We start from the raw sequence: 72,089 nt of genomic DNA on the forward strand, positions 1-72,089 counted from the left end.
AAACTGAAACTGGTACCGCTGTGGTCTGGCCTCTCTCTGAGGGGGATAGGGCAGGAGAAGCTACAGTGTTGGTTATCTGTCTTGGGTAACAGCTCTGACGGTTCTGTACCACTCCATCCTCAGTAGCTTGTTCAAAAGGTAAAAGAGATGAGTCAGAGGCAACTCAGCCAGGAGGGGTGCAGGAGGGGCCAAGGCGTCTCCTTTCAAGTCCAACTCAGCTCTGAAGCAGGGTCTACTTCTTCCCATCCTCCCCAAGGGTATTTCTACAGACGTGGGCCTTCCTTCTCAATGATTCATTTGCTGCAAAGTCCTAGTTATTAAAAGACAAAGGTGGTTGTAGTAGAGGAGGTGGTGGCTATGGATCTCCACTCAGTTGCTTTATTTTGTTTAGCAGAATCAAAAACCAAACCATTTCTGGGTCAGGTCACAGTGACCAACATAAGATTCTTACTTTTCCTTTCCTTCTCTCGTTGTTTAAGAGGAGATATTTACAAATAGAAGAACTTCAAGAAGCTCCCTGCATAACCACACTTTGACTGACTATCGTCTGAGAGTAACAACACCTAAGGATTCCCGTGGAGCCCTTTGGAAAGGATTGTGCATGTTCAGTTGCTAAGTCATGTCCCACTCTTTGTAACTTCATGGACTCTAGCCCACCAGTTTCCTCTGTCCATGGGATTTCCCAGGCAAGAATATTGGAGTGGATTGCATTTCTTTCTGCAGGGATCTTCCTGACCCAGGGTTCAAACCTGAGTCTCCTGCATTAGCAGGCAGATTCTTTACCATTGAGCTACCTCTAAGGGCTAGAAAGGATTGAGGCATACCATTTAAGAAAAGTTTTAAGCCAGTGTTTTTCAGATTGCAGGTTCGGTTCAGTTCAGTTCAGTCGCTCAGTCGTGTCTGACTCTTCGCGACCCCATGAATTGCAGCACGCCAGGCCTCCCTGTCCATCACCAACTCCTGGAGTTCACTCAGACTCGCGTCCGTCGAGTCAGTGATGCCATCCAGCCATCTCATGCTCTGTCGTCCCCTTCTCCTGCCCCCAATCCCTCCCAGCACCAGAGTCTTTTCCAATGAGTCAACTCTTCGCATGAGGAGGCCTGAGTACTGGAGTTTCAGCTTCAGCATCATTCCCTCCAAAGAAATCCCAGGGCTGATCTCCTTTAGAATGGACTGGCTGGATCTCCTTGCAGTCCAAGGGACTCTTAAGAGTCTTCTCCAACATCACAGTTCAAAAGCATCAATTCTTCGGTGCTCAGCTTTCTTCAGAGTCCAACTCTCACATCCACACATGACCACTGGAAAAACGATAGCCTTGACTAGATGGACCTTTGTTGGCAAAAGTAATGTCTCTGCTTTTGAATATGCTATCTAGGTTGGTCATAACTTTTCTTCCAAGGAGTAAGTGTCTTTTAATTTCATGGCTGCAGTCACCATCTGCAGTGATTTTGGACCCCCCCAAAATAAAGTCTGACACTGTCTCCACTGTTTTCCCATCTATTTCCCATGAAGTGATGGGAGCAGATTGCAGGTAGGATATACTAACTCTCTTCCAGAAATTTAAGAATTTGTTTGCACTTTGGTGGTAATCTTTAAAAAACTAATACAAGCATATTCTGACATCATCAGAATGAACATCAGAATGAGTTTGTGTTTAGGGTCTCCTTAAGATGTACTGGGCTTCCCTGGTGGCTCAGATGGTAAAGAATCTGCCTGCAATGCAGGAGACCAGGGCTCCACCCCAGTCTGGTACAATCCCCTAGAGGTGGGAATGGCTACCCACTCCAGTATCCCTACCTAGAGAATTCCATGGGTGGAGAAACCTGGCAGGCTACAGTCCATTAGATATACCAGCACTATTCTGATAATTTCCAGATAATGGGACCTAAAGAAAGACAGACTTAATATATTCTATTCCAGCCAAATGTGAAAATGAGAGTCTCTCAGTCGTGTCCATGTCTCTTTGAGACCTCCTGATCTGTACAGTCCATGGAATTCTCTAGGCCAGAATACTGGATGGGGAGCCTTTCCCTTCTCCAAGGGATCTTCCCAACCCAGGGATCAAATCCAGGTCTCCTGCATTGCAGGTGGACTCTTTACCAGCTGAGCTACCACGGAATCCCCAGCCAAATGTAGTCAAATTGTATTAACTATGTATTGCATAAGCAGAGAGTCATCATAGTTTGATCATAAAAAAGTAAGGGCTAAATTGGTTAGTTACAACTAACAATACAGGGGAGACAAACCATGCTGAACTCAGAAGAACCTTCATTCTGACCAGATTCATTCTGTCAGTGGCAATTTAATTTCATCCAAGTAACATTATTCTAAATATTGAATTAATGATTTTGCTTCAATATTATCATCTTGTAGTTTTGATTGCGCCTGCGCTAAGTTGCTTCAGTCGTGTCTGACTCTGTGTGATGCCATGGACTGTAGCCCTCCAGGCTCCTCTGTCCATGTGATTTTTCAGGCAAGAATACAGGAGTGGGTTACTATTTCCTCCTCCAGAGGATCTTGACAACCCAGGGATCGAACCTACATCTCTTATGTCTCCTACATTAGCTGGCGGATTCTTTACCACTGTGCCACCTGGGAAGCCCTCTGTAGTTTTGATTAGAAGTCATTTTTAAATTTGATTTGGTTTTGTGGTTGTATGAGAACTACAAATTGAAGATTATATTTGGTTTTATTTATCTTTTATTTTATCCATTAATTTTTTTACTTTTTGACTGCACGGCACGAGGATCTTAGTTCCCCAACCAGTACCCCTTGCAGGGGAAGTGCAGAGTCTTAACCACTGGACCTGCCAGGGAAGGCCCTGCATTTGGTTTTAAATTCACACATATTTAAGGAATGTTATAATTTCAAAATTGTCAGTTTTGGGAGATGCCGAAGAATCCAATTATCATCCAGCTTCCCACAAAGAAAAGCTCAAATCAACGTGGATTCACTGCTGAATTTTACAAAACATTAAAAAAAAATTGACATAATTCTTCATAAGCTCTTCCAAAAAATAGAAGAGAGGGAAATCTTTCCTAGCTCATTCCATGAGACCAAAACCTGATACAAAACCGGACAATGGCATCAGAAGAAAGCTGCACATCAGTATCCTTTACGAGTATAAATGCAAAAATCCTCCACGGAATACTAGCAACTGAATTCAGCAATATGTGGAAAGGATTATACGCCACGATCAAGTGAGAGTTACTCCAGAACTGCAGGTTGGTTTAACATACAAAACCAACCAATGTGATGCGCCATCTTAATAGTACAGGGGGAGAAATGATCTCATTAGACACAGAAGAAGCCTGTGACAAACGTCTAACACTTGCTCATGATAAAAACAGAAAAGAAACGAGGAATAGAAGGGAACTTCCTCAATCTAATGCTGGGGCTTCCCTGGTGGCTCAGAGGTTACAGCGTCTGCCTGCAATGCAGGAGAACTGGGTTCGATCCCTGGGTCAGGAAGATCCCCTGGAGAAGGAAATGGCAACCCACTCCAGTATTCTTGCCTGGAGAATCCCATGGACGGGGGAGCCTGGAGAGCTACAGTCCACGGGGTCGCAAAGAGTCGGACACGACTGAGCGACTTCACTTCACTTCCTCAATCTAATAAAGGACATCTACAACCCACGCCCCAGCTGACATCTTAGTTAATGGTGAAAGCCTGAAAGCTTTCTCACCAAGCTCACGAACAGCACACTCTCGTTTCTATTCAACATTGTATTAGAGGTTCTAGTTGAGGCAATTAGGCAAGAAAAACAAGAGGCATCTGGATTAGAAAGGAAGAAGAAAAGCTGTACCTATTTACAGGTGACATAATCTTGTATCTAGATTCCTTCTAAGGTACTCACCGTGAAAACAAAACACCTGTATGAGATAATAAACAAATTCAGTGATACTGCAGGATACAGGGGATTCCCAGGTCACGCAGTAGTAAAGAATTCGCTTGCCAGGGCAGCAGAAGCAAGAGACATGGGTTAGATCCCTGGGTCGGGAAGATCCCCTAGAGTAGGAAATGGCAACCCTTTCCAATATTCTTCCTTGGAAAACTTCATGGACAGAGGAGCGGCCGTGGGGTCGCAGAGTCAGACGTGACTGAGTGACAGCACGCACACACACACACGCAGAGGATACAAGATAAATATAAAACTAATTTTGTTTCTGTATACTAGCAATGAATAATTTAATATTTAAATTAAGAAAATAATTCCATTTACTTCAAAGCATCAAAAAGAATAAAACAATTAGGAATAAATGTAACCAAAGAAGTACAAGCCTATCACAGTGAAAACTAAAAGAGATGGAAAGAAATTGAAAGAAAATGAAATAAACAGAAAGCTACCCATATTCATGGATTGGAAGACTTAATACTGCCAATATGGCACTATTCCCCTCACTTGGTCTAGAGATTCAGTTCAGTTTCTGTCAAATCTAGCTGGTTCTTTTGTAGAAATTGAAACGCTGATCCTAAAATTTATTCTTTGATGTCCTGTGCTTTGTAGGATATTTAGCAGCATCTCTAGGCTCTACCTTGAGAGTCCTTTGACCTTACTCTTGAGAGTCCGTCGGACCGCTAGGAGATCAAACCAGTCCACCCTAAAGGAAGTCAATCCTGAACACTCATTGGAAGGACTGAAGCGGAAGCTGAAGCTCTGATCCTTTGGCTACCTGATGCAAAGAGCTGACTTATTGGAAAAGACCCTGATGTTGGGAACGATTGAAGGCAGGAGAGGAAGAGGGGTGACAGAGGATGAGATGGTTGGATGGCATCACTGACTCAGTGGGCATGAGTTTGAGTAGGCTCAGGGAAGTAGTGATGGACAGGGAGGCCTGGTGTGCTGCAGTCCATGGGGTCACAGAGCATCAGGCATGACTGAGCGACTGAACAGCAACTGGTTTCTACTTGCTTGATGCCAATTCTCATCAACTCTTGGGTAAAATGGGCTTTGGAAACTAGAGATTTGGAATCTCCCTCAGGCCTGGAAGCATTATAGGCCAAGGGGGTGTGGGGAGGCACCAGCAGCATCTGCTACAGTTAACCCCTGCAGCACTTGGGTGGGCTTCCCAGGTAGCACCGGCGGTGAAAGGATCTGCTTGGCAGGGCAGGAGACACGGAAAACAAGGGTTCGATCCCTGGACCGGGAAGGTCCCCTGGAGAAGGCAATGGCAACCCACTCCAGTATTTTTGCATGAAAAACCCCGTGGACAGAGGAGCCTGGCAGGGCACAGTCCATGGTCGTGAAGAGCCGGACATGACTGAGCACACACGTAGCACTCAGAGCCATTTCCGTCCTCCAGTAACTCACTGCATGCGGTACTGGTTCTTCCAGGTGACGGCTGGCCACGGTTGGAAAAGGACTTAAAAAATCATCACGATAGAGAGATTAGGGGGACGGCTATATTTCCTATTTCTTAAGATGGTCTTAGGGCCATGTTAGACACTCATCTTCTGCCTCCTCTTCCACCCATTTGAGACTCTCCTCACTCTTCCCTGGTGGCTCAGACAGTAAAGCGTCTGTCTACAATGCAGGAGACCTGGGTTTGATCCCTGGGTTGGGAAGATTCCCTGGAGAAGGAAATGGCAACCCACTCCAGTACTCTTGCCTGGAAAATCCCATGGGCGGAGGAGGAGCCTGGTGTCCATGGGGTCGCAAAGAGTCAGACACGACTGAGCGACTTCACTTCACTTCACTCTTGGTGAGCAATTTTTTTCCTCTTTTTTTGGCCACACCATGCCACCTGCAGAACTTCCATGACTGGGGATGGAATCTGTTCCGCCTGCAATGGAAGGGCAGGAATTGTAGCCTCCAGAGTTATTTTGACTGGACTACCAGGGAAGCCTTCATCTAGCACTTCTGGTCTGGGCTGCTCACCAGGGGCGGGGGTGACCCAGACTGTGCCGCCATAACTGGGGCCTTACCGGGCTGTCATGGGAATTATCCACTCCCAGTCATGACTTGACGTGGAAGCATGAAGACGTGCCCCAGGGAATTCCCTGTGTTTTGCAAATACTCCTTCTTACCTCATTATGTAGACGTAACTGTATCTCCTCATAATAATTGGAGATGAATTACTCTGGCCTACAGCACTTCCCTTTTCCATCTTCTGGCTTATTGGCACGTTGCTTAGTTGCCACGTTGTCTGACTCTTTTGAGACCCCACGGACTGTAGCCCGCCAGGCTCCTCTGTCCATGGGATTCCCCAGACAAGAATACTGGAGTGTGTTGCCATTTCCTTCTCCAGGGGATCTTCCCAACTCAGGGACTGAACCCACGTCTCCTGCATCACAGGGGGATTCTTTATTGCTGAGCCACCAGGGAAGCCCCTATTGGCATGAGGAGCTCAGAATAACCAGGTTTTAGCTACACAGTGGAGTCCTATATCCTTTTGCAAAACACCTCATCCCCCATCAGGAGACTGAGACTTCTAGTCCAGCCAAACCTGAAGTGCAGATTCCTCAGGGGGACCCTAGGAGTGGTGATGAGATGCCACTAGACAGCCATCCCTTGGTTCCCAGAACTTTGGGGGTTCTACCAATTGGAATCCAGCACCCCTATCCCTCAGTATTCACCTACCAACTGGTGCCTTCGTTGTGCTATTTCAGGCCATCTCAATGTTTAATCAAACTGGTAACTTCTAGGTGATGTTCTATACAGCAGGACCACCGGATCCCATGATCACGTGCCCACTGTTGTGCCCATTTTGACATAAGACGGAGCCCTTGGTTTTGCGGCATGTATCAGGATTCAATCAGAGAAGCAGAGCCATTGTGACATAGTGACCTAGGTGTTCTTTTCTTTTTTTGCCATGTTATGTGGCATTTGGGACTGTAGTTCCCCAACCATGGATCAAACGCATATCCCCGGCACTGGAAGCGGTCTTAACTGCTGGACTGCCAGGGAAGTCCCTCAAGTCTTTTTTATAAAAACTCATAATCATCTCTTTCCATAAGTAAAATGCCAGAGTATTCAAAGCATTGTATAGCAACAAAAGTTTTAGTAATGTCCCACGCACTATTTGAAACACACTTATACTAAACAATTATTCACTGTTTATGAATTATTCATTACTCACTGAAATGAAAACTCAGTTTCACTGGGTGTCCTATGTTTTTGTTAAATGTAGCAACCCTAAACGGTATACAGTCTTCAGATACATACCACTTGCTTCATGTTTCCTCATGATACAACCATCTAGGAACCTGTTTTGAAAATACCAGCTAGTTGTGAACCTAAAGAGGGTGACTTGTCTTCCCCTAGTGGCGAATCCAGTCAAGTGGTAATTCAAGGTCGCACTTAATCACTTGAACTGAACACTTACTGTCAGCTGCAAAGTGTAAAAAAAAAAGGTCCTTGTGTTTATGGAGCTTGCCACCTAGAGAAGCGGATGTATTTTGGGGGATGCTATAAAATCTCTCCTAAGGCAGTGTCTCTGACAGACATGAAGGGACAGGTGGGCACAAAGGTGACTTCCATGTATGCACATGGTGGAGGTCTTCCAGGAAGATTTCAGACTGGATGGTGCCCCTTTATTCTGAAACACTCAGAATCATCTTTTTTTTTTTTTTGCTGCTTCACACAGCATGAGGGATCTTAGTTCCCTGACCAGGGATTGAACCTGGGCCCAGAGCTGTGAAAAGTTCAGAGTCCTAACCACTGGACCACCAGGAAATTCTCCATGTCTTTTTAAAAGTTAAATTCCAGAGGATTAAAGCATGATAAAATCTGGATCAGACAGTGGTACACAAAAAGGCACGTTGCTATTTTATGATACATTTAAGGCCTAAATCCAGTCTTTTGGAAAAACGGTCCATCTTTCTAATGGAGAGATAGGAAAATGTTTTCTTCTTATTCAGTCATTCACTTTCCCCTCTGCTCCTTCTGATGGATCCAGGAAATCTGGGGAAGTAGGACCGTGGAGGGATTGGCAAGTCACTGTGAGGAGAAATGTTTCTTGAGTAACTTTTTTCTGGCTATGCCACACAGGATCTTTCCCAACCAGGGACTGAACCCCTGCCCCCTGCACTGGGAGCTTGGAGTCTACCCACTGGACCACCAGGGAAGAGAGAAATTAGATGTCTAATTTAAAAGTGCTACTGAGAGACGTAATTTTTCCATTTTTTCCCTCTTTCCAGAATATCGACTGCCCGCTTTTTCACGGTTGGTCAACTACCATGAGCTGCTGACATGAGCTACCACGCAGAAGAAAAAAAACTGGATGTTACCGGTATTTGTCACTAGTGTTAAGTAACAGGGGCGTCTCTTGTGCATCAGAGATGAAATTATTAACATTCACTTCCCTGTACATTTTGGGAACATATTTGAGGACAGCTACTAAAAACAGATGATGAGGACTCTCACTTTGAATGTCAATGGTGTTTAACTTCAGATCAATTTATGCGTGGGACTGGGGCGTCCCCTCCAAGAGCATATCCAGAGAAGAGGCGTCGGCCAAAGGGAGCAGCACGCTTTGGGGGGGCAGGGTCTGCATCACGGCTGCAGACTCACTGGCTCAAGGCTGTGTCCGGCCGAGTCTAAACACAAGGTTGTGAAAAAAAGCAAGGACTGTGTGAGAGCTCCCAGCCCGGGGTGGGCCCTTCGGGACACCAACGCCGGGCGCGGCCCACCCGGCTCGGGACCAGCCCGCTCTGTTGCGAACACCTCACGAAGGCAGCAGCCACAGCACCTGTGATGCTTACGTTCAATCAGTTCAAGCAAAACCACCATGGAATCCAAGACTCAGTGTTTATTACAGAAACGGTTAAAACTGTTTAAAAATGAATGGCAGTGAGCATTAAGACAAAGTACACACGAAGTAAGATACAAACACTGGCAACACTGGCTGTTTTCATAGAAACACTGGAAATATGGCCGTGCCCTTCTATACCTCAATAAGACATACAAACAGAAACACCCACTTGGTTCAAACCCTAGGCTTCCCTCACTTGACAAGTATTTCCTACGTACCTTTTCCGCGCGAGGCACCGCACTCTGGTAGGTACTGGGGACACAGTGCTAAGTGTATATTCCTGAGCTCACAGAGCTTCTGGTCCCCTGGGAGGGGCAGGCAGACACCAGCGGAAACGAACACCAACGCGTCAGGTAATGCAAGGGTTACAGGGATGGGGAGGAGGCAGGAAAAGCTTCTGAACACTTCCAAATTCTTAGGAGCAATCTGAGGCTGCTTTGAAGGTAGGTTTGGGGAAAAGATGTTACACAAACTATATATATGTATATATACACTTAAAAATTTATTTGACAGTGCCGAGTCTTAGTTGTGGCATGTACAATCTAGTTTCCCTGACCAGGTATCAAACCCGGGGCCCCTGTATTGGGAGCTCAGTCTTAGCCACTGGACCACCAAGAAGTCCCTAAACATATATTTTTGAAATAACTTTATATGTTGCAAATTTCTGGTCAAGATTTTGAAGCTCGTAGTTCTAGAGCAGCATTTACCCTTTTCTAATTAGAACCTATGCTAAGTGTTTATGGATGTACTAGTGGCAGTCGGAGAAGGCGATGGCACCCCACTCCAGTACTCTTGCCTGGAAAATCCCATGGACGGAGGAGCCTGGTGGGCTGCAGTCCATGGGGTTGCTGAGGGTCGGACACGACTGAGACACTTCACTTTCACGCATTGGAGGAGGAAATGGCAGCCCACTCCAGTGTTCCTGCCTGGAGAATCCCAGGGATGGGGGAGCCTGGTGGGCTGCCGTCTGTGGGGTCGCAGAGTCGGACACGACTTCAGTGCCTTAGCAGCAGCAGCAGCACAGTAGCCAGCATCATGTGTGTACATGCGTGTTTACAGACCCATGTCACTACGTATGTATTAATCTATATTACATATGAATACATGATTTCCAGCTGTAATGACACAAATCTTCTACATAAATGCTTAGATTATATCCACCCTCTCCAAGAGCTATCAGTATCACAGATCTGAGGGAGTTTATTGCTGCTCTCAAGTATATAGTATTTGCAAGCAAACTATTTTTTTGGAAAAAAATACTTACCATCTTACAAGCAAGCACATCTTGATTAAGCTACATGTGGACCACAATGAAGAATGGAATGGAACTGCATTTTCAGGTCTACAAGATGCAGCAAAACAGAGGGGTTTTTGTTTGAGGCCGCTCAGATGCTTGTTCATTGAAAACCACAGGGGATCTTAAACCCGACACACATACTCCCACACCCAGGGACCTAGTGACTTCAGCAGCGTCTCTGCCTTATAATGCCCTAGTTTTCCCTCTGCCACATCCCACAAAGGCACTGTTCCCAGTCTGAAGCAGCTTTTTTCCTGTGGAAAATCCCAGGCCCGAGTGCAGGGCAGGCCGGGGGCCCTGACCCAGCGCGGAAGCCGGCGAGGGCAGGGTCCTCTCGATAGTGACAAGCTCCCACGGACGGATGGGGCCTTTCCCAACGAAGGGCCAGTCCTGATCTGCTTATAAACCAAATGCCTCTGGTCAGTGGATCAGAGGTGTTTGGGTCCCTGGAAGGATTCTGCAGCAGAGAACTACCCTGGTGGGGCGCCCCTGACCGTGTGCTCCCCGAGGGGCTGGATGGTGGCCCAGAGGAGCACGAGGTGCTCTGGAGAGGACAGGCGGGGCACCATGGCCCTTCCCAGTGCGGCTGCTTTCAATCTCTTCTTCCACTCAGAAGACCCTACGGACCACTCTAAACGAGCCCGGCCGGACTTGATGAGCTGGGTGGTGCCATCTCTCTTCCCTCTCAGTCCCGCTGCAACGACTGAAGCTGAGAACTTGGCCTCAGAGGTAGCCAGAATTCCTACACTTCCTTTCTCTGCAGGAGCTCCATGAATAAGCCAAAATAGCAAAGTCATTTAAACATAAGCTACAGATACCTTTGAGAGGTATTGCATAATTTTAAAAACTTGGGTTTCCTTCCTAGTTCATTTCCTCCCACACTCTGATGATAAATAACTTGCATGTCCTTGAGTGCATGCAGGCTGAGCGGAAGCGACACCTGAGTGTTGCCCCACAGTGGACAGAAGCCGGCCTGCTGTTACGAAGTGACACAGATGAGCCATGGAAACAAATGCCACCCCTCAGGATGTTAGTTATCAGAAGTTGACGACGCACATTATTCTTATTTTTCACTAAAGCCACCTGCTTCTTTCCCACTGACTCACTCTACTTACTGTTTCTCAGTAGCATTTTCTGATCCCAAGACTTTACATACACTGTCACTAATGTGACACGCTCCCATATCTTAAGGGATAACAGTAACTTCTCTACTCAGACTGTTTCCCATTTCTCTGTAATTTTCGGGATTATGCTTTCTAATCAGAAGCTACTGTCCTAATGTTCTGAAACAGGAAGGCTTAATGTACATATAGTAAAAGATGACATGGTTTTAATCCTAAACTGTGGAAGGGCTGGGTAACTGTCATGTAGAGGCCAATGTAATTGGTACGCGTGTGTGCATGCTCAGTCGCTTCAGTGTCCGACTCTGTAACCTCATGGACTGTAGCCCGCCAGGCTCCTCCGTCTATGGGATTTTCCCGGCATGAATACTGGAGTGGGTTGCCATGCCCTCCTCTAGAGGATCTTCCCATCCCAAGGACTGAACCCACATCTCTTGCAACTGGTATAAACGTGACTGGTATAAACAGAGAGAATCCCCCTGAAAATCTATAAGGACCACGTTTCTGGCATGTGCAGCTGTTTTCCAGAGTAAGCTACTTTTTCAGAAAATCAACTGATGGTGGTATTCAGGTTCTTCTTTGAACAAGACCAAATGTTCTAAATATCTCCTGAAAAATAGTGAACTGTAATGCTGCAAGGGAGATGGAACGAATGATACACAGAGACAGCACCAGCTGACGGGAACACAAGCACCCCCAAACCACACGACAGCACAGGGGTGCTTAGGTAGCATGAGGGAGTCAGAGGGTATCTTCTGGACTTAACGCCTCTCATCCGAGGCAGGTCCAATGACAGGCCTTTCAAGACTTGACACACAGCAAAGGACGCAGAAAACTTCCTGAAATTCATTTTAAATAGTGAATGCTTGCCTGTATTTTTAGGACCTGCGATCTGAAGATGCTTTTTCTTCCCTGACATGGGCAATCTTCTTTTGAGAGTTACTGAGAAGAGCAAAAAGCCCAGGCTCCCATTCTGACTCTTGTAAGACTCCCTAATGTTTCAGGGGTCATTCCTGGTCACACACTGTCCTGCTGCAGAAACTCTTCATTTATTTTGCTTCCACTGTTTTCATCTTCATTCGAATAGTTTCCTGAATCTTGACTAGCTTGGGAATTGTACTCTTCGTGAACTTCATCAACTTCATTAGTCTCTTCTATTTCAGTAATAATGCTTGCATTTTCAATTATAAAACATCTTTCCGTTTGTTCCTCAGAAGTGGAAAGGAGTAGATTCCTTAGTGGCTGATCAGAGAAATACTAATTCAAAAGGGAAAGAACAGAAACAGATTATTTAAAAGAACAAAAAGTGGTTTCCGAGTTTCAATAAGCTTCAGTTTCTTAAATCCTTTATCTAGAAATCCTGTCTTTTGACATGCGTATTAAAAAGCGAGCTAAGAGCGCATCCACTGCACTATCGTGTCTAGAAAAAAACCACCACCAGTGAGGCCACGAACATCTCAGTACTGCTTTGGGGAAATTTTCCAAACAGTCTCTAAGAAAGTCCACTGTGCTGTGAGGGGTAGGGGGTGGAAGGGCGTGGTGGGTAAGAAAGGAATGGGAGGGCACTGGGGTTGGGGACATTTTATTGTGAAATAATAAAAATGTTGGTACCCAATCCGAAAACATCCAGAAGGAGCACAAGGGAGAAGTTAACTTTTTCCCAGTTCCGCTAAGAGTAACTTGCTAGTCTTAAAGTTCTTTAAATAACAGCTCTGAATAGAAGAGCACATAGAAATGACACTAGAAAACTCAGGGATAAGAGGGTGAAACAGCTCACGTGGACAGAGTGCTGGCACAGCGGCGGGTCTTTCTGGTCTCCTGCCCTCGCCCCTCATAGTTCTACAGGATGGCGCTGCTGGCGCTGCTTTACAGCTACGGGCACTTGTGCAAGTGCTCACAACTGAGCTGCGCATGTTCACAGCCAGTCAGTGAAATACACTACAGCCCGTCAGTGAGCCACCTTCTGGCCTCTGGCTCCACAGCCTGAGAACCTGAAGGCAGGCAGGCAGCGCGGGAGCCACTCCAGGTGCAGACGCCACCCCCGGACAGCGCCCACGCTGACGGTCATCGCGCCGTGCTTCCACTAACTATGCCAGCCACACGGACGTGCCAGCCAAAACACCGAGGTGCTGCGAGAGGAAAAGTGTGTTTCTCTACCTCGTTTTCTGTGATTTCATCTACAGAATAAAGTTTTTGCACTGGCGACAATGTTTTAACCTTTTTGGGAATATAGGTGGTAAAACAAGTGCCACAGCAGCCAAACTGCCAGAAAAACATGGGATTAAGGACACATTCTTCTATTCCATGCTACATTCTATTACATGACTGCTTCTGAAGTCAGTTTTCTAAAACTCTGAAGGAAAAAACCCAGGTCAGTCTGTATTATTTTTTGACTATCAGGAACACATTTATATTCTGTTGCAATCAAATATATTTCCCTTTTATTTTCAGAAAAATCCAGCTAGCTGTTGACCAAGCAAAGTAACCTACCTCGTCAACAGAGGAAGGAGGTTTACTTGATGGAAAGAACACATATTTGACACATCTCAAGAAGACTCTCACAACATAAATGACCACAGGAATAGAAAACAATGCAGTGCAAATTCCAGCTATAAGCCAGGTTTTGGAAGTGTTTCCTAAAAAGAAATAAATGGTGTTTAGCATCAATATAGGTTTTGACACACAAATATATTAAGACTGCTGACAGTTTGTGTGAAAGAAATACAGCCATGTGAAAGGAAATTTACATTGTTAAATAATATCAATAACATAAAAAATTCACAACTAAGGGATTTCCACATGATAATTATATCAAAGGTTATATAAAAAATAAGTCTCATTAAATTCTAAGAGTAACAAAAGAAATTAATTATGTGGGTATGCATGAAATATAAAGCATGCAAAAACCATTGAACTAAGTTGAGTATTAAAAATATTTTCTAAAACTCAGTGTGAAGTTTTGTGAAGGTCAGTGTAAAGGTCTGATTTTGACTTAAATGGTCCATTAAGAAAACATTCTCTATATTTTTGTGGCAAAACACAAATATTTTACAGTTTTCAATGAATTGGTTATTTTTTATTAAATCTGGCGACATTAAAAAAGAAAAAGTAAAATAAAAGATCCTGACCTGGTTTTGTTTTCTCACACACAGTATCACTGAAACTGCTCCCTTTATTCCGCCTGTCATTTTCAATGAGTGCTCTGGCTTTGACACAATACACAGTCAGCGGTTTCAAGTTAGGAAAGGTAAAATCGGTTCTTTTCTCTAGAACTTTTCTCTATAAAAAAAATAAGTAAATCATTGATAAAATTTAGAACCCCAAGAAATCATAGAGGGAATACCTGTTTCCTGAATTCCTTAAATATTCATTCTAAGATTAGCCTCTCCCAAACACTCGGTCGGTATATTTTAAGAAATATTAATTTATTTTGGACAACACACCATTACCAAACTCAAAAGTGAAACATGCTCCTGCCAAAAGAATACCATATAGTCCTAAGACAACTCGAAGTTATTTTATCCGTACATACCGATTTGGCTGAATTACCATCGTGTTACCTCTGGTTAGTGGCAGAACAATTAAGTGCAGGGGGCAGGGTCTGGTCTCAAACTGCCTGTATCAAGATGTTACTTATAGCTATGTAGTCTTAGGCAAGTTATTTAATTTCCCTGGGCCCTATTCCCAGATCTGTAAAGTGAGGACAATTACTACTCCTATTTGTATTAGTCAGCTAGCTATTGCTATTGTTTTGTTACTGTGGTGTAACAAAACAGAGCAAGTACAGCAAAATAACACTGCAATGCTGTGTAACAGAACAGCCTGTGGCTCAAAACATATTTTTCTTTTTTTAAAAAGAATTAAACTTTTTATTTTGTATTGGGGTACAGCCAAGTAACAGTGCTGTGAGAGTTTCAGGTGCACAGCAAAGGGACTCAGCCACGCATATACATGTATACAGAACGTTTGTTTTTGTTGCTCGTGAGTGGATCGTGAGCGGATTGGCTGGGGGAGCTCTCTGAGGCTGTGGATCACGTTCAGGTGTGCTCTACAGCCTCTCATCCGCCTTGGCCCACAGACCACGTGGAGCTTGCTTTCCTTTTGGCAAATGGGAGAAGCACAAGAGCCAAGACAATCCCCACAGGTGCACTTAAGGCCTCAGTCATACCACATCCACTCACGTTTCACTGCCTTACGGCCCAGCATCAGCGAAGCAGTAATGGATACTCCATCCCAAGTGTTTTCTGAAGAGTAATTTAATCGATCCAACTGTCTGGCAGGGTTGTTTGGAAGACCAATTGACACAATTCATGTAAAATACTTAGCCCCGGCACCCAATACACAATGAGTATCCAATAAATATGAGCTGTTATTATGACTGTAATTATTGATGTCTTACCCAGCATAAGACAGGATGGCAAACAAAGGTTATTGAATCTCTATTTGTCAGGCAATGCAGTAGGTATTTCCATAAACACTACCTCCTTTTAAACCTTAAAAACATCTGTTCAAAAAAAAATTAAGTTGCTATGACTCCCGCCACTTTAGAAAAGAGGAAACGAGTTTCAGTGGTCAAGCACCTTGCCTAAGCTTACACCATTTGGTAGTCTGAGACACAAATTTAGGTTTTCCAGATCTAGGGAGGACTTAGAACTAACCACAATACTCAACAGGGCTAAACTGTGCAGAGTCTTCAGATAGTTAAAATCAAAGTATCCCAATCACTGGACTTTTCTTGGATTTTCAACAGAAAATGAAGCTAGAAAATTCACCAACTTAACTGTAGCAGGTTTTTAAAGGCTGATTCCCTGACGGTAATTCCACAGGGAAAAGTGACCCAGGAATAATGTGGACTATCTCATGTGCATTAGCCTGTCAGCGGTTTCTGAATTTTAGGGCCACAAACCATGATCACAGCTAAGAGTCTTTTGTCCCCTAAAAGCCAGTCTTTGTCCTCGTGGAGGTGCCCCAATGTCTGGCACTACAGGGAGGTAGTCTGGGTTGTCACACCTAGGAGGGAGGGCTACCAGCACCTAGTGAGCAGTGGGGAGGGGCCTTACTAGCCATCCTATAATGCAAAAGGCAGCTCCTGCAACTAACCGTCCAACCCAAATGTCAGCAGTGTTGAGAAACCCTGGTTCATGAATCCCTGAGGATCATGATAAAAACTCCTGAGCTCTACCCTCAGAGGTTCTAACTGAGTACAAATGAACTCAGGATCTGAGGTTTAGAAACTAGCTGGGGCCACTTTCCTGGTGGTCCAGTGGCTAGGACCTCGTGCTTCCACTGCAGGGCAGGTGAGTTCCCTTCCCTGATCAGGGAACTAAGGTTCTGCATGCCACTTGGCGAGGCCAAGAAATTCCCCCAAACCAACAGCAACTAACTGGAGGCCCAGACGCAGCTGACCGTAACTCTTACCAAGTAAAACATGAAACGCCAATTTCTTCCTATGGAAAATATCTGAGTTAATCATATAGCCTAAAAGTTTAACAATTTCCCAGCAATTTTAACTTCAAGCTTTGCTTACCCAAATCATAGTCACAACTCTAAGTTATAAACCTATACTACACAGTCTTTTTACCTCAGCATTTGAAGTGTTTTCCCAAAAAATTACTTCATAAACTAGTGGGTAGAGCTGATTCACAGACATGTTTTCAGACTCTTCTGAAGCACCGACACTGACACGCAGTGAATCATCAGTAATGGATTTCATGCTGATGACTGGAGGAAATATGATAGCTAGGAAAAAAAATGTGTAAAGACACAAAGTTCAAATCAGACCACAAAACAATCGTAAGAATTCATAACTGGAGAATCACAAAGTAAAACAAAAACTATTGGCTTACGTTTCACTTCCGTATTAAATTCCTTCTCTTCAGACCAAAAAGAGGTACCATTTCCATTAGATGCTCGTACACGGACATAGTAAATTCCCCTTGAGAAAATATCTCGAGGAAAGACACAGTGGGTAGTTGTGACATTTTCACAGTTTGGTATTTGTTTCCATTTGTTTGAATGTTTCCCAGGAATCTTCTTTAAAAAGGCACTTTAAGACAAAAAGATATTTTTCATTCCAAACACATTAGTTCAGTAAACATGTACTGAGCACCTGTAATAGGCCAGACATTCTGTTAGGGGCCAAAGTTACAGAGGTAAACTGTCCTCACCCTTGAGAAACTCACAGGACAATGGAAAAGATGTGTTCACAAAAGAAAACCAAAGACCTTGCTCAAGCGTGTGATAAAGAAGTAGTGTGAAGGGTTGGCTCAAGCTGGTGCACAAAAACAACTGCTAAATTTTCAGGAATGCTACCAGCTAGCTGGTAAATGTAGCCACTGTTAAAAGTTACATAAACTTACAAATAAATGTGTTGTATTAAAAACTAAAGTGATAAAAAATGCAAAACTCATCTTCTCCTAACTGTTTTCCCTGCATTTTATCTATGCTCAATGCTATTTACATCTATAGTGTCTGAACAGTGGAATATGGTGGAGGGCTTACTGTGCCTCTTCCCAACTCCATGTCCAGTGGGCAGACACGCTGCTGGGAGCCTGAAAGTGGCCACAGCAGGGTTGCTGCTGCTGCTGCTGCTAAGTCGCTTCAGTTGTGTCCAATTCTGTGCGACCCCATAGATGGGAGCCCACCAGGCTCCCCCGTCCCTGGGATTCGCCAGGCAAGAACACTGGAGTGGGTTGCCATTGCCTTCTCCAATGCATGAAAGTGAAAAGTGAAAGTGAAGTCGCTCAGTCGTGCCCGACTCTTAGCGACCCCATGGACTGCAGCCTACCAGGCTCCTCCATTCATGGGCTTTTCCAGGCAAGATACTGGAGTGGGGTGCCATTGCCTTCTCCACAGCAGGATTAACTGTGTTATAAAACCCGGCAAACACTCAAGTAAAGCTTTTCTCTTCTGGAAGTGTACCAGCATAACCATGGGTCAGGGCTAAGACACATACCAGGGTTCTGAGAGCGAGTCTGAACAGTCAGAGCGCGTCTGGATAGATTAACGGACTGCTCTGAGACCAACGGCTCCAAGCCCGTCAGTTCAAGCCCGGAACCACGGCAGCCTGTGAGTGGGCTCTGTTGTCTTCAGTCCCCTGCACCACACACCATGTGGCCATTGTCACGCTCCTTGGACACAGGCCTCATGTTACCTATCGCTCAACACCAGACTCCCAGTGGCCCCCGAATGCCTGTAGCGGAGTCTAAGGCGAAGCCTGACTTCACCCCTTCCTGTTAACTCAAGGATCCCTCTCGCTGCTCGCCAGGCCCAGGGTTCTGCTGTTCTTGAAGCAGGCCTTCCCTTTCTTGTAGGCGAAATTCCAACTGGCCCCCAAGATTCCTACCCTCTGGTGCATGAGCCTGACACCATCCCCTCCCCCTGAGCGTGGGCAGGCAGAATCCATGAACTCTCGATTAGGTTACATTACTTGAAAGGTGAAGGGATTTTACAAATGAAATCAAGGTCCCAAGCCAGTGGACTTTGAGTTATCACATGAAAGCCTATCCTGGTTGGGTCTGACCTGATCAGATGAGGCTTTAAAGGAGGGTCTAGGGGGCAGAGATTGTCTCTATTGACAGCTTCTGAGGCAGCACGCCACCATGCGTTCTATAGCTGCCAGAAATGGATTCTACCAACCACCACGTGAGCTTAGGAGACACCACGAGACAGCCTGGATGACACAGCAGACCCGGCTGACACCCTGACCGCAGCCTTGTGAGACCCCAAGCACAGGACTCCGCTAAACCACACGTGAATTCCTGACCCGAAGTCACTGAGAGATAATAAGCCGTGTTTTTTAAGCTGCTGCGTTTGCGCAAGTTTACTACAGAGCAAAGGGAAATGGATACCTCCTCGTTACCCTGATCTGATTTTGTCTCTTCATATCCGAGCTTTCCCATGTGTGTGTAGCCCCAGCCTGGAATGCTGTCTCTCGTCACTGAAAAACCTCCTTCACGAAACCTCTCCTTCGAAATGGCTTCTGCAGACTCTCCGGCCCTGCACTCACGTCTGCAACCTTTGCTGTTTGTGCTCCACACAAGAATGCACTTATTATCCAGACTGCTGCTGCTTCAAAACTAACACCGAAGGGTGGAGAGGAATCAACTGCAGCAGCACCGCCTTCCCTCCTCCCTCGTCTTCTCTCTGTCTTTCTCGTCTCTTTCTTCTCACTCTTTCTTCCCTACCTGACCTACTACTGCCTTTGGCCGTGCAATTCCTCTGCCCTCGGTAACTCTTTCTTTGGGGTCCCCTTTCCCCCAGAGTTCACGTCACCTTCCACTTGATTATCCTCTTCTCTTCTCCCTCTCCGTTTATCCTCTCCAGTTTCCAATCAGTATACACTACACCCAGTCCTCTCTCACTCATGTCGGGCTGGGCTTTGCTCATGTTTGGCTGCTCTCTACTCAAGCACAGAAAGCAGTTCTCTCCAACTTCCTTAGCTTCCCACTAATTACTAAGGAATCTGCCAAAGCCACCACAACAATCAAGACAGGAGGAGGACTGACTTGAACTGAACTTGACGGAGTGACTGGACTGAGATAATTTCAAGGACTCATGGAAGCAGTGGGTTTTGAAGAAAATATCTTGGTCATCTGTCAAGTATTCTAGACCAAGGAAACAACACATGTAATTAGAATCACACCTTAAAAAAAGTGAGCCAGTAAGTCCTGGCGGCTCAGACAGTAAAGAAGCTGTCTGCAATGCAGGAGACGTGGGCTCATTTCCTGGGTTGGGAAGATCCCTTGGAGGAGGGAATGGCCACCCACCCCAGTATTCTTGCCTGGAGAATTCCATGGACAGAGGAGGCTGGCAGGCTACAGTCCACGGGGGTCACAAAGAATCGGGCGTGACTGAACAACTAACATTACTAAGAACGCTAGATATTATAATATACCCATTTCACAAGTGAAGAAACAGGCCGAAAGAAGTAATTGGGTCTCAGACACTCCAGACGGTTACTGGCAGAGCTGGGACTAGAATTAAACACCCCAGCTCCAATGCATCATAACCACCTTTCCATCAGGCCGAATGTGTGCAGAGAACAACAGGTGGCTGAAGCAGAGTGAAAAGAAACCTAACACACTGGGCAAAAATAAGCTGCAAAAGGACATTTATGGAAAAGAACTTACTGGAGCCACTGAGCTTGAAAAGTTGTGCTTTCATATGGGTAATCCCACTTAAGAACATAGGTCTGGTTGTCAACATTGATTTGTACATTTTCCGGTGAAGGCACTTTATGTCTCTCTAGAAGACACGGAACACACAAGAAAGCACACACATTTACTCTAGTGAGAGAAGAGATGGCAAGAATTCTTAACAGCATGGGCAAGAAGAGAAAAGGCTTGTACCTTATCATTATGAGGTAATAGCTAAATAAATTACGGTGTGTATTCACACAAGATAATACTATACAGCCATTTAAAAGAATGTGATAGATCTGTATGTGTTGACATAAAAAGAGAACCTCAATATATTGGGTTAAGCAAGCAAGTTTAAAATATATCCGACAGGACTTTATTATTATTATTTTTAAACTTTAATGCTATGATAGTTTCAGGTGAACAGTGAAGGGACTCAGAGATATATGCACATGTATTTATTCTCCCCCAAACTCTTCTCCCATCAAGGCTGCCACGTAACACTGAGCAGAGTTCCATATGCTGTACAGTAGGTCCTTGTTGGTTATCCATTTTAAATACAGCAGAGTGTACACAGGACTTTATTCCTTAATGTAAAAAATAAAACACCCCGAAACTGTAAGTCTGAGTATATACTAATATAAGCCTTGAGGAAACGCAGGGAAGGCTGTATACACACTGCTGGGGATGCTTGTCTCTGGTGAACAGAGTCGGGTCAGGAAGCAGGAGAGATCTTTCCTTTAACTCCCTTCTACACTGCTTGATTTTAAGAACAAAGCATACTAAATTTATAATTAAAATAATAAATTCAAGTTCCTACCCTTAAACCTTAATTGTTGGCAAGATGCCATGGATAAAATGTATCAGGATGCTTTCATAATTTAACATTTCACCTATAAACGTATGCTTTTTGGAATACTAACTGCTTTTCTAGTGACTATCTCCCCTTCTCATGGATTCTGAACAAGTAAAAACAATTTCTGTCATTAGAAAATAGTTGGAATTTTACACAGAATTTTCATTACTGTTTACTTGAGACAAAAATCCCAAATAACATTGTTGTTTGTGTAAATGCTGTTAAAAATTTTTTTAAAAAAATTATTTCTTTTTAATTGGAGGATAACAGCTTTACAATATTGCCTTGGATTCTGCCTACATCAACATGAGAATGTTTTTGTTTTGATGTCTACTAAACCAACACAAAAAATTCGGCAACTATGGGAAAAATGCCAAAATTAAAAGGTTGCCAATTAATTAATAGATTGCAAGGAGATCAAACCAGTCAATCCTAAAGGAAATCAGCCTTGAATACTCATTGGAAGGACTGTTGCTGAAGCTGAAGTTCCAACACTTTGGCCACCTCATGCGAAGAGCTGACTCACTGGAAAAGACCCTGATGCTAGGAAAGATTGAAGGCAAAAGTGAAGATGGTGGCAGAGGATGAGATGGTTGGATAGAGTCACCAACTCAATGGACATGAATTTGAGCAAGCTTACGGAGGTAGTGGAGGACAGAGGAGCTTGGTGGGCTACAGTCCATGTGGTCGCAAAGAGTCAGACACAACTTAGTAACGGAACAACAACAAACAACTTATATATATAGTTACTGAATTGAAAGCAAAACTTCCTTCTTACCTGTGGTATTTATGCAATACACTGGACTATAGCAACCAACTCTACTTTGTAAACGCAGTTCTGCTTTAACTTTTAAACAATAAGTAATCTCTGGTGACAGTTTATAAATTTTATCTTCGGAATAAACAGTTTCAGTTCTTTCCTATAATTTTAAAAAAGAGAAGTCTGTTCTTTAAAAAAAGTCAAATTTTACAACTAATTCATGCCATTCTTCTCTCAGATCAAACAAAGATAAAAATAATGCTTACTTCTAGACTTGAAGAGTTTTTCCAGATAACGACGCTATACCTAAAGCTTGAACGATCCAAAGCCCACATGATACTATCTTCTGCTCCAGGGGGAGAGATGCTCAGTATTATCGCCTTATCTTCAGCTTCTAAATGCACTTCTGGGGGACCAATCTGAGCTGTGAAAATCAAAACATTTACTATGTAAGTTCACTAATACAAGTCAAAACATTCATACAATAAATAATTCTAAGCACTTAAATATGTGCCTGGCATGTAAAAAAGGAGAAAATCCCTCATGGAGCTTACACTTTACTGGGAAATGTGGCCAAAAATCCCAAATAAACCAACATATATATAATGTTATAATGTCACGCATGCTGTAAGAAGAAATGAACAGAGAAGGGCGGCAACGACTGTTTTCGGTGAGTCAGCGAGGAGAAGGCTCCCTGAGATGTTTGAGCTGAGGCCTGATGGAGGTGAGCCGAGGCCTGCTCAAGGTGAGGTCTGAGTACCGTGAGGTCAAGCAAGGCAGGCTGAGAGCGCCCCAGGGGCTCCGGAACGTGCTCACCATTTTCAAGAGACACTAGGGGGCGCTCGAGTGCCTGGGTGGCAGAAAATAGGATGCGAGATGCAGCCAGACTCTGGCTAACAGGCAGAACTTGAAGTCTGGGACTGTAAGTTCGCCAGGACCTGATTCACATTTGGGAAAGACTACCCCAGGTAGCATGTCAGGAAGCAGGAAAGCTCCTGGGCAGATGAGAGCGGCCAGGGACGGCTAATAGCCAGGCTGGAAGTGAGAAGCGACCTGATCGCTCGAAATCTGTTGATGGACTGGATGGAGGATGAGAGAGAGGTATCAAAGGTGATGCCAGGGCTCCTGGCCTGAGCAAATAATAGGTGACACCATTAACAGAGATGGAAAAAACTGCAAGAAGAGCAGCTCTGGAGGGGAGAAAGCCAGAACTCTGGCCATTTTAAATTTGAGATGAGGGACTTCCCTGGGGCTGGTAGTTGAGAATCCGCCTTCCAAAGGAGGGGACATGGGTTTGATCCCCGGTCCCGGACAATTCTAGATGCCTTGGAGAACCTAAGCGCGGGTGCTGCAACTACTGAAGCCTGAGCATCTAGAGCCTGTGCTCTGCGACAAGAGAAGCCACTGCAATGAGACGCCCAAGCAACTGAGGAGTGGCTCCCACCTGCCCATGAGAAGCAACGAAGATTCAGCATGGCCAACCCTAAATATAGAAAATTTAAAGAGTGTTTTGCGATGACTCTCGGACCTCTAAGTGGAGATGCTGACTAGAGAGCTCGTGATGCAGCTCTCTAAGGTAAGGAGAAGGACGGCGCTGGGGATGTAAACTGAGGAGCTGAGAGCACAGAGGGTACTGAAAGTCATACAATTCCTGGTGGAGGCTGCGTTGAGAGAAGAGGTTCAATGGTGGAGCCCTGCAGACTGAGGCCCGCTGCCGTCCAACATTTTAAGGTCTGGGGGACAAGACGACATTGGCAAAGGAGAGACCAAGGAGCAGGAGGAGAGCCTGGAAAGCGCAGCGCCGTCGAGAACCCAGAGGGAAGGGTTTTACGCAGAAGGGAGTGACACTCTCTCCCTGGGAATCCACCCGGCACTGTCAAGGTCACGGTGACCTTGGCAAGTGGTTTTAGTGTAGTGATGGGTACAAAGCTCCAACTGGGAGGGCTGGAGAGGGAGTGGGAGGGAAAGTGTACAGAGAGGGGATACAGATCATCCTTGTGTGAGTTATGCAATAGGGTGGTGGTTCTTGAACTTCCTGGTCTTGGGATCCGTTACACTTAAGAGATATTGAGGGTCCTAAAGAGCTCTTGTTTACATGGGCTGTGTCCTTGAATGTTCAGCATTATCAGATGTCAAAAGTGATAACAATGTAAAATATCTATCAATTCATTAAAAAACAGTAATGATGAAATCTATTGCATGATAATAAATGACTGTATTTTCCAAAACAAACAAGCCAAAAAACTTAGAAGGGTGGTGTTCATCTCACATTTTGTTCAAATCTCTTTAATGTCTGGCCTAATAAAGAAGACAGCTGTGTCTCACACCTACTTCTGCATCACCAGTCAGTCACCATCTCATATCAAACAGCCTCTAGAAAACTCCAGGGTACACCCACGACAGAATGAAGATGAAAAAGGCAAGTAAGTTTTATTAAGTAAGTTTCCATTAGGAAAATGGTTTTGACTTGACAGATCTCTTGGAGACCACCCTCTGAGAAACACCACTAGAAGGAAAGCAGGAAAATGAAGTCATAGCAGGAAGGAGACACCAAGTTTAAGGGAATCTTTGTTCTTTTTGTTTTTTTAAAAGATGGGAGATTTTATATCATGCAAATGAGTGGGCTTGGGAAGTGACCTGTGCTGTTATTATTTAATAAAGAATTCAATATAATTCAGCTGGCAACTTTTTCTTACCTTCTAGAAACGGTACAAATGGCTCAACCTCATACCATGTAGAAGTGTTGTTTCCTTCTTCTGCTCTTATGCGCAATTCGATTTTTTCAAAAACATCTTTAAGCTCGACTGAAGAAAAGTTGCATTTGCTACTAGTAACATGTTGACACCCAGGCAATTTTTTCCAGTTATCCGTCCCTAGTCTTCAAGATAAAAAAGCAAATGAATGAATGAACATTATAAATACAAGAGTGACAAACATGTTTTCTATTGACATTAACATTATAAAGCCAGCGTGTGCGTTAGTCTCTCTGTCGTGTCTGACTCTTTCAATCCCATGGACTGTAGCCCACCAGGCTCCTCTGTCTGTGGGACTCTTCAGGCAGGAATAAGGGAGTGGGTTGCCATTTCCTCCTCCAGGAGATCTTCCTGACCCAGGGATGGAAGCTACGTCTACCGTGTCTCCTGCACTGGCAGGAGCCACTAGGGAAGCCTCTAAGCTAAGGCAAGTAGTTATTTCTTCTAGTAACTCTACTTCAGTTAATGTTTTGATAATATTTTTGTGTGTAGCATTCTACTACTCTTTTTCATTGCATATACAGCCAAGTTATTATTTATACAGTGGAATCATTCTAACATACTCTCAACTTAATAAAGTTCTGTAATTCTGTGGGTGGTTGCATTAGGATTTCAAAGAAGCAGAGAAAGGACTCCTAAGACGAAAGAGGACTTAGTGTTGGCTTTGTTAAAAATAGCTGTGTCACTTTCAGCCAACTGCTTTCTATTCTGGATCCTCTCTTCCCTATTGAAAATCTGGAAACTGGATTTGATTCCCTTCTGATCTCCTTCTGGGAAGAGATTTACTAGCCCTCAGCAAGGCCTCAGAGCCGGTATGGTTTGAGAACTTCCTCTGCTCTGCTTAAAACCAAACCACCCCTTCTGCACACTGATCTCTGTAACTCCTTCTATTATAGCACCAGAAACAAAGAACGCAACATGGTAACATCAGCTAACAAACTTCTCCATGCGGACCCAGCTCATCACGAAGCAAGCTTAAGTGACTGCTGCTAGACTTTTTTTTAAAGCACATGAAGAAATCAAGTTGACACAGGGTGCCTAAAACAAAAAGGCCATGCTGCCGCAAAGAGGAGAGGAGGCTGAAGTGAAGGTGAGCAACAGAAAACAAATACTAGATTCCAGAATTTTTGCCTCTGGAAAGCCCTGTCTGCCTCATACCAAACGGAAACTAACCTCTGAGAAGACATTTTTTTAAGCCTAATGCATAGTTCTAGCATAAGCTCATGTTTATATATTAAAGATGCTAAAGTGTCTTTAATAAAGAGCTAAAGGATGGACTCCCCTGGCGGTCCAGCGATTAGGAGTCTGTCTGCCAGTGGAGGGGACATGGGTTCGATCCCTCATCTGGGAAGTTTCCAAGGCAATTGGGCCTATGCACCACAACGACTGAAGACCTCGCACCTAGAGCCTGCACTCTGCAAAAACAATAGCTCCAACTGGCCGCAACTAGAGAAAACCCGTGTGCAGCAACAAAGACCCAGGGCAGCCAAAAATAAGTAAAAATTGTTTAAAAAGCTAAGTATATTCTTTACTAAAAGCAATAGAAACTAGGAGTGGTATCTAAATAATTTTTGTGCTGCCTCCAACTCAAGTCTACCTTATTTTTCAAAAAAAAGAAACTTTTTTTTTTTTTAAAAGGTGCCAATAATAAAAACTACCCTATGGGCACACTTCATTCCTGGCCAGTCTGCCCTTCTAACTTTACCTGCTTGAACTCTGAGCAGACTTGGCATTAATAACACCTTTGTTTATTTATTAATGTTCACAACCTTTTATTAAATTATCAAAAATAATTCAGAGATAACAGCACAACAGTGGAGTACACAAAAATGCTATGGCATTTCTACAATTCTGTTCAGAAAGATAACTCATCTGGATAGAAATCCTTCATGAAGCTTCTGGAAATCATGACTGGCAGCCTAATTGCCAGTTGTTTGCATATGTGGCATACATGATATTCCCTCACTCAGGACATCCTTCGCCCAGAAACGTCTGTTTCCTGAGACTGTACACATAACATGTGGACAAGTCTGGATTTAGTCAGAAAAATCACAGCGGTGAGAAGTGCTCCCAAACAGAATGACCTGCGTCAAGCAGTTGTGACTTCCCTTTCACAAGCAGTATTAACACCTTAATTTACATGCAAATCTTCCTGAGAAACTCCTCCACATCAGAATCTATTTTTAAAAATTCAGATTTTAAACATCTAAACCAAAATTCAGTCCTCCCCCCATGTCATTTATTAGAAAATACAGTTCTAGAGAAATCAGGAGATATAAGGACGTCTGGGAAGTGGGAAGGGTACACAGACTTCTTTCAATCAGGGGCACAGAGGGTTGAAATGAAGTGAGCTCCAGGCAGAAAGCCAGTAACGCATCTCTTCTCCTGTTACCTGCAGAACTCTTATTATAAGCAGAAAACATTATTAAAAATTTGTAACTAAGCCTTGATATGGTTTCAACCCACCCTCACTCCACGTCTGTTTTTTCTGCTCAGGAGACGTAAGGGGACTATTGCCCCTTCTTTTACATTTACTTTTAAAAAAACTTTATCATATACAGTACTTACATCAGAGTAGAAATATAATTTGAAAATAAATATGCAATCAATAGAAAATTCATTTCTTGAAACCAGTGTCATAATAAAACTTCATGCCAACTCTCTCTCTTATTCACTAACGTAACCCCAAGTACTGAGGAAAGTATTCGGCATAAAAGGCAATCGGTATTTGAATGAAAACACCATGCTACCTAACATCATAATACATTTTATAATTAAAAAAGCTTTTTGCAAGTTTTGGCTGTGCCGGCTCTTTGCTGCTGTATGCGGGCTTTCTCTCGTTGTGCAGTGCGGGGGCTGCCCTCCAGCTGCGGCGCGCGGGCTTCTCACTGCCCTGGCTTCTCTTGCTGCGGAACACAGGCTCTGGCCCGTGGGCTTTCGTAGTTGTGGCTCTCGGGCTCTAGAGTGTGGGCTCAGCAGTTGTGGTGTCTGGGCCCAGCTGCTTCACAGCATGTGGAACCTCCCCAGACCAGGAATCAAACCAGTGTCCCCTGCACTGCAGGTAGACTCTGAGCCACTGGACCACCAGGGAAGCCCCGTCATAATACATTTTAGATGTCAGTCACAAACACTGAGGGCTTCCAGGTGGCTCGGTGGTAAAGAATCTGCCTCCCACAATGTGGGAGACGTGGATTTGAACCTTGGCTTGGAAGACCCCCTGGAGGAGGGCATGGCAACCCACTCCAGTATTCTTGCCTGGAGGATCCCATGGACAGAGGAGCCTGGCAGGCTAGAGTCCAGGCGGTCACAAAGAGTCAGACATGACGGAGCAACTAAATAACAAGGCAAACACTGATGTCTTCAGTTCAGTTCAGTTCAGTCACTCAGTCGTGTCTGACTCTTTGCAACCCCATGAACTGCAGCACGCCAGGCCTCCTTGTCCATCACCAACTCCCGGAGTTCACTCAAATTCATGTCCATCGAGTTGGTGATGCCATCCAGCCATTTCATCCTCTGTCACCCCTTCTCCTCCTGCCCCCAATCCCTCCCAGCATCAGAGTCTTTTCCAATGAGTTAACTCTTCACATGAGGTGGCCAAAGTATTGGAGTTTCAGCTTCAGCATCAGTCCTTCCAAAGAACACCTAGGACTGATCTCCTTTAGGATGGACTGGTTGGATCTCCTTGCAGTCCAAGGGACTCTCAAGAGTCTTCTCCAACATCACAATGAAAAAGCATCAATTCTTCGGCGCTCAGCTTTCTTCACAGTCCAACTCTCACATCCATACATGACCACTGGAAAAACCATAGCCTTGACTAGGCGGACCTTAGTCGGCAAAGTAATGTTTCTGCTTCTCAATATGCTATCTAGGTTGGTCATAACTTTCCTTCCAAGGAGTAAGCGTCTTAATTTCATGGCTGCAATCACCATCTGCAGTGATTTTGGAGCCCAAAAAATAAAGTCTGACACTGTTTCCACTGTTTTCCCATCTATTTCCCATGAAGTGAAGGGATCGGATGACATCATCTTAGTTTTCTGAATGTTGAGCTTTAAGCCACCTTTTCACTCTCCTCTTTCACTTTCATCAAGAGGCTTTTTAGTTCCTCTTCACTTTCTGCCATAAGGGTGGTGTCATCTGCATATCTGAGGTTATTGATCTTTCTCCCACCAATCTTGATTCCAGCTTGTGCTTCTTCCAGCCCAGCGTTTCTCATGATGTACTCTGCATAGAAGTTAAACAAGCTGGGGGACAATATACAGCCTTGACGTACTCCTTTTCCTATTTGGAACCAGTCTGTTGTTCCATGTCCAGTTCTAACTGTTGCTTCCTGACCTGCATACAGGTTTCTCAAGAGGCAGGTCAGGTGGTCTGGTATTCCCATCTCTTTCAGAATTTTCCACAGTTTATTGTGATCCACACAGTCAAAGGCTTTGTTTGGCATAGTCAATAAAGCAGAAATAGATGTTTTTCTGGAACTCTCTTCCTTCTTCCATGATCCAGCTTAGGTGGTGTGTATTCTACAGGCACTAGCATCCCAGTAGCTTATTCATGTGTCTGTGCATCATTTATCACCAGTGATGTGTCTTATGTTCTGAGAAATACTGTACTGAAAAATGTGTCTGCTGCTGCTATTAACCTCACTTTTGTTGATCACACACTCTGTACCACTGTTCTGTGCACTTTATACACAATTAACAACACCTGCAACAGGCTTCTGTGTTAGATGTTTCATCATTGGGGTGTCCGAGACCAGTCTGCCTGGCACTGTCCTGCTTTAAATTTGTTGTTGCAGCTTATCTAAAATCAAGTGCTTCTGCTTGAAAGATAAATTACATGTGGTCATGCTAGCTTTTTTGTCTTTACTTCACAGATAAGGAAACTGATAGAGTAAGTAGCAGACGATGGACTAAAACCCAAGCAGAACCGACTCATCGGAGAAGACCCTGATGCTGGGAAAGCCTGAGGGCAGGAGGAGAACTGGGGGACAGAGGATGAGATGGTTGGATGGCATCACTGACTCACTGGATGCGAGTCTGAGCAAACTCCGGGAGATAGTGAAGGACCGGGAAGCCTGGTGTGCTGCAGTCCATGGGGCTGCAAAAAGTTGGACTTGACTGAGCGACTCAACAACAAGCCTGGCTCAAGCCCATACTACACTATCCCATACTAACTACTGAACTGGCTCTCCAAACTTGTAACCTGGCATATTCTTACAAGGCAAGTGCTTATAAAGCTAGCAGAACAGAACAGACAAAGGACAGACTAAGAACACACTGAAACAGTGCACTGGACCAAAGTGAGAACAAAGAGTAAGAGACTGGCATGAATTGGAGAAGTTAATAAAAGCAACAGGATGTGTGAAGGCGCCAGAACACGAGACCACTGTCTATGGCTCTGCTCTTTTAATACAATGGTCATTTTAAATAAAGGAATAGGAAATAATCTCTATTATGCCTAAAAAATAGTTGTTTAATAAGAACTAAGGCAAAGAACAAAATTCGTAACAAAACTCAAAATTCAATTTAAAGATGAAAATTTTTACATGATCAGTTCTGAGGAAAATATATAGTGTGTGTATACATATATACCCTTGAACAACATGGGTCTGAACTATGTGAGCCCACTTACACACAGATTTCTTTCAGTAAATACACACTTCACAGTATTATAAGATCTTGGGGTGGGTGAATCCATGGATGCAGATATGAAGGTCTACTGTGAAGTTATACTCAGATTTCTGACTGCAGCGGGTAGGAGCAGCGAGTTAGGCACCCCCCTATTCCTGGCATTGTTCAAGGGTCAGCTGTACACATACACAGACACACACACACAGACAGACACAGACAGACAGACACACAGACACACACACACTAACAGCTTATTCACAAATCAACTAGAGAACAACTGGGGCTCCCCCGGTGGCTCAGCAGTAAAGAATCTGTCTGCCCATGCAGGAGCCAGGAGATGCGGGCTCAATTCCTAGGTCAAGGAGATCCTCTGGAGAAGGAAATGGCATCCCACTCCAGTCTTCTCGCCTACAAGAATCCCATGGAGTGAGGAGCCTGGCAGGTTACCGGCCATGGAGCTGCAAGAGTCGGACAGGACTGAGCGCCTGAGCATGCACAAAAGCAGAGAAGAGCAGGGCTTGGTTGAAGCACGGAGCTGGTTCCAGAGAGCCACACCTGGTTTCTTCATGCCTGAGGCCCTGCCTACTCTTGGGGCAGGGGTCACAGTGAGCAGCCAGAGCCTTAGGACCCAAAACAAAATGCTATACTTCCTCTTTCCTCCGGAAATCCTTTCCTCTGCCAACTCCTACTCTGCTTACCCTCTTGGCAATCATTAGGTTAGCCCAATGTTAGCCCCAGGAAGGAGGCAGAACCTCCAGAAACACTGTGGAAGTGCAGGGCCCAGCACACTGATACTCAGCCAGGGTGTCTAGAACTAAGACTGTGCATGATGTAGGAAAGAGGAAAACCTGACCACAGAAGACCTGGTGGCTGATTCCAAGACAGTGGCTAGGCTTTTGGGACAGTCTCCCATATTCTCAGGGTATGCTCTAGGTCAGACCCCAACCTCTGCTTAAAGAAGCTGGAGCGTCCAGAACAGAGAGCGTACGGCTAGTCCAATCCCCCCAAATCTTTCGCTTCAAAACCCAAAGATGACGTCTGAACTCGTAGACCAAGTCTCTAACTGTAGCAAAGAAGTTATACTTAGTATGCAAAACTGCCATATATTTTCTTTAAAAAAAGAGGAAACACCAAATGGTTCCCAAATTAGAAAAATTTTGGTGTTAAAATGATAAAAATTATTCAGCAGATCCCTGAGTATAGAGTAACGTACATTTGATAATCTGCTGAAAAAGTCACATTCCTGACAGACTCACTGCTACTGTTCCACTTCAGGAAGAAATTGTCATCAATGATGTGGATCTCAACATTTTCAGACTTCAGATTTGCTTCCCCTGTCAAGATGATAAGAGAGAAGACAGTTATACAGACATACTATACAGTTATACATATATACATGCTCTATATATTTAAAAAAACATTCTTTCCTTGACATCACTGACTGGACAGTGAATACATTTAAATATAATAAAATAAAGTAAATAAAAAAATCTTAAAAAACCTAGTGCTTGTTCTCAGCATGGGAAGGCTGGTAATTATCTCTGTCTCTGCATTCAAGAGAACTGGAAAATGGTTGAGGTTTTTAAAATCTATAAAAAGCAAATATTATATGTCATTTATAGCTCCATAAAGGTGGAAAAAAACAAACTGTAAAAAGGTACTTATCTCTTAACTGGGAAGAAAAGTCTGTGTATAAAAATAGTATTTTTCTTTTGTTTTAGAAGTGATACTGACGTAAAGGATATGGGCTCGACTGTTTAACAGCCTCAACTTGGTTTTTCGCATATACTGTGTTCAGACAGGGATATACTCTGACACAGAACTGAACAGATGTCGTTTCAGAACTGACAACTATTTATAGAAGCCAAACATTCACATACAAAATTGATAAGAGATATGAAAGTTTATCATGTTAGCCAGGTCCTCCTACAGGACCCTGAAAAGGTCTTGACTGGTCAACATATGAAGTCTGAGCCCTTCTGTTGATTTTACAGACTTCCATCTAGAGACCTATTTCATTTCCTATACTGTTAAAAAAATGTGAAGTATAGCTGATTTACCATATTATGTTAGTTTCAGGTATAGAGCAAAGCAATTTGGTGATATGTACATATTTATACTTCTAGTACAAATCTTCCACCAGTTCTCTCTCTCTCTCTTCTGATTCTTCCTTTATGGCCCCCCACCCAAATAGCTTTTCTCTTCCTGACCACCCAAACCTTCCAAGACCCAGCTCAAGCTTGCCCTCCAAGAGAAAATCTTTCTCAAATATTGGAGCAAATGCCAACCTTGCTCTCTTTTCACACTTTGCACCATGACTCTGCACCACTCAATTTTACAATGAAGCAGATGTACTCAGCATGGTACTGACATCTAGTAGGCTCTCAAAACTTGATGTGTGAAGGTGAAGACATCTTTTTAAAAATTGCTTCCTATGTTAAACACAACCTCCAACCAGAACACAAGTTCCTTAAGTCGGGGTCTGTATAGCTTTAAACTTAATCAGCATTTCTCAGCGTCCTCAGACTAATGTTGAGTTCAGAAGAACTTTTTCCGCATCACAGAAGACCGATCTTTCACTATGTATGATAAACTGCAGTTTTTAAAAGACCAGCTTTTAAGTTTGTTCTTTTTCCTACAGTAGTTCTGCCACAGGACAAGGATGCTATCTCCTTACAGACTTTCTACTATAGGGGTGGATAACCAACAAAGATCTATTGTATAACACACGGAACACTGCTCAATGTTACGTGGCGGCCTGGATGGGGGCGGGTGTTAGGGAAGAATGGGCATATGTGCCTTCATGGGTGAATGCCTTCGTGATTCACCTCAAACTATCACAACATTGTTAATCGGCTATACCCTAATATAAAATGTTTCTGGTGTTAAAAAACATGAAAATAAATACATACATAAAGAAATACATTGTTCCAGTTATGTATGGATGTGAGAGTTGGACTATAAAGAAAGCTGAGCACCCAAGAATTGATGCTTTTGAACTGTGGTGTTGCAGAAGACTCTTGACAGTCCCTTGGACTGCAAGGAGATCCAACCAGTCCATCCTAAAGGAGATCAGTCCTGAATGCTCACTGAAAGGACTGATGCTGAAGCTGAAACTCCAGTACTTTGGCCACCTGATGCTAAGAACTGACTCATTTGAAAAGACCCTGATGCTGGGAAAGACTGAGGGCAGGAGGAGAAGGGGATGATAAGAGAATTAGATGGTTGGATGGCATCACTGACTCAATGGGCTTGAGTTTGAGTAAACTCCAGGAGTTGGTGATAGACAGGGAGGCCCAGTGTGCTGCAGTCCATGGGGTCGCAAAGAGTTGGATGCGACTGAGAGACTGAACTGAACTAAAAAAAAAGGACTTTAATAAAATGGATTGCTGCCTCTGCTTTCCAGTTATAGAGACATTATGGTACGGAGTCAAAGAGGGAGATGCCTGAGAAAACATTTTCTGAATTTTTTTTAAATTTGGGGAGGTATTTATTGAGTCTCCCCACCCTCAATTACCTATTTTACACTTGTATTCTCCGAGACTTCATTACCAAATAGAATTACTTCCGTTTATCCCACTCTAAACTTAATTCCCATGTCAAGCTGTTGGAATTTTAGATTCTATGCAGCCAAAAGAGAGCGACTGGGTTTATGGCGTTAATAAAAGGTTTGAGGGCATTTTAGTCTACAGCCCAGAATACTCTAATTCTAGTAGTTCTCGGCCTTGAGAGAGGATAAGGAAATCTGATACCCAGGGTACGGCCAGCCATTTCCTTAGGGATGAAATCCTTCTGTTCTAAAGGAAGGAGACCCTGGAGTTACAGGCATCTTGGCTTTTACGAGACCAACAAATGTCCATGGGATTTTCCAGTGAAGAATACTGGAGCAGGTAGCCATTCCCTTCTCCAGGGGATCTTCTCAACCCAGGAATCGACCCGGGGTCTCCTATACTACAGGCGGATTCTTTACTAGCTGAGCTACCAGGCACAGACAGGGACTTGGAAACAGTAATTAAATAAGACTTTAGAGTTCATAGATTTTGTTCTATTGGACTTCCCTGGTGGCTCAGACAGTAAAGTATTAGCAACAGCCCTTTAATAATGGTTTACTTCACCCTTTAGCATGTAAAATAATACATTAAGGGGTAGCTGCAGGCGTGTGTGCGCAGTTGCTTCAGTTGTGTTCGACTCTTTGTGACCCATGTGGCCTGCTAGGCTCTTCTGTCCATGGAATTTCGCAGGCAAGAATACTGGAGTGGGTTGCCATGCCCCACTCCAGGGGATCTTTCTGACCCAGGGATCGAACTCAAGTCTCCTGAGTTTCCCCGAACTGCAGGCAGATTCTTTATGTACTGAGCTACCAGGGAACCCCTAAATTGGTACGTAATCCAATACTTTTTATACAATTGGTTGTTTCCAGCCCTTCAGATTCATATTGATGACTAGAAACAGTTTAGTGTATTTTCAAGTCTGACGTAAACCTAAACACGTAACATCTATACATATACAAATTTCCTACCATATTTTGGACAGTTTTCTTAGACTAGGATCTCAGAGCTGAATTTACTAGGTTTGAAAGTACAAACATTTTGATTACTTTGAAACACAGAGCAATATGATCTCAGGTCAGGGTTAACATTACATTTAGTTTCGAACATTACTCTTCCTTTGTAAAAAAAACTAGTTAATTGAAAGAGAGTAAGTCCTTAACATACAGGTGGATAATCAAGAACTAAATTGTGCGGTCTTCAGAAAACAGCTAGCCTTAAGCCCCAGGGCTTTGGGGCCAGATTTTCAGGGTCTGATCTCCCCCTAAAGCACAGGCTAGCTATATGGCCTCAGCCTGCTCCTCTATAAAATGAGGATAACGGTGCTCAGCTTTATTCTGAAAACTAAATGAGTTTGTACCTTTAAAACACTTAGTGTCTGGTATGTAGTTAAGAGAGCAAAAAATGCTAGTTGTGTATGAAGTTTATTTTAGCTCTCCTCTAATATAGATTAAAATTATGATCTTAATGAACAGCTTCCTAGAATGTTAATTATACATGAAAATTCTGGGGAAATTCTTTTGATACAAATGCAAACATGAGTTAATTCAAAATTTTCATGAACAAAAGACTCCAAAGAAATTATCAGGGGTTACACCAGGACCCTAGTACCCATATATTATATACTATATTTGTGGGACGGTCTGAGAAATAGTTGTGAAACATAATAAAGAAAACCTCATTTAAAATGCAGTCAGGAGGCCAGAAGCCGGAGCCCTCATGTTCACTCACCAGCAATTCCAGACCCCCAAAAGAAAAATTCTCCTCCCCTAGCAACCAGCACAGACAATGCAAAAAGTAGCACCACCCCGAACTCTAACCTTCAATCAACGGAATTTCTTTTAAAACCCCACCCGACTTCCTTCTTTTGCTCTATAAAGTAATGTTCTTCTCCTTTCCTTGTTGGACTTGGCTTCAGTTTTTGCTGTAGCTTGTTGTTTTAGTCACTAAGTCATATCTGACTCTTCGCGATTAGATGGACTGTAGCCCACCAGGCTCCTCTGTCCATGGGATTTCCCAGGCAAGAACACTGGAGAGGGTTGCCATTTCCTTCTCCAGGGGATCTTCTCCACCCAGGGATCAAACTCATGTCTCCTGCACTGGCAAGTGGATTCTTTACCAGTGAGCTATCTGGGAAGCCCTTGCTATAAGCTTGCTTGCCCTAAATTGCAATTCCTCTGTTATTCTGGAAGAAACCCATTTTGTTGGTAAAAACAACATATTTTTAGGACAAGATAGATAGGATATCACGTACCCAAGAAAATCAGGGTATGATTTTTCAAAGCAAATGAGTATTTAAGCCACTAGGCTTACCAGGTGTCACTAGTGGTAAAGAACCTAGCTGCCAATGTAGGTAAAGGTACTGAGTTAGGAAGATCCCCTGGAGGAGGGCATGGCAACCCATTCCAGTATTCCTGCCTGGAGAAACCCAGAGACAGAGGAGCCTGGTGGGCTACAGTCCATGGGGTTGCAAAGAATCGAACAGGACTGAAGTGACTTAGCAAGCATGCAGGTGGCCTCACCAACTCCCGGATTTCTGCTCTGTTGCGAGGCCCTGTTTGTCTTTGGTATGTCTTCTCACTACAACGTCAATCTTATAATAGCTGATATTTCCCCCAAGTATCCCCCCTAAATTAAAGGTGGCAAATTAGCTTGGCGGCTCCCAGCCTTCCTGTTTGGCCCTGCCTGGTGGTCCGGTGGTTGAGTCTGCCTTGCAATGCAGGGGAGGAGGGTTCCATCCCTGGTTGGGGGATTTTGTTGTTAGGACCTTCCTTGTGGCTCAGACAGGTAAAGCATCTGCCTACAATGCAGAAGACCCGGGTTCGATCCCCTGGGTCGGGAAGGTCCTCTGGAGAAGGAAATGGCTATCCACTCCAGTACTCTTGCCTGGAAAATCCCACGGATGGAGGAGCGTGGTAGGCTACAGACCATGGGGTCACAAAGAGTCGGATACGACTGAGCGACTTCACTTGGTCTTATTATTATGAGGCTGATTTAATCCTGAGGGCACAGAAATCCTTGCACACCTTACTGGGCATTTACCCGTGGGATCAAGAACTGTCTACTGAATGGAGAAAACCAGCAGCACAGCTCTAAGCCTTGTTTCTTATGAAATAGTACAGTGGAGCGGCCTGATTTTTCGGAAGGAAACGAACTGGTCACCAAAGCAGTGCACATCCAGCCCCGCGGGGGTGGGAGGTGGGGGCAGGCAGCAGGCGCAAGCGAGGGCGCCCCCGAGCAAGCGGCTGGGGAAGAATCTCGAACATCACTTTCCGTTGTTTCATTTTTGGAAGGACCGATGCTGAAACTCCAATCCTTTGGCCACCTGACTCCTTGGAAAAGACCCTGAGGCTGGGAAAGATTGAGGGCTGGAGGAGAAGGGGACGACAGAGGATGAGATGGTTGGACCGCATCACCGACTCGATGGATAAGAGCTTGAGTAAGTTCCGGGAGTTGGTGATGGACAGGGAGGTCTGGCGTGCTGCGGTCCATGGGGTCGCAGAGAGTCGGACACGAATGAGCGACTGAAACTTAAATTTGATCTTTTGGGGTCCGTTTCAATGAGGCGCTGCGACCGCGGACAACCAGAGGTCTCCCACCGAGGGCGTCTGTCCCTCCACCCCCGTCCCCGGGGCCGACGTTTCCCGCGCCGCCACCGCAGTCCAGCTGACGAGGCAGCGCCGGGACCCCTCTCTCTCTCACCTGAGGCGGCGGGCAGCACCCACCTCCCAGCGACCAGCATCAGGGTCGTCGCGCCAAAGAGGGCGAGCATCGTCCGCGGGCCGCCGGCAGCCCTCCAGTCACATCCTTCCGCCACCCACTACCGCTGCAGGCGCCGCGCGGCGGCGCGACGGAGGCTGAAGCACCCAGGCCTCCCCGCCAAGGCCACCGCCCCACGCCCGCCGCGTCCCCTCGAGCCGCTCTGGCCCCGCCCCCCCCGCGTCGGCCCTTCCCTCAGCCCTCTGACCAGCGCACGCGCCGTGCCTTCGCCTCGCGTGTCCCCGTCCGCGCACGCGCGCGGGACAGCGCGGTCGGGGGGGCGGTGTCGAGGGGGAGTGGTGTGGTGTCGGGGGGGGAGGGGGAGTGGGGTCGGGAGGCGGGCCGGCCCCGCCTCCGCCGCCCGCCCCCTGGTTCCCGGCAGTGACTGCTCACTAAGCCGTGCAACATCGGGTTCCAGGAAGACCGCGCCCCACTGGAGGCCTTGACCCCTGGCAGGAACGCGGAGGTCGCCAGTGCGCCTGCGCAAACCTCGGGGCACGCTCTCCGCCCTTCCTATTAGTGGCAGCGGGAGGGCACACCGGGCGCTCTCGGCCCTGGGGGCGGGGCTGGGGGCTGGGAGGCCACGTCGCGGACTGGGGACCCTGGGGGGACGGTGTCGGGGAGGCTGAGGGGGAAAGGAATGGAAGACGCTCCGAGCGAGCGGGTCAAGCCATTTCCTTTGTGCAGAGCTTCCCTGGTGGCGCAGACAGGAAAGCGTCTGCCTGCAATGCGGGAGACCGGGGTTCGATCCCCAGGTCGGGAAGATCCTCTGGAGAAGGGGACGGCTACCCACTCCCGTGCTCTTGCTTTGGAAAATTCCGTGGATGGAGGAGCCTGGTAGGATCGTACCGTCCACGGGGCCGCAAAGAGTCGGACACGACTGAGCGACTTCACTTTCTCTTTCTGTGAGCCAAGGCTTGTTGATGTTTAGTTGCTAAGTCGTGTCCAAATCTTCAGCGACCCCATGGTCTGTAGCCCACCAGGCTCCTTCCTCTGTCCATGGGATTTCCCAAGCAAGAACTACTGGAGTCGTTCGCCATCCGGGTAGGTGTGTCCAGAATTAACCCTAGGCACGTAGAGTGCTGACTTATTTGCAAAGACCCTGATGCTGGGAAAGATTGAAGGCGGGAGGAGAAGGGGATAACAAGAGGATGAGATGGCTGCATGGCATCACTGACTCGATGGACATGAGTCTGAGCGAGCTTCGGGAGTTGGTGATGGACAGGGAGGCCTGGCGTGCTGCAGTCCATGGGGTTGCAAAGAGTAGGACACGACTGAGCGACTGAACTGATAGAAGTTTCTTAGATGCACATAACATTTGGCAACGAGAATCACATTCAAATGGAAATATTTCCAAATACATTTTAAATGCAAGAATTATATTTAGTGACTACCTATAGAGTTTCTTTTGATTTTCATTTTTATACAATAAAAACAATTTTAGGGGATTTAATGCTTTGTTTTTCAGTATTGCCGCATGACATGCTAATGTTTTCCACTTGTTAAAGAAAGGTCAATCATATTTTGTAAAACCACAATTCACCTTTCAGTTGACAGTATTTGCATGGCACAGAAGACTTTCATGGTCTTTCCCATCTTAATACAATAACTGTAAAGTTTGAATTGTATTTTAATAAAATTGAATTAAAAAACATGACCACAGGCATGACACCCTGTATTACTTTGTGCACTTAATTTTCAACTTACTTGCTGTAAAAGTTTGTCTCTGGGTGAAGTATGAACTAATTTCCTGTGTGGTGCTAGCTCTGTAACCTTAACCTAGAACCTCTCTTACCCCTTTTATTCAAGTCAAAACAATCCATCTGAGGTTAGATAACTGAGCAGGACCCTATGAGGCCTTCCCAGAATAGAGCCCCCACCTCTGTGTTCTCCACCTGCCCTTTGTCTGTAGAAAAACTTTGGTCAAAGAATAAAATTGGCCAGAGAAGTGAGAAAATGCAGAAAGAAAGGAAAACAGTCAAGGAAGACAAAATAGTAGTATTAATACTTTAGCCATTAAAGTCAAAGACCTTTAGTTCTTCCTCAGAGACTATAGATAATATTCTGAGCCATGTCCTTGGAGCTGTTTTGCAGATACTGAAAGCCCCACTGGGTGGAAGAAGTTAACCGTAAGCTGCCTGCAAGCACATAGACTACAGAACTTTTGGAACTGAATGTTGATGATGCTGACCCCCAATTTCCTCACCACCAACCAGTCAGAAGAATGTCCACAAGTGAATCACATCCTGCTCCTAGAACACCATGACTCCTCACCATCTCCCTCCACCAGGGAGAGGCACAGAGTCTTGAGGGCTTTAGGTCTTTGTGGCCCCCTTTGCCCCCACAAAGCAATAAAGCCCTTTCTTTCTATTTCATTGCAAAGTCTGTCTCCAGAATGTAATCCAGTGCCAGTGTATACAGAGGCTGAGATTTGGCATCAGTGACGCTTGCAGTTTTTCTATAAAGCATGGTATTTTGGAGCTTCCCAGGTGGCTTTAATGGTAAAGAATGTGTCTGCTAATGCAGGAGACTTAAGAGACACCAGTTCAGTCCCTGAGTTGGGAAGATCCTCTGGAGAAGGGCATGGCAACCCACTTCAGTATTCTTGGCTGGAGAATCCCATGGACAGAGGAGCCTGGTGGGCTACAGTCCATAGAGTTGCAAAGAGATGGACACAACTGAAGTGACTTAGCATGCATGCATGGTCTTTTTAACTTTTGAAATAATTTCAAACTTGGAGAAAAGTTGCAAAAATAATAAAAGAACTCCTGTACACCCTTTGCTCAGATTCACCAAATTGATATTTTGCCATATTTGTTATCTCTGTCTACACACACAAGTATGCATACAAACTTATTTTTCCTTGAACTTCTTTAGCTTTCTTTAATCTGGAGCTACTTTACATTTTAAAATACAATTAATTATTTTATTTGTTGCTTAGTCACTAGGTTGGGAAGGTCTCCTAGAGAAGTATATGGCAACCCACTCCAGTATTCTTGTTTGGGAAATCCCATGGACAGAGGAGCCTGGTGGGTGACAAGTCGGACATGACTTAGCAACTAAACAGTAATAACAACACATTCCTGTATGGAATACTGCATAAATTGTGTTGTGTCCTCTGATATTCCACCTGAAGCCACACTATGTTCCTTAGTGCCTATTTGGTGATGCTAATTTTGAGCAGATGGTCAAGGTGCTATCCAGTGTCCTATTGCCTCCTCACAATAATCTGTGGAGAGATGCCCTGAGATCCTGCAAATACTCAGCTCTTAGCAAATTTTTACATCTAGAATGAACATCCTTTGATGATCTCTGCCTGAACCAGTCTACTCTGATGGCTGGGAAATGGTCATTTTCAACTCTGCTCTCCAAATGCAAGTATTGGTTGACACATTGTTGGAGAGAGAGTTCTCTTCTTTCCATTTATTATCAGTATGGATTCACTGGGAAAAGAGTACAGCAAGGTCGTATATTGTCACCCTGTTTATTTAACTTATATGCAGAGTATATCATGAGAAATGCCAGGCTGGATGACTCACAAACTGGAATCAAGATTGCCCAGAGAAATATCAACAACCTCAGATATGCCGATTGTTGTTTTTCAGTTGCTAAGTCATGTCTAACTCTTTTCGACCCCATGGACTACAGCATGCCAGGCTTCCCTGTCCTTCACCATCTCCTGGAGTTTGCTCAAACTCATGTCCATTAAGTTGGTGATGGCATCTAACCATCTTATTCAAGCAGATGATACTTCACTTTCTAACGATAGGAAGAAAGTGAAGAGGAACTAAAGAGTCTCTTGATGAAGGTGAAAGAGGAGAGTGGCAAAGCTGGTTAAAACTCAACATTCAGAAAACTAACATCATGGGATCTGGTCCTATCACTTCATGGCAAATAGATGGGGGAAAAGTAGAAGCAGTGACAGCTTTTCTTTTCTTGGCCTCCAAAATCACTGTGGATGGTGACTGCAGCCATGAAATTAAGACACTTGCTTCTTGGACGGAAAGCTATGACAAGCCTAGATAGTGTATAAAAAACGAAGATATCACCAACAAAGGTCTGGATAGTCAAAGCTATGGTTTTTCCAATAGTCATGTATGGATGGGAGAGTTGGCCCTTAAAGAAGGCTGAGTGCCAAAGAATTGATGCTTTCAAACTGTGGTTCTGGAGAATACTCCTGAGAGTCCCTTGGACTGCAGGAAGACCATACCAGCCAACCCTGAAGGAAATCAATCCTGAATGTTCATTGGAAGGACTGATGCTGAAGCTCCAATACTTTGGCCACCTGATGCAAAGAGCTGACTCATTGGAAAAGATCCTGGATGCTGGGGAAGATCAAAGGCAAAAGGAGAAGAGGGTGGCAGAGGACAAGATGGTTAGATAGCATCATTGACTCAATGGACATGACCTTGAGCTGACTCTGGAAGACAGTGAACAGGGAGGCTTGGTGTGCTGCCGTCCATGGGGTAGCGAAGGGTTGGACATGACTTGAACAAGAACAACAGCAACAACATGGACTTATAGATTCTTATTTTAGTCAATGTTTATAGTTTATTACTATCCTTATTTATTTAAAAACTTTAAAAATTGAGTAGACTTCACTTCTTGGAGCAGTTTTAGATTTATGGAAAAATTGAGCAGAAAGTACTGGCAGTGCCCTTCCATCCCTTTCCATCCTGCTTCAGTTTCCCTTGCTGCTAATATCTTGTATGGTACACATGTTACAAATAATGATTCTACAAGATAAAGTAAAGTGTTAGTTGCTCAGTCGTGTCTGACTCTTTGCAACCCCATGGACTGTAGCCCACAAGGCTTCTCTATCCATGGGATTCTCCAAGCAAGAATACTGGAGTGGATTGCCATTCCCTACTCCAGGGCATCTTCCTGACCCAGGGATCAAACCCAGGTCTCCAGCATTGCAGGGAGATTCTTTACCATCTGAGCCACCTGGGAAGCCATTGACATATTATTATTGACTAACGTGCATTGTTTACATTTGGATTCTCTCTCTGTGTTGTGTAGTTTTATGGGCTTTGCCAAATGGTTAATGTCATTTATCTACTACTGCAGTAATATACAGAATAGTTGTATTGCTCCAAAAATCCCCTGTACTCCAGCTATTCACCCTCTTTACTTATTTATTTTTTACATGAAGAAAGCTTTTTGTTTTTCTTTTTTTTGGCTGCATTGGATCTTAGTTGTGGCACACGGGATCTTTTGTTGCAGCATGTGGGATCTAATTCCCTTGACCAGGGATCAAACCCACATACCCTGCATCAGAAGACAGATGCTTAACCACTGGACCACCAGGGAAATCCTTTCACCCTCTTCATTATTAGTGCTCAGATTGTCCCAGTTTTGACCAATGGGAGCCATTTCAAGCTGGCTCCTGTTCCTTTTGATACAACCTAACTTTTTTCTACCTCTTTTTTTTTTTTTTTTTTAACTTTTCTTTACTTTCAGGCATAAGGTGTTCTAGGCTCATCTTCTACTTTTCCTACCCCAGCCCTGAAATTAGCCATCTCTCCAAGGGGCCCAGGCTTCTTTTAGTGGGTTATAGTATTTAGAAACCAAGATCAGGGCACTGAAACTTTGGTTTTAATTACAGAAATGCAAATTATAAAGTCAAAAGAAAACGAACTAAGGAAGTCTGTTTGGCCCAGAGTCTAATCCAGCTGATAACCGTTGAGCACCATTTTGTTTCTTTTTTTTTTTTCCAGGCTGTGGAACATTTGACTGATAATATCAGTCAAGGATAAAGGTAGGCTTAAAAATTGGGTGGATAAAGGATAAGGAGGTCCATTTTACTCTGTTAACTCTGTGCTAGTTTAGTCGCTAAGTCATATCTTGAGACCCCGTGGACTGTAGCCAATGAGGCTCCTCTGTCCATGGAATTTCCCAGGCAAGAATACTGGAGTGGGTTGCCATTTCTTCTCTAGGGTACCATCCTGACCCAGGGATCAAACCCAGGTCTCCTGCATTGCAGGTGGTCTCCCTCGTTGCAGGCGGACTCTACTGTTCCCTAAAGATGTAGAGTCTGTCTTCTTAGTATGGCTGAACAGTGACTGGTAGCAGTTTTAGAAGGGAAGTGGGTGGTTTGTCATAGGGCGGCAATTATATGCCCATTAGAGGTAGGAGTGCTTGCACAGATTAAGAATCCAGGGGATTTCCAAGTTGAGCCAACAGCAGGGCAGACTCTGACGAAAGTGACGGCTTTCCCTTTTGCTAATGCGCACACTCTAGTAAAGGCTATGAGTTCAGAAGCCTGGCCTGGCTTTATACTGGGCAAAGATCATGCTTCAAGTGTTTCTTGTGGAGAGACTATGGCATAACTAGCTATTATGTTTCTGTGAAAATTTCACTTGTAAGAGGCATCACAAAACAGAAGTCTGGGTTGTCTGCAGGGATATCTGAGAGGTCTTCTTGTGGCTTTGAGACTGTTTTGAGGCTGCAAAACATTCCACATGATTGTGGAATGACCTGGGCTCTCCGTCACCAGGGAGGGGCATGAAGTAGCTGAATTTAGAGTATTACAAAGATGGAAGATGAAGGAAGAGGTGGTTGAAAGATGAAGAAAGAGGTGGGTGGTTTGTTCCCTTTGTAGGGAGATGCTGCGCCCTATGAAGTGTAAGGTAGAGGACACAGAGTTGGCAACAGAAACCTGCATTTGGGAGCCTCTTAGAGTGCTGGGGCTTCCCAGGGGGCGCTAGTCATAAAGAACCTGCCTGCCAACAGAAGAGATAGAAGAGACACAGGTTCCATCCCTGGGTTGGGAAGATCCCCTGGAGGAGGGCATGGCAAGCCACTCCACTATTCGTGCCTGAAGAATCCCATGGACAGAGGGGCCTGGCAGGGTTAGAGTACTAGCTTTGTCAATCGAGGTGGCAGCTGTGTCCACGCAGGTCAGCGTGGGGCCTTACCTAATGCTACAGGGTCTGTTTGGCATGAGAGACAAGCTACAGACTCATCCAAGAGACAAAAGGCTGTCCTGTAATGCCTGTAGCCATTCCATCGCTTTCATGGCAGCACGACGAAAAGGTCTGTCCAAAGGAGGTAGGCCAACAGCTGGAGGTGTAGCCACAGTCTATCTGGAGGCTGCCAGAGAAGTAGCAAAAGGCTTGCTGATGAGGAGGTTGAAACTGAAAAGGCATGGTGGGTGTTAAGAGGCCCTGAAGATATTAGGGTGGGCTGAAACATGGGCGATGAGACAATGCCCACAGACTCCAGCTGCTGAATAGATTCAGAAGTGATAGGTAGAGAGAAGGCCTTTGAGTGGATGGGAGAAAGTCTCACCAGTGTCAATTAAGAAATCCAATTAGGAGCCTCTATTCTAAGCTTAATGGTAGGCTTTTGGGGTTGAACTGAGGATCAGCTGACACTTTCACTTGAGGGAATTTTTGTCCCTCGGGAGGAGAAAAATGAACCTGGGAGTACTGGGGCCTACAGGGGTCTTAAACCTTCCTTCCTGTTAAGTGCAGGACAATTTCTCTTCCGATGTCTGGATTTCTTACAGTATCTGCAATTGTCTGGAGGCAAATAGGAAGATCTCTGAGTAGTCTTGGAGTTGCTCTTAGAGTCGTGCTTTTGTTTTTCTGAAGATTCCAGTTGCAAAGCAAGAACTCTTTCTTTTATTAATAACTCTTTTTCCCCTGCAGCATTTATTCCTGCAGACTATTTTTCAAAGAATTGGCTGCAGCTTCCATTATTAGCTTAGTGGTTGCCCAGACAAACCAACCAATCACACCATTTTTTTTAAAAGTATATTTTATTTATTTATTTGTTTGGCTGTGCTGGGTCTTAGATGTGGCATGCGGGATCTGCTATCTTCCTTGGAGGCTTGTGGGATCTTTAGTTGTGGCATGTGAACCCTTGGTTGCAGGGTTCTCATTCCCTGACCAGGAATGGAACCTGGGCCCCCTGCATTGAGAAGGTGGTGTCTTAGCCAAAGGACCACCAGGGAAGTCCCTGACCACACTATTTTTAATTTGCTTTTAATAATAGGGAAAAAATTTCCCACTAAAGCAGACAGGAGGCGATTCCTGCGTTCTAAGGCGTCCAGGTTCAGGGCTGTGTGCCTTTGAAAAGCTTGTATAAAACATTTAACAAGCGCTTTTGGATGCTCTCCATTCTTCTGAGTGTATAATTCCACCTCAGACCAAGTAATTCTGGGGGAAAGACCTCTATTATTGCTGGAACAGCAGACTTATGGGTCCTACGCCTGTGTTCTGGCCTGTAGTTCTTCTTCCTTCTGACGAATGACACGACAGATAGAGACGAGGGAAAACAGTGACCACCTGGGAGGAAGGAATCAATATAAAGCAAGAATACTCATTTACCAAATGGCGAAGGCTCTGTGTCATGAGGAACTGGCTCCAAAACTTAGCTCCTGCAAATCTAAACAGAAGAGAGAAAAGGAACTCACACCACTTTCCCTTCAACCAGACCTGGTAGGCAGAGACCTGGGCGTGTGTGTGTTAAGTTGCTCAGTGTGTCTGACTCTTTGTGATCCCTTAGACTGTAGCCCACCAGGCTCCTCTGTCCATGGAATTCTCCAGGCAAGAATACTGGAGTGGGTTGCCATTTCCTCCCCCAGGATACCTTCCCAACCCAGGAATTGAACCCAGGTCTCCTGCCTTTTGGGCAGATTCTTTACCCTCTGAGCCACTAGCTGGTCTTTGTTATGTGTCCCAGGATTTCTCAGCTGTAGCAGTCTTAGAGTGGCAGTCTGGCCAGTCTCCTGGCTGGCTTACCAACTGTCAGGGGAGAGGAAACGTCCTCCTCTTGAGTTCTCGCAGGTGGATTACTAATGACAGCGACACAGACAGGTTAACAGGAGAAGAGAAACAAACGTTAATTCATGCACATGGAGTTCTCATAGAAATGTACTCTAAGAAGTGGCCAAAGCGGGCAGCTTCTGTACTTTTTCAATGAAGAAATAATAAATCTCTGAGGAATAACAGGGCAAAGAAACTTAGTTTTAGGTGCTTAGTTAGTGACGAATCTAAACAGAATTTGGGCTTGGGTAGTAAATTAAAGAAATAACAAGGTTGGTTTGTATAGGCTTCTTGGATTCCCTGTCTTCTGAATTCCCCATCTCTCCTGATAAAGGTGTCCTACTTCTACTTTTCACATGGGAGACTTATTTCCTGCTTTTCAAGGGGGCAGAGGAGGGTCAGCTTTTTTCTTGCATTGGCTACTTCTCTTCTGGCTCAGGGGGTGCATCTGAGTCTGCTATTCTGAAGGATCACATAGCCCCAAAGATCGAAACTTCTTTGTCTAACCTCAGCTGGGCTGAAATTTAAACCTTCTGCCCTCACTGCACATCTCTGCCCGACTGCTTCCCATTTCTGACAGATGTCCCACCCAACTCCTACCTTTTTGGAAAATTCAAGCAACCAACAGATCAGACTGCAGTTTCTTACCGCCAAAGTCTCACACACCCCTGAAACTGTAGCGTTTCTCTCTCTCTCTTTTTAGCCCTTTATTAAGTTGAGAGGTTTAATTTTTAGACTAAAGGCTATGGAGATTATCTGAAAGGCGTTCTTCAAGAGGAGAAATAACTTGCTCCAACTTTCCACGTAGAAACATTCTGGCAGCAGGGTGGAGAGTGAATTAGAGAGAACAGTGGGAGAATGAAAGGTTTCTTAAAGTATGATTGCATGCATCCTTTTGGACCACGTTCTTCTTCAGATATATGCCCAGGAGTGGGATTGCAGGATCATATGGTAGCTCTATTTGTAGGTTCTTAAGGGACCTCCATATTGTTCTCCATATGTAACAACCTAAATGGGAATACAATTTGAAAAAGAATGGATATATGTACATGTATAACTGAATCACTTTGCTGTACACCTGAAACTATCACAACATTGTTAAAAAGCTGAAAGATTTATAGGATCTGAAGAGAAACCAGAGTATGTAGCGATCACAACATTGTGAGTCAGCTTTGTTCCAATATAAAATAAAGAGTTCAAAAAAATACAGTTACAATAAGGCTTGGATGAAAGGGTTGGCCGTTAAAGGCAGAACTGGAGTCATGGATAAGGGAAGGAGCTAGTGAATATCATGGAGCAGCATCTTTCTTTTGCTAATTAGTTGTAGAAGAGGTTGTAGTTGAGGATGATGGAAGATGTTCACATATTGAGGAATGAGGAAGTCGTTCTAACTCACACATGGTTTAACTTTATGCTAACCAGAACAGCTTGTTTTGTGGCCTATTAAACATGCATTGTACATCTGCTTTAACCATTAAAGAGAAGAATGCATTAAAACCTCAATATGGAGTAGGTGTACTTCAAGCATTGAAAATGGAACTGGGTAGTCCCTGAGGATGTGGTTTCAGACATGTTCCAGCATTACTGGGAACTTGAATTTTCTTAACTTGAAGACCCCATCAGACCATTCTCACAACAATTATCTGCCAGCAGCTGCCAGCTGGAGCCTTCTGGTCTCAAGTTCTTCTCTTGTAACCAGGCAACTGTTTCAGACCCAACCAATCCTTGCTTGACAAGCACCCATATTTCTTGTTAGTTCCAATTATAATTCTTGACAAACATATAATTTTGTGGGTTTTGACTCTATAAGCCTCCCTTATCTTATCGTCCAGCAGAGCACAATTCAAGTGCTTCTTGAATCTGCATCTCCCAGGCTATAGTCCTCAGTAAGTTCAGTTCAGTTGCTCAGTCGTGTCCAACTCTTTGTGATCCCATGAACCGCAGCGCACCAGGCGTCCCTGTCCATCACCAACTCCCGAATTCTACCCAAACCCATGTCCATCGAATCGGTGATGCCATCCAACCATCTCATCCTCTGTCTTCCCCTTCTCCTCCTGCCCTCAATCTTTCCCAGCGTCAGGGTCTTTTCCAATGAGTCAGCTCTTTGCACCAGGTGGCCAAGGTATTGGAGTTTCAGCTTCATCATCAGTCCTTCTAAAGAACACCCAGGGCTGATCTCCTTTAGGATGGACTGATTGGATCTCCTTGCAGTCCAAGGGACTATCAGGAGTCTTCTCCAACACCACAGTTCAAAGCATCAGTTCTTCGGTGCTCAGCTTTCTTCATGGTTCAACTCTCACATCCATACATGACTACTGGAAAAACCATAGCCTTGACTAGACGGACGTTTGTTGGTAAAGTAATGTCTCTGCTTTTTAATATGCTATCTAGGTTGGTCATAACTTTCCTTCCAACGAGTAAGCGTCTTTTAATTTCATGGCTGCAATCACCATCTGCAGTGATTTTGGAGCCCCCAAAACTAAAGTCAGCCACTGTTTCCCCATCTATTTCCCATGAAGTGATGGGACCGGATGCCATCATCTTCATTTTCTGAATGTTGAGCTTTAACCCAACTTTTTCACTCTGCTCTTTCACTTTCATCAAGAGGCTCTTTAGTTCCTCTTCACTTTCTGCCATAAGGGTGGTGTCATCTGCATATCTGAGGTTATTGATATTTCTCCTGGCAATCTTGATTCCAGCTTGTACTTCCTCCAGCCCAGTGTTTCTCATGATGTACTTTGCATATAAGTTAAATAAGCAGGGTGACAATATACAGCCTTGATGTACTCCTTTTCCTATTTGGAAACAGTCTGTTGTTCCATGTCCAGTTCTCAGTTTGGCTCAAATAAAACTATTTTCCATTCCAATTATAGATTGTTTATTGATTATTTCTGTCAATAGGATGACTCCTAAGTTTCCACCTTGAAGAATGACTTGATGGTGAGCCAATAACCAAGACATAAAATAGAAAAGGAATAAAGAAAAAGGTGGAAAACATGAGTTTATGTTGAGACCTGTTAGAGCAGGTAATGGCTGTATATAGAAGTCTGAGCTGGAAAAATAGATTTCATAGTCATGAGCCTTATATTTTATTAAATGAACCCATGCATGTGTATGAGGTCCCTAAGAGGGAAGGCACGTAGAATGAGAATGATAGAAAATTGAGGAACAGGCATGTAAAAGCAGAAAGGAAAAGAAGAATCTGCAAATGCGTCCCAGAAGGGCCATCCAGAGAAAAAAGAGAAACCAAGGGAGTGGCACAGTTTTTCTTTCTTTTTACTTATTTGTTAAATTTTTTTTAAAAAATTGAGGTATAGTTTATGTAGAATGTTATATGTTTCAGGTGAACAATTTTCAAAAAAGTTTTATTGGAATACAGTTGATTAACAATGCATTAGTTTCAGGTGTATGGAAAAGTGATTCAGTTATACATAAACATGTATTCATTCTTTTTCATATTCTTTCCCCATATAGGCTACCACAGAATATGAAGTAGGGTTCCCTGTGCTCGTTAGTTTTCTATCTTTTGTACAGTGGTGTGTGCACATTTATCCCAAGCTCCTGATTCATCCCTTCCCACCATGTCTCCATAAGTTTGTTTGGTAACCATAAGTTTGTTTTCTACATCTGTAAGTCTGTTTCTATTTTTGTAAACAAGTTCATTTGCATAATTAAAAAAATTGTATTCCACATATGAGTAATATACAAGATTTGTGTTCCTCTGACTTACTTGGGGACCTGATCTTACCCAGGACTGATCTCCTTTAGGATGGACTGATTGGATCTCCTTGCAGTCCAAGGGACTCTCAAGAGTCTTCTCCAACATCACAGTTCAAAAGCATCAATTCTTCGGTGCTCAGCTTTCTTCATGGTCCAACTCTCACATCCATACATGACCACTGGAAAAACCATAGCCTTGGCTAGACAGACCTTTCTTGGTAAAGTAATGTCTCTGTTTTTTAATATGCTGTGTAGGTTGGTCATAACTTTCCGTCCAAGGAGTAAGTGTTCCCTTAGTTCCCTTAGTGCGATAATCTCCAGGTCCATCCATGTTGCTGCAAATGGCATTATGTATTTATCTTTTATGGCTGAGTAATATTCCACTGTATGTACATGCCACATCTTCTTTACCCATTCCTCTGTTGATGGACATTTAGGCAGTTTTCATGTCTTAGCTATTGTGAATAATGCTATTGAGACGGGAATCCGAGTTCTTGTCTGAGGAGCTGAAGAGTGGAATCCATGAACATGCAAACACTCACAGTAGCAAGTGAACAGGATTTACTAAAGAGGAGGCAAGTACAAAGCTCCCAGCACAGACTCTGAGAGGGGGTAAAGGGTCCCCCATGGTGAGACTTACAGCAATTTTTATATCCTTCCTTAAATCACATTATTCCTAACCGATCAATTCAAAGGTCAAGATACTTAACATCTTCTCTTGATCCTTGGATTAAGTCACCACCCTTTTTCATGACCTCTGGCCATTTTGCCATGATATATGGGCTTAAGGTTAATGATCACCAGTTCTTTTTCCCTCAAGCATGTGGAACAGAATTTAATTACTGCCCTTCCCTGGATCTGAGTGCTGATAATATATCAGACTAAAGACACTTTCCAGGAATTCAGGACAATGGACCAGGATGCTTACTGAAAACAAGACTCACAGTTCTACACTAACTGCCTAGTAATTTCTACCTCACAGTTATAAACATAGAGATGCATGAATCTTTTGGGATTATATTCAGTTCAGTTCACTCGCTCAGTCATGTCCCATTCTTTGAGACCACATGGACTACAGCATGCCAGGTTTCCCTGTCCATCACCAACTCCTGAGCTTACTCAAACTCATGTCCATTGAGTCAGTGATGCCATCCAGCCATCTCATCCTCAGTTGTCCCCTCCTCCTCCTGCCTTCAATCTTTCCCAACATCAGCCAAAAAGTTTGTTCAGGTTTTTCCATAAGATTAGTCTTAGTGAAAAATGAACTTTGTCACCAGCCTAATAGTTTTGTCTAGATATATGCCCAGGAGTGGGATTGCTGGATCATATGATACTTCTATTTTTAGTTTTCTGGAAACCCCATACTGTTTTCCATGCTGACTGTACCAACTTAATCTCCACCAGTATTGTAGGAGAGTTTTCTTTTCTCCACATAATCTCTCAGTACAGTTCAGTCACTCAGTCGTGTCCAACTCATTGCGACCCCATGAATCGCAGCACGCCAGGCCTCCCTGTCCATCACCAACTCCCAGAGTTCACTCAGACTCACGTCCATCGAGTCAGTGATGCCATCCAGCCATCTCATCCTCTGTCATCCCCTTCTCCTCCTGTCCCCAATCCCTCCCAGCATCAGAGTCTTTTCCAATGAGTCAACTCTTCAAATGAGGTGGCCAAAGTACTGGAGTTTCAGCTTCAGCATCATTCTCTCCAAAGAAATCCCAGGGCTGATCTCCTTCAGGTTGGATCTCCTTTCAGTCCAAGGGACTCTCAAGAGTCTTCTCCAACACCACAGTTCAAAAGCATCCATTCTTCGGCACTCAGCCTTCTTCACAGTCCAACTCTCACATCCCTACATGACCACAGGAAAAACTGTAGCCTTGACTAGATGGACTTTAGCCGGCAAAGTAATGTCTCTGCTTTTGAATATGCTATCTAGGTTGGTCATAACTTTTCTTCCAAGGAGTAAGCATCTTTTAATTTCATGGCTGCAATCACCATCTGCAGTGATTTTGGAGCCCCCCAAAATAAAGTCTGACACTGTTTCCACTGTTTCTCCATCCATTTCCCATGGAGTGATGAGACTGGATGCCATCATCTTAGTTTTCTGAATATTGAGCTTTAAGCCAACTTTTTCACTCTCCTCTTTCACTTTCATCAAGAGGCTTTTTAGTTCCTCTTCACTTTCTGCCATAAGGGTGGTGTCATCTGCATATCTGAGGTTATTGATCTTTCTCCCACCAATCTTGATTCCAGCTTATGTTTCTTCCAGTCCAGCATTTCTCATGATGTACTCTGCATATAAGTTAAATAAGCAGGGTGACAATATACAGCCTTGATGTACTCCTTTTCCTATTTGGAACCAGTCTGTTGTTCCATGTCCAGTTCTAACTATTGCTTCCTGGCCTGCATACAGGTTTCTCAAGAGGCAGGTTAGGTGGTCTGGTGTTCCCATCTCTCTCAGAATTTTCCACAGTTTATTGTGATCCACACAGTCAAAGGCTTTGGCATAGTCAATAAAGCAGAAATAGATGTTTTTCTGGAACTCTCTTGCTTTTTCCATGATCCAGCAGATGTTGGCAGTTTGATCTCTGGTTCCTCTGCCTTTTCTAAAACCAGCTTGAACATCTGGAAGTTCACGGTTCACGTATTGCTGAAGCCTGGCTTGGAGAATTTTGAGCATTACTTTACTAGCATGTGAGATGAGTGCAATTGTGTGGTAGTTTGAGCATTCTTTGGCATTGCCTTTCTTTGGGATTGGAATGAAAACTGACCTTTTCCAGTCCTGTGGCCACTGCTGAGTTTTCCAAACTTGCTGGCATATTGAGTGCAGCACTTTCACAGCATCATCTTTCAGGATTTGAAACAGCTCAAATGGAATTCCATCACCTCCACTAGCTTTGTTTGTAGTGATGGTTTCTAAGGCCCACTTGACTTCACATTCCAGGATGTCTGGCTCTAGGTGAGTGATCATACCATCGTGATTATCTTGGTCATGAAGATCTTTTTTGTACAGTTCTTCTGTGTATTCTTGCCATTTCTTCTTAATATCTTCTGCTTCTGTGAGGTCCATACCATTTCTGTCCTTTATCGAGCCCATCTTTGCATGAAATGTTCCCTTGGTATCTCTAATTTTCTTGAAGAGATCTCTAGTCTTCCCCATTCTGTTCTCTTCCTCTATTTCTTTGCACTGATCACTGAAGAAGGCTTTCTTATCTCTTCTTGCTGTTCTTTGGAACACTGCATTCAGATGCTTATATCTTCCCTTTTCTCCTTTGCTTTTTGCTTCTCTTCTTTTCACAGCTATTTGTAAGGCCTCCTCAGACAGCCATTTTTCTTTTTTGCATTTGTTTTCCATGGGGATGGTCTTGATCCCTGTCTCTTGTACAATGTCATGAACCTCCCTCCATAGTGCAGCAGGCACTTTATCTATCAGATCTAGTCCCTTAAATCTATTTCTCACTTCATCTGTGTAATCATAAAGGATTTGGTTTAGGTCATACCTGAATGGTCTAGTGGTTTTCCCTACTTTCTTCAATTTAAGTCTGAATTTGGCAATAAGGAGTTCATGATCTGAGCCACAGTCAGCTCCTGGTCTTGTTTTTGTTGACTGTATAGAGCTTCTCCATCTTTGGCTGCAAAGAATATAATCAATCTGATTTCGGTGTTGATCATCTGGTGACATCCATGTGTAGAGTCTTCTCTTGTGTTGTTGGAAGAGGGTGTTTGCTATGACCAGTGCATTTTCTTGGCAAAACTCTATTAGTCTTTGCCCTGCTTCTTTCCGTATTCCAAGGCCAAATTTGCCTGTTACTCCAGGTGTTTCTTGACTTCCTACTTTTGCATTCCAGTCCCCTATAATGAAAAGGACATCTTTTTGGGGTGTTATAAAAGGTCTTGTATGTCTTCATAGAACCATTCAACTTCAGCTTCTTCAGCATTACTGGTTGGGGCATAGATTTGGATTACTGTGATATTAAATTGTTTGCCTTGAAAATGAACAGAGATCATTCTGTTGTTTTTGAGATTGCATCCAAGTACTGCATTTCAGACTCTTTTGTTGACCATGATGGCTACTCCATTTCTTCTAAGGGATTCCTGCCCGCAGTAGTAGATATAATGGTCATCTGAGTTAAATTCACCCATTCCAGCCCATTTCAGCTCGCTGATTCCTAGAATGCCAATGTTCACTCTTGCCATCTCCTGTTTGACTACTTCCAATTTGCCTTGATTCATGGACCTGACATTCCAGGTTACTATGCAATATTGCTCTTTACAGCATCAGATCTTGCTTCTATGACCAGTCACATCCAGAACTGGGCGGCTGTGACGGCACGCAGAGCGCGGCCGGGAGGAGCAACCCCACATCCAAGGAGCAGCGGCTGCGCAGGTGCAGGAGGGCCTAAAGGAGCTATTCCACGTTCAAGGTCAGGAGGGGTGGCGGTGAGGAGATACCGCTCATCCAAGGTAAGGAGCAGTGGCTGCGCTTTGCTGGAGCAGCCGTGAAGAGATATCCCAAGTCCAAGGTAAGAGAAACCCAAGTAAGACGGTAGGTGTTGCAAGAGGGCATCAGAGGGCAGACATACTGAAACTATACTCACAGAAAACTAGTCAATCTAATCACACTAGGACCACACCCTTGTCTAACTCAGTGAAACTAAGGCATGCCCTGTGGGGCCACCCAAGATGGGCGGGTCATGGTGGAGAGGTCTGACAGAATGTGGTCCACTGGAGAAGGGAATGGCAAACCACTTCAGTATTCTTGCCTTGAGAACCCCAGGAACAGTATGAAAAGGCAAAATGATAGGATATTGAAAGAGGAACTCCCCAGGTCAGTAGGTGCCCAATATGCTACTGGAGGTCAGTGGAGAAATAACTCCAGAAAGAATGAAGGGATGGAGCCAAAGCAAAAACATAATCTCTAGCATTTGTTATTTGAAGAGCTTTAAATGATGGCAATTCTGACTCGTGTGAGGTGAAAAACCTCACTATAACTTTAATTTGCATTTTCCCTGATAGTTAGCAATGTTGAGTATCTTTCCATGTCTGCACTGAGTATTAATCCAACTTTATTTGCATGTATGGCCCAGAGACTAACTTGGATATATTTTCAAGATTTATCTTCCTCAAATAAATTTAAATCAGGCTGAGTTTCCAGTAAGAAGAGGAAGAAATTTGGGGTTTATTTGAGTGGATGAGATGGTTGGAGAGCATCACTGACTCAGTGGACATGAATTTGAGCAAACTCCAGGAGAGAGTGGAGGACAGAAGAGCCTAATACGCTACCATCCATGAGGTTGCAAAAGTCAGACACAACTTAACAACTGAACAACAACAGAGCCATGACTTCCATTTTCTCTCTTTGACTCCTCATCAACAATAATGGCAACCCACTCCAATGTTCTTGCCTGGAGAATCCCAGGGACGGCGGAGCCTGGTGGGCTGCTGTCTATGGGGTTGCACAAAGAGTCGGACACGACTGAAGCGACTTAGCAGCAATACCAACAATAAAACATTCCCCCCAAAATAAATAAATAAATAAATAAATAAATAAATAAAACATTCCCAAGTCTCTTCCATCTTCAAAAACTATATATCCTTTACCTCTCCAGAAGTTGTTTTTCTTTCCTGTCATTTACAGCCAGGTTTAGCTACCATGAACAGTATGAAAAGGCAAAAAGATATGACACTGAAAGATGAATTCCCCAGATGGGTAGGTGCCCAATAGGCTACTGGAGAAGACTGGAGAAGTAGCTCAGAGAATGAAGAGGCTGAGCCAAAGTGAAAACAACGCTCAGTTGTGGATGTGACTGGTGATAGAAGTAAAGTCTGATGCTGTAAAAAATGATACTGCATAGAAACCTGGAATGTTAGGCCCATGAATCAAGGTAAATTGGAAGTGGTCAAACAGGAGATGGCAAGAGTGAATATCAATATTTTAGGAATCAGTGAGCTAAAATGGAATGGAATGGGTGAATTTAACTGAGATGACCATTGTATCTACTATTGTGGGCAAGAATCACTTAGATGGAATGGAGTAGCCTTCATAGTCAACAAAAAGTCAGAAATACAGTGCTTGGATGCAATCTCAAAAATGACAGAATAATCTCTGTTTGTTTTAAAGACAAACTATTTAATATCACAGTAATCCAAGTCTATGCCCCAATCACCAATGCTGAAGAAGCTGAAGTTGAATGGTTCTATGATGATCTACAAGACCTTCTAGAACTAACACCCCCAAAAGATGTCATTTTCATCATAGGGGACTGTAATGCAAAAGTAGGAAGTCAAGAGACACTTGGAGTAACAGGCAAATTGGACAGAAGCAGGACAAAGCCTAACAGAGTTTTGTCAAGAGAACACACCGGTCATAGCAAACACCCTCTTCCAACAACACAAGAGAAGCCTCTACACATGGACATCACCAGATGGTTATCACTAAAATCAGATTGATAACATTATTTGCAGCTGAAGATGGAGAAGCTCTATAAAGCAAAAACAAGACCGGGAACTGATCGTAGCTCAGATCATGAACTCCTTATTGCAAAATTCAGACTTACATTGAAGAAAGTAGGGAAAACTACTGGGTTTTCAATCAGGTATGACCTAAATCAAATCCCTTAAATTATACAGTGGAAGTGATAAATAGATATAAAGGATTAGATTTAATTGACAGAGTGCCTGAAAAACTATGGACAGAGGTTCATGACATTGTACAGGAGGCAGGGGTCAAGAGCATCCCCAAGAAAAAGGAATGCAAAAAGGCAAAATGGTTGTCTGAGGAGACCTTCCAAATAGCTGAGAAAAGAAGAGAAGCTAAAGGCAAAGGAGAAAAGGAAAACTATATCCATTGGAATGCTATTCCAAAGAATAGCAAGGAGAGATAAGAAAGCCTTCCTCAGTGATCAATGCAAAGAAATAGAGGAAAACAATAGAATGGGAAAGACTAGAGATCTCTTCAAGAAATATAGATACCAAGGGAATATTTCATACAAAGATGGGCACAATAAAGGACAGAAATGGTATGGACCTAACAGAAGCAAGAAGATATTAAGAAGGGGTGGCAAGAATATACAGAAGAACTATACAAAAAAATATCTACATGAACCAGATAACCACAATGGTGTGATCACTCAGTCAGAGCCAGACATCCTGGAATTCAAAGTCAAGTGGGCCTTAGGAAACACCACTATGAACAAAGCTTGTGGAGGTGATGGAATTCCAGTAGAGCTATTTCAAATCCTAAAAGATGATGCGGTGAAAGTGTTGCACTCAATATGCCAGCAAATATGGGAAAGTCAGCAGTGGCCACAGGACTGGAAAAGGTCAGTTTTCATTCCAATCCCAAAGAAAGGCAATGCCAAAGAATGTTCAAACTACTGCACAATTGCACTCATCTCACATGCAAGCTAAGTGATGTTCAAAATTCTCTAAGCTAGACTTCAATAGTATGTGAACCGAGAACTTCCAGATGTGCAAGCTGGATTTAGGAAAGGCAGAGGAACCAGAGATCAAATTGCCAGCATCCGTTGGATCATGGAAAAAGCAAGAGATTTCCAGAAAAACATCTATTTCTGCTTTATTGACTATGCCAAAGTCTGTGACTGTGTGGATCACAACAAACTGAGGGAAATTCTTCAAGAGATGGGAATACATAACTACCTTACTTGCCTCTTGAGAAATCTGTACGCAGGTCAGGAAGCAGCAGTTAGAACCAGACATGGAATCATGGACTGGTTCCAAATTGGGAAAAGAGCAAGTCAAAGCTGTATATTTTCACCCTGCTTATTTAACTTATATGCAGAGTGCATCATGAGAAACGCTGGGCTGGATGAAGCACAAGCTAGAATCAAGATTTCCAGGAGAAATATCAATAACCTCAGATATGCAGATGACACCACCCTTATGGCAGAAAATGAAGAATTGAATAGCCTCTTCATGTAAGTGAAAGAGGAGAGTAAAAAAGCTGGCTTAAAACTCAGCGTTCAAAAACCAAAGATCGTGGCATCTGATCCCATCACTTCATGGCAAATAGATGGGGAAAACGATGGAAACAGTGACAGGCTTTATTTTCTTGGACTCCAAAATCACTGCAGATAGTGACTGCAGCCAGAAAAATTAAAAGACACTTGCTCCTTGGAAGAAAACTTATGACCAACCTAGACAGCATATTAAAAAGCAGAGACATTACTTTACCAACAAAGGTCCATCTAGTCAAGGCTATGGTTTTTCCAGTAGTCATGTATGGATGTGAGAGTTGGACCATGAAGAAAGCTGAGCACTGAAGAATTGATGCTTTTGAACTGTGGTGTTGGAGAAGACTCTTGAGAGTCTCTCGGACTGCAAGAAGATCCAACCAGTCCATTCTAAAGGAGATCAGTCCTGGGTGTTCATTTGAAGGACTGATGAAGGTGAAACTCCAATACTTTGGCCACCTGATGTGAAGAACTGACTCATTGGAAAAGACCCTGATGCTGGGAAAGACTGAAGGTGAGAGGAGAAGGGGATGACAGAGGATGAGATGGTTGGATGTCACCACCGTCTGGATGGACATGAGTTTGAGCAGGCTCTGGGAGTTGGTGATGGACAGGGAATGCCTGGTGTGCTGCAGTGCATGGTCGCAAAGAGTCAGGCTGGACTGAGTGGCTGAACAGAACTTAGATACATTTATCCACACTCTCTTTGTTTTCTTACTTCCCATGTATTCCTCCAAGTACCAAGTCTGGCTTTCCTTTCCTACCATTGTGCTTACCTTGTTCTCAGCAAGATCACCAGCTAGTTTCTTCAAACCTATTAAGACTCTTTCCAGGCTTTATCTTATCTGACTTCTCAATAGCATTGTCTATCTTTCCCTCTTCCCTTCTTCTCAGGCCTCATTTCCTTTCACACTCTTTTGCTGTTTCTTCCATACCTCTGGCCACTCTAAATCTCCATTGCAAACTCACACCACTGCTTTTTACTTAATATTGATGTCCTCGACTGCTTTGTCCTGGGCCCTCTTTCTACTCATTTTAAACGATCTCCCCTCATCTCTTCCCCTCCATGAGTTTATTGACTGTCATATACACTGATAGCTTCCCAAATTGTCATTAGCTTAGATCTCTCTCCTGATTTCCAGATTTGATACCCAGCAGCATGTCAGAAATATTTCTCAGTTGTTCTGCGTCCCATTTGAGGATTCTGCCAAAATCCTACATGTGACTTTTCAGTCCAGACCACAGTCAAGAATAAAGCCTTGCCTGGAGGGGGTCCTCAGTAAAGGGAAGCTGAGTTCCACACACCAGCCCCCTACCTCCAGCAAGGCTAGCTGAGTTCAGAGGCATATCTATATTCTAGGGATGTCTGTTCGTCTACTTTGTTTGTTTGTTTGATTGATTTGGCTGTGCTGGGTCTTAGTTTCGGCACACGGATCTTTGACCTTTGTGTCAGTGTGCAGGTTCTTTAGTTACGGCATGTGGGGTCTTTTTTGTTGTGACACGTGTGATCTTAAGTTGCAGCACTGGAACTCTGAGTAGCAACATGCGGGATCTAGTTCCCTGACCAGGCATTGAATCTGGGGCCCCTGCATTGGGAGCGTGGAGTCTTAGCCCCTGGACCACCTGGGAAGTCACCTTTCCTCTGCTTTGATTCAGTAACCTTTCTCTCCCAGACCTTCTCTCCCTCCCTGACCTCCTTTGTTCAGGGGTCCTTGGCAGTGAGACATTTCTCCTGTCTGCGCTGTGTCTGGGACCTCCCTGGTGGCTTAGATGGTAGAGAATCCGCCTGCCATGGACCTGGGTTCGATCCCTGGGTCAGGAACCAGACTGGCCTGAGCAGTGCTGTGGGGAAAGGGAACACATGAGCGCCTCCATGGTGCCTCCTGGCAGGCTCAGTAGAATTAAATGAATAAAGGCTCGCTTGTTACTTTCAGTTTGGCTCTTGCCCTAATGGACTACATGGACACTTTGATTGCTTGACATCATTCATTGGGCCCTTTCGATTTGAAAACTGTGTCTCTCTTTGGCTTAAGGAAATAAAGTTGTTGAGTTTCTAGATCTTTGTGTATTTGTAATTTTCGTCAAGCCTGGGAAATTATTTGGCATGATGTTTTCCAAAGATTTTTTTTTTCTTTACTGCCCCCTCTTTCTAAACACACATGTATTAGGTTGCTTGGAGTTGTGCCAGAGTGTACTGATATTCTTTTCACTTTCCCCCCAATCTTTTCTCTCTCTCTCTCTCATTTTAGATAGTTTCTGTTGCTATGTCATCAAGTTCACTGATCTTTTTTTTCTGCAGAGTCTAATATGCTGTTAATATTAATTTAGTATATTTTTCATCTCAGACATTATATTTTTCATCATCAGGAGTCTGAATTTTTATAGCTTTCATATCTCTTTTTTTAAAACCATAAGAATGCTTCCTTCTATTTTCTTGAACAGTTTTAATGTTCCAACCTATGAATTCTATTCATGCTTTTTTAAAAATTGATTTTCTTCTTCATTATGGGTTATATTTTCCTGCTTCTTTGCATGCCTGGTAATTTTTGATCAGATGACATATATTGTAAATTTTATATTGTTTGGTGCTTGAAATTTCTGTTTTCCTGTAAGTATGCTTGAGTTTTCTTCTGAGATGCAGTTAAGGCATTTCGGAAGAGCTTGGTTGTTTTGAGGCTTGGTTTTGTTAGGTGGGAGCGGAGAAGTGTTCAGTATGTCCTAAATTTGCCTGACTGCCTGATGTCCCATGAGTCATCAGGTTTTCCGCTCTGGTGGGAGAACTATCCCTACTCTGTGTGAGCCCTAGGTATTGACCTCACTGTTTCTTTGGGTGGGTCTTTCCACAGCCTCAAGTTTTCTCATAACACATGCTCTGATCAGCACTTAAGCAAACATTTGAGGGAACCCCTTTGCAGACATCTCGAGCTTTCTCTCTGTCAGAATTCTCCTCCTTGTTATCCTGCCCTGTGAAATCTAGCTGCCTCAGTCTTTGTGGGCTCCTCGTTCCATCTCCTCAACCCACAGGGGCTCTGGGTTCCTCTTCCTCCTCTCTTTGCTGATGCCTGGCAGTTCTCTCTGGAAAATCAGCCTGGGCAACCACAGAGCTTGTCTCAGTTGCTTCTCTTCTCTCAAGGATCGCTGTCCTGACTGTGTCTTGACAAATACCCGGAGCCAGAAGTCCCACTATTGTACTGCTTCTCAGCTACTTTCCCCTCTCTTTTTCTCTGTTTTCTTATTATTAAGACATCTTACTTTCTTCATTGGCCCTCGGTGTCTCTATTTCTTTTTACTTCTGTGCTTGATTTTGGAGGACTTATTTGACTTCTAATGGAATTTTTATTTCTGCAATTGTGTGTTTAACTTTAAAAGCACTTTATTATTCTGATGTTTCTTTTTAAAGTAGCACCTTGTTCTTGTTTTATGGATCCACAAGAATCTCAAATCTTTTGAACTTGGGTTTTTGTAACATTCTTTTCTGTTCCAATAGTCTGTTTTGTCAAGAGTCAGTTTGCTCTATTTGCTTATCTTTATACTTTCCTTTTATGCTACTAGTTTTTCTCATTGTCTGGTAATCTTTGGGCATATATTTAACTGATCAAAAGTTGTTTTTTTCTTTCAAAATGCACCAAAAATGGTTCTTGAGCATCATAACTGATGTCTTATTTAACAGAATATGTTGTGTCTGGGTTGGAGGTAATAAAAGGTTATGAATCCACAACAGTAGGCTGTTCTCAGTGCAACTGCTGAGACCGCAGAATTATGAAAGTGATTCATAAGGGAAGCCACTGAGAGCCATGTGTGCCCACCTGTTTTTTATTTTGATCATTTGCAATGCTTATTTGCTGCTTCAGGAATAAACTAAAATAGCTCTCCATCCTAAGCAGGGACTTGCTGGGGTCCAGCCCCGGTGGATCCAGGGTGATTTGAAGGAGAGGTGGATAGGCAAGGAAAACTTATTTATTTATAATATAAGATTAGATTATGAAGAAATAGTGTAGTAGGAAAATTAAGTGGAGAAAGAAGGCTGAATAACTTGGCTTACGGGTAAGGCCAGTAAAGTTCTAGACAAGGAGCTTGCACCATCTACGTTGGGCCACTGGCGCCCACTTGAATATCGAAGGGTGCCCCACCTTAGGCTCCCTTTCGCGCGGGTCTTAAAAGACAGGACATGTAAGTAGCCTTGGGAGCTGCCCCGCTCCAGATGGGAATTCAGCCTGAAATTAGAGTAAAGAGGAGACACAGGGGAAACCAGTCCAGCGACTGGTCCCGGCCTCTATTGTCTAGAAAGGCCTTTTATACTTTTTGATTATACATAGAGATCAATGGGTAACACAAAGTTATGCAGCTTAGCAGCCCAGATTCTTATCAAAACCAGGCTTTTCTCTCTGCATACCTAGTTGTATACACAAATCTTAGGTAATTTACATAATCTTCCTGCCAACAGGGCCAATTAACATTTTACAGCCTTTTTTCTGATAAGGGTTTGTCAACCAGAAGACTTATTTGTGTTGATCTTCCCAAAGTCTGGTGCCACTCTCAGAAAGCACTAAATAAAGTTACATCCTTACATAGCAAAGATACAGCAATTTATAACATGTAAAAGGAGTACAGTGATTTATAACAAAAGAAAAGTAATTAACTCAAAATTCTAGTGTTGCTAACATCAAAACTACTATATATCTTTTTCCATATCCCGTTTACATTGATTAACATCCTCCCAGGTGCCTAAAAGATAAAGAATATGGAGGCCTGGCAGCAATCATTGAGTCAACAGTGAAACCCCGTCACCAATATGATTTTTAGCTCTTTAGAAAAGGCTCTGTATCTTTAAGATGCTTTAAGCTTTGTGCCTCTCACGGTTGGAGGGCTGTAAGCAATTCACAAGCTGTAAGAGGTCTGGGGGAAACTGTTAGGCAAGCTAGAGAGCTATCAGAGGGGTTTTAACTGAAACATCCTTTTCAAATGCGGAAGACTAAAGCCCTGATTTGACTTTTTCCAGAGAATATCAGAAGAGTGGAAAAGCAGGGTACAAAGGCTGGCAGATTTTTGTTTTTTGGGGGTACATGCTCAGGAAATTCCAGGGGGAACCCCTGAAGCCTGATCATGTCCTTGCATTTTGTCAGGCTTCCTTCCGCATGACCTTGTCACGGGCGGGATTCCTCACGCTGGCCCCCGGCAGGGACTGAGTCCTGTTTTTCCATCTGAGAGCTGGGACCAGACGTTATTGCCTGGCCTGGCATGTACCGATGCTGTTGGTAAACTGTGACCCTTGGGGATCCCTTTACCTGCGTGTGTATATCAGCCAGCATCTGCTATTGGAAAGCGCATCTACACCTTTGTTGGATCCAGCCTAGAGGTTGTCAGGAATGACACGTGGCGGGTATAAATACCCCAGCTCCCTCACCCCTTAGACAGGATGCTTCTGAGGCATGTGTTCTATGCCATTTTCTTGGGCTTCTCCACGGGATTAAGATTTCATCCACCTTGAAAGCTGGCCCATTGGAAATCTTCATTCCCCTGTGCCATGTTCTCTCTGCTCTTGTCTTTGCACCTGCCAGGAAAATGACATGCTGTCAGTCATCACCTTAGGATCTTCTTCTGGGGTGAATCCAATTGAGGTAGATCGTAATGTGAACCAAAAGCTGACACCTTCTCCATTTCTACTTCTACGCAAAGCCCCACTCCTTTCTCTTTGGAGATTCATTAAGAGAGTCTGGTGAGGAGGGACAGATTTCTACTCTTGTGCTTCCGTTTACCCCTGTTAATGGGAGGAAGAATGCCTGTACTCAGAATGCAGCAGATCTGTCTCTAAGACTGTTAAACCACAAAGGACACAAACCTGCCAGACGGGCAGGAGGACAGACCTCAGCTGTCATGAAGAATCTCTTCTGCTGATGTTGGTGTTTCACATCCACTTATCTCCACCACAGTGGGTACTTTTTGAGTCCTGCAAAATAAGAAGTCACAACAATACAGAATTCTGCAAATTTCATAATAAATTGCAATTGATGCATCATTTAAGGGAGTGGCCCTCCACCTTTTGTGTGCCTCAGAGTCCCCCGTGGGCTTGTCAGGACACAGAGTTAATTATAAGTCTCACCCCTAGAGCTTTTGATCCAGTACTGTCGGGCTGGGACCAGAGAGCTTGCATTTCTGGGAGGTTTTTCAGGTGATTGCTGCTGTCCAACGAGCACACTTGGAGAATCATTGCTTTAAGAAACTGTGAGGGTCTTCCCAGCCTAGCTAAGGTGATTAGATATTTTTAGCCTTTGTTCTCTTCATGGAATTTTCTAACACAATTTTTGTAGTTTTCCATGTGATTGTATTGTATTGGGTTGGGTGAAGAGTTTGCTTGTTTTCTTTTCCCCCCGTAAGATATGATGGAAAATCTGAATGAACTTTTTGGCCAACCCAACATCTAGTGGATTCAAAGTTTCTTATTAGGGATGATAGGATATTCAGAATTTTCTACTATATCAGGCTAGCCTCTTCCACTAGCAGTTCTTTCAGTTCAGTTCAGTTCACTTCAGTCGCTCAGTCATGTCCGACTCTTTGCGACCCCGTGAATCGCAGCAAGCCAGCCCTCCCTGTCCATCACCAACTCCAGGAGTTCACTCAGATTCATGTCCATCGAGTCAGTGATGTCATCCAGCCATCTCATCCTCTGTCGTCCCCTTCTTCTCCTGCCCCCAATCCCTCCCAGCATCAGAGTCTTTTCCAATGAATCAGCTCTTCGCCTGAGGTGGCCAAAGTACTGGAGTTTCAGCTTTAGCAGTTCTTTAGTCCCAGTAAAATATTAGGCTACTGCGTTAAATTTTAAATGCCATTGGAAATCTCATTATTCTCAGATATGATAATGAATATAGCCAAATATATTGCAAAGGCAGTTCAGTTTCTGTCAAAGGTACAAAATTTCCAGTCTTTTAGGACACTCTTTACCTACATAATGGAGAAGGCAATGGCAAGCCACTCCAGTACTCTTGCCTAGAACATCTCATGGACGGAGGAGCCTGGTAGGCTGCAGTCCATGGGGTCACAAAGTGACTGGCTTTGAAGGAAAAGCTTTGATCTTCCTAAGCCTGAAGCATTTGTATTGTACTTCTCAGAATAAAGAACAAAGTCCCTTAAGGAGTTTGTGGACTGCAGTGTTTCCGGAACGTGGAAAATTGGTACCAGGAATGGAGTGGAGAGAGGAGAGGGAAGACCTCTGCTGCGAGGCTGTGGCAAGTGTGGCCAGCAAACAGGAATGCCACCAGCAGAGCTTACCTGTGCACCGTGGGGACCCAGACAGTGCGGGCAGCTTGGAGAGGAGGAGCAAGGAAACAGGGGCTGGGGGCTCTGAGGAGGGAGTCGCGGAGCAAGGAACAGACGCTGGAGAGAAAAGTGGTCCCAGGGGTGGGGTGGGGAGCCAAAAGAACTCCCTGAGTTGGAAGCAGCAGAGATGTAGCTGCTTGTCGCACCACCAGTGTGGCTTAAGCAGAAATTGTCTCTGAAGGGCCCTCATCAGGAAATATGCTACAATTTTTTGTAATAACAAACACTGTAAGCTTCAACTGCTCTGTTGAAGAGCAAGATACAAAAAAAGTTAGAGGCTATTTTATTTTTTTAAATGTTTCATTCTGTATTGCCTAGGGCTGATTAATGATGTTGCAATAGTTTCAGGTGGACAACAAAGGGACTCAGCCATGCATACCTGTGTATCCATTCTCCCACGCCAAATCTTCTCAAGTTTATCGAGGGTTAAGATGAAAAAGGAAATGAGGCTTTCTGGAGAAATATAATGTATTTGATGACAAAGACATGAAGTGTTTGTTTTTGGAAATGGAATTTGCTCCAAATATGGTAAATAAACACACTAGTCATACTTAACCTACCACTCTAATCTACGCCAAAACTAACTGACCTGCTAAATCAGTGTTGTGTTATTTTAATTCTTCACTGTGGTCGAGATTCTTTCATTACTTATAAAGCACTAAATTCCTGTCTTAGCTTTATCTTTACAGATCCCCTGCAAAAAACATTGCCTGAAACTACCCAGATATTCATCAATGGGTGAATGAGCAAATGTGTGCATGTGTGTATATGACTATTATTCTTCACATCAAGCGAAAGAAGCCAGACATAAAAGGGCACATATTGTGTAACCCCATTTATACACATTCCAGTCAGACTAAGCCATTCTGTAGAGACAGGTTGCCGACTGGGGGGAGGGAGAATGGGGAGTGATTACTTAATAGGGATGGGTGATAAAAGTGGTTTGGAACTTGATATGGGTGGTGATTGCTCCACACTGTGAATGTACTAAATGAAACTCCAGTGTACACTTTTGCAAGGTCAATTTTATGTTATGTGAATTTCACTTCAGTGGGGAAAAAAGAAAAAACATTGCCTGTGGTGCAGCAGATTCAACTATAATGCGAAGTTTACTGTCTTAAGGGCTGGAGATCTAGCAGTGAACAAGACACAGTCTCTGACCTCCCAGAGCCTGCAGTTTAACGTGGACACAAACAGTTCTGTGAACAAGTATTTGTTGAGCTGAATTGAAATAACGCAAAAGCTCCGGGAGCTGGTGATGGACCGAGAAGCCTGGCATGCTGCAGTCCATGGGGTCGCAAAGAGTCGGACACGACTGAGCGACTAAACTGAACTGAAGGTCAAACGATGATACCTGCTATGAGAAAGAACCAAGCAAGACAAGGGACAGAGATAAGGAAGACCTCTCCAAAGAGGAGACATTGCAGCCGAAATGCAAGGACATGAAGAGAGGGCTGTGTAAACAGAGAATGTTCTGGGCACACGGAGAAACATGTGTGAAGGCTCTGAGACATACATGTGCTTGGCATGTCGTAGGCACAGCAAGGCGGATGAAGGAGCTGGAGTGCAGAGAGGGAGGGGTGCAGAGGAAAGGAGCCAGGCAAGTGGTCTGTAGGGCCTGCAGGCTCTGGGGAGGGTTTGAGTTTTGTCCTGAGTGAGATGGAGACTGTTATAGAGATTTCAGCAGAGGAATGAACTTGTGTCTCAAAAGGATCACTCTGGTTTCTGTATGTTGATTACAGTATTGAGTGGTGGGCTGGAAAGGAAGTAAAGAAACCTGTTGAGAAGGTCCTGTAGTAATCCAGGTGATTGGTTAAAGGAAGGCTGGTTGGGGTGGACAGAACTGCTGCACACTGCAGCAAAAAAAGAAAAAAAAAAAAAAAAAGACCTCCCTAGTGGACCAGTGGTTAAGATTCTGCCTGCCAATGCAGGGGACATGGGTTCAATCCCTGGCCCGGGAAGATCCCACATGCCTCCAGGCAACTAAGCCCATACATCACAGCTACTGAGCCCGTGCTCTGGAGTCACAGTTACTGAGTCCATGTGCTGTAACTACTGTGCCCCCTAAAGCCTGTGCCCCCCAACAAGAGAAGCCACCATAAGGAGCCCAACAAGAGAAGCCGCCTTAAGGAGAAGGCTGAGTACCACAACGAAGAGTACCCCGCGCTTGCTTCAACTAGAGGAAGCCCATGAGAGGCCACGAAGACCCTGCACAGCACCCTTCCCTCCCCCTAAAAAGCTACGCAGTGGACTATTTTGAAGGTAAGCCATACAAGTCTTGGCAGCGGATTGTATTTAAGAGTGAGAGACAACTAGAGGAGAAAAGGATGACTCCAACATTTTGGCCACGTCCTTGACTCTGTAGGTCTTTGGTTCTTCATATATAAAGCGAGGGGGATTTGACTAGGCCATGTCTAACACTCCTTCCAGCACCGAGAGTCCAAGATTCTAAGGAACACTGGACAATACACAGAAATGGAAGGACCAAACCTCAGTTTACTCATCTGTGAAATGCACCCATCTGAGGCTGGTGGTGAGGAGCAAGTGAGGTCGTAGATAACACTAGCATACCCCGAGGGTCAACTGCTGGTTGCCTTCTTTTTCTTTTGGATAGCAAGAGTAAAAGTTTTATATTGGCACACGTCTTCCTTTCTCTTGGGTATATCTCTAAGGGTGGAATTGCTGGGTCAAATGGCAATTCTGTTTAGGGAACAGCTGGACTCTTCTCTGAAGTGGCTGTACCATTTTATAGTCCTAACAGCAGGGAACAGGAGTTCTGACTTTTCCACATCCTTGCCAACACTTGTTATTATCTGTCTTTTAAATTATGGCCATCCTATTGGATATGAAGTGGTATCTCACTGTCGTTTGGATGGTATTGCTGTGATGGTTAATGATGTTGAGCAACTTTTCACGTGCATCCTGGCCATCTGTGTTTCTTCTTTGGCGGAATGTCTGTTCAGAATTTTTGCCCATGTTTAAATTGGATCATTTGTCTTTTTATTCCCTGTGAGGCTCTTGAAAGCCCCAGTGCTTCTACTTAGAACAACTTGTATAAGACCTCAGGTTAAGAAACTGGGCTCTGGAACTGGGCTCTGAAGGCCAACCCAGGACAGAATCAGCAATGAACTTGGGAAAGGAGATTTTCAAGGTCACCTGACACTTACCTCCTTCTTGGCTTATAATGACATTGCACTTACCCCATTTAAAAATTTTAATGTCCAAGGGATTCTTGTATACCGATAGGAATGCACATCAAATTATTTGTTTTTTTAAAGTTAACAATTATCTAACTACTCACATTCTCTCTAGATGATTATTATATCAAAAACATGAATTTCACAAACAAGAGTTCCCCAAACATTTCAACAGCTATTTTAATCAGTTAAACTATTCCAAATGAAAACTTGATAAGCCAAATTATGAGATAGTATGCTGCTGCTGCTTTAATTGCTAAGTTATGTCCAACTCTGCAACCTTTTGGACTGTAGCCCACTAGGCTCTTCTGTTCATGGGATTTCCCAGGCAAGAATACTGAAGTGGGTTGCCGTCTCCTTCTCCAGGAGATCTTCCCAACCCAGGGTTGGAACCCGGGTCTCCTGTGTTGGCAGGCTTTACTACTGAGCCACCAGGGAAGTCCCCATGAGATAGTATAAAATGCCTTAAATATCTTAAAAATCTGACACACATAAATGCAATGATTACAAAATTTTCAATATACAGCCCACAAAATTTTGCTGCAAAAATGCCACTGTCATATATCTAAATTTTCTCCTTTATTATCTCTGTTCTTATTCTTATTTTCTTTTTTAAAATTGGAGTATAGTTGCTTTACAATGTTGTGCTAGTATCTGCTGTGCAACAAAGTGAATCGGCCACATATATATCTGTGTTCCCCTCCCTCTTGAGTCTCCCTCATCCCATCCATCTGGGTCACCACAGAGGACCAAGCTGAGCTCCCTCTTTTTCCTATTGCTTTTCTGGGGTACTGGAGCCCTCCATTTGCCCCTCCAGATCCACTCTCCCCCCTGGTCTGCCCTGGGATACACTTTGTATAAAATGCAGCAGTGGTGTCCTTTACTTTATGACTCCTGCCAGGGGGAGGCATCAGCTGGAGATTGGAGGGTGGGGGACACTGAGGTGGGACCCCTTCCTGGAGGGTCTCCGTGGGTTGGCTACAGACCCTGCTGCCAACCCGTTTACTCTCTCTGGAATAATGGTTCCTCCCATTCCCCTCCAGGCCTGGAGCTAGTAAGCTCTCCACCACCCTCATGCTTCAGCATTCTTCCTGGTGGTTTCGCTCACCCTGTCCACCCCCCTAAGGATAGTCCCTCTTGTGACCCTCTTCAACTACTCTGCTGGAGTGTGCCGTCTCTTTCCTTTTAGACCCCTGATTGATAATCAGGTTACAATTTCAGTTGCCTAACTTGCAAATCAGAGTGACCTTTGCTGACTGGTTAGGCTGATCCACGCATTCATGTGTAAGTCGATTCGGTCATGTCTGACTCTTTGCAACCATATGGACCCTAGCCCACCAGGCTCCTCTGTGGGATTCTCAGGCAAGAATCTCATGGGATTCTCCAGGCAAGAATACTGGAGTGGGCTGCCGTGCCCTCCTCCAGGGGCTCTTCCTGACCCAGGGATTGAACCTGTGTCTCTTATGTCTCCTGCGTTAGCAGGCAGGTTCTTTACCCCTACGCCACATAGGAAGCCCATGATAATCAATACAGCATTATCAGTTGATAGCTCAGAAACAGGGACAGGAGACTTGGTTCTGCCATCCAAGGGATGTGTCCAGGCAGAAGAGCCTCTTTATCTTTTTTGCATGGATTTTGTTTATTACATGAGACCCTGCCCAGGTTATTGGCTCTAAATAGTTTCAGTTTGATTTTTTTTAATATCCTCAATCTTGTAATTCCTTGAGAAATGATGCTGTTTGAAGGTCTTATCTTGAAAGTAGAGGCTGATAATGGACTATATCCAATTACATAAGTCTTTATGATGCATCCAATAGAAGTCATTTTGTAACTGCTTTTTCCAAGAAGTGCCTGGTTTGGATTGACTACTTATGGTAAATTCAATGGAGCTAGACAATGATATATTTTTTAAAATTTTAAAATTACAAAATTAAAAAAAAATTGTGTTATGATTAACATTAACAGGTTAACGTTGTTAACCTGATTAACAATGCTTGATCCCTGGGTTGGGAAGATCCCCTGGAGGAGGGAATGGCTACCTACTTCAGTATTCTTGCCTGGAGAATTCCAAGAACAGAGGAGCCTGGCAGGATACAGTCCATGGGGTTGCAAAGAGTCAGACACAACTGAACATCTAACACCTGAACACTTGATAGCTGATTAACAATGTTGTGATAGTTTTAGGCGAACAGTGAAGGGATTCAGACAGACATACATGTATCCATTTTCCCCCAAACTCCCCTCCCATCTAAGCCGCCACATAACATTGAGCAGCGTTCCCTGTGCCTATACAGTAGGTCTTTATTTCTTATCCATTTTAAACATAGCAGCCTGTCCATGTCCATCCCAAACTCCCTAAGAAGCCCTTTCCACCATCCTTCCCCCTGGTAACCATAAATTGTTTTTCTAAGTCTGTGAGTCTCTGTTTTGTAAGTTCATTTGTATCCCTTCTTTTTAGACTCCACATGTAGGGGATAGACAATGATTTTTATTTCTCAGTAATCATTAAGAGTGACAAGAAGGGGCCTTTCTACTTCTGGGTCTGCTTAGGACCTCAGGGGCAACTGAAGCCTCCAGGGCAGCGAGTACAGTCAAAACGACAGGGCCTTTTAGGGTAGCCCGCCTGGGGCAATTTCAGGCTTTCAAGAGAACAACCTTAGTGATGAGTCTCATTAGCTGCCTGGGGGTCAAGAAGAGAAAGACCCCAAGATTTCACACTTGAGAACTTTCTGATACAAACTGTAATGTGTGAGTAGATGTGGCAGGAGTTTTACTGCTTGTACTGTGAAAATCAATTTGATATTTGAATTTCCCCACCTGTGGACATGGGCTGCTCAACTGGGTGCCTCTAAGTCACTTTCAGACACACTTTCTGCTACTTGCTGGATGATCTTCTCCCAGGACTGTTGTGGAAACAAGAAACGTAGCAACCGGTGAGCATCACCCCCGGGAGGGCTCTTCTTCCAGCTCTTTTTCCAGCTAATGAAGCGAAGCACCTGCTGTTTGCCCATCTCAGAGCCAGACACTTTGCAGACAGTCTACTGCTGGTTTTCAAGTATACTCCCAACACTGCTCAGTTAGCCTGCTCCCTCACTGAGTGAGTTCACTGTATCACTGTCCTGGAGAAACATTTCATGTCTCCTTATTTCTCCCCCAAACTCCTCTGTTCCCTCCTTTAGCTGATGACACTTATTAGGAATGGAGGAGATGTCAGACTTTCTGAATTTCCCTCCCTGCTCCCCAGTCAGCTAGCCTGCCTGTGACAACCCGTGCTCTCTTCTCTCTGTCCTGCCCAAGGCCACGACCAGGGCTCTGGGTCCTGCCACCCTCTCTTGTCCTTTCCAAGGGCATCCTCCCAGCTCCCATGGGTATCATCAGTGTTTGTATCCAGGGCTCAGCTGAGCTGGAGAGGGAGATCCCAGCTGCCAGGGATTGGGGTAGCTAATGAAGCGACAGCCCCAGACAAGAGTACCAGTGAGGTTTCCATCTCTCACAG

At 44.1% G+C, this 72,089-nt stretch overlaps 1 protein-coding gene across 1 annotated transcript; it reads right to left on the minus strand.

Annotated features, from left to right (window-relative positions):
• Positions 1–8,771: 8,771 nt before the first annotated feature.
• Positions 8,772–37,653, minus strand: IFNAR1 (interferon alpha and beta receptor subunit 1). Its single transcript, XM_052636446.1, has 11 exons — positions 37,559–37,653; positions 31,522–31,642; positions 24,625–24,806; positions 22,195–22,352; positions 21,947–22,088; positions 20,304–20,418; positions 17,019–17,218; positions 16,754–16,911; positions 14,301–14,451; positions 13,663–13,808; positions 8,772–12,429 (listed from the first exon to the last, which is right to left on the minus strand). Exons 1-11 carry the CDS (start codon positions 37,626–37,628, stop codon positions 12,190–12,192), a joined length of 1,683 nt encoding a protein of 560 aa, XP_052492406.1. The 5' UTR covers positions 37,629–37,653; the 3' UTR covers positions 8,772–12,189.
• Positions 37,654–72,089: the final 34,436 nt, after the last annotated feature.

The sequence above is a fragment of the Budorcas taxicolor genome, chromosome 1 (assembly GCF_023091745.1).
Source record: "Budorcas taxicolor isolate Tak-1 chromosome 1, Takin1.1, whole genome shotgun sequence".
In the NCBI taxonomy this organism is placed as follows: Eukaryota; Metazoa; Chordata; class Mammalia; order Artiodactyla; family Bovidae; genus Budorcas; species Budorcas taxicolor.

Coding starts and splice junctions, on each gene's coding strand:
- IFNAR1 (XM_052636446.1), bottom strand. CDS start 37,628: ATGCTCGCCCTCTTTGGCGCGACGACCCTGATGCTGGTCGCTGGGAGG. Junction 22,089..22,194: donor AAAACTCTTCAAGTCTAGAA/GTAAGCATTATT, acceptor TTAAAATTATAG/GAAAGAACTGAAACTGTTTA. Junction 14,452..16,753: donor AAAACACTTCAAATGCTGAG/GTAAAAAGACTG, acceptor TTTTTTTTATAG/AGAAAAGTTCTAGAGAAAAG.